This window comes from Rhodnius prolixus, unplaced genomic scaffold (assembly GCF_049639745.1).
Source record: "Rhodnius prolixus isolate KJV_2025 unplaced genomic scaffold, Rpr scaffold_12, whole genome shotgun sequence".
In the NCBI taxonomy this organism is placed as follows: domain Eukaryota; kingdom Metazoa; phylum Arthropoda; class Insecta; order Hemiptera; family Reduviidae; genus Rhodnius; species Rhodnius prolixus.
Genome location: NW_027411635.1, coordinates 7,771,507 through 7,843,595, shown reverse-complemented (window position 1 = coordinate 7,843,595; position 72,089 = coordinate 7,771,507). Strand labels below are relative to the sequence as shown.

At 33.5% G+C, this 72,089-nt stretch overlaps 4 protein-coding genes and 1 long non-coding RNA gene across 12 annotated transcripts in view; 1 reads left to right on the top strand and 4 right to left on the bottom strand.

The window, feature by feature from the left end:
• Vdup1 (arrestin family protein Vdup1) overlaps positions 1-3,123 on the bottom strand; it is a 5,136-nt gene extending 2,013 nt beyond the window's left edge. Inside the window, exons 1-4 of the mRNA XM_074143618.1 lie at positions 2,888-3,123; positions 2,269-2,385; positions 214-431; positions 1-130 (exon numbers count right to left, since the gene is read on the bottom strand). The exon at positions 1-130 is cut by the window's left edge and continues 53 nt beyond it. Coding sequence (XP_073999719.1) covers positions 1-130; positions 214-431; positions 2,269-2,385; positions 2,888-3,008 — 586 coding nt within the window. The 5' untranslated portion in view covers positions 3,009-3,123. The remainder of the gene's footprint in view (positions 131-213; positions 432-2,268; positions 2,386-2,887) is intronic.
• A 3,175-nt stretch (positions 3,124-6,298) lies between these two features.
• On the bottom strand, positions 6,299-19,212 carry IleRS (Isoleucyl-tRNA synthetase). 2 transcript variants are annotated; one of them, XM_074143617.1, is made up of 22 exons: positions 18,989-19,211; positions 18,697-18,853; positions 18,397-18,547; positions 17,078-17,266; positions 15,800-15,928; positions 15,532-15,707; positions 15,234-15,446; positions 13,341-13,531; positions 13,006-13,206; positions 12,204-12,401; positions 11,992-12,130; positions 11,717-11,893; positions 10,955-11,167; positions 10,008-10,189; positions 9,809-9,911; positions 9,469-9,687; positions 8,217-8,369; positions 7,773-8,045; positions 7,476-7,564; positions 7,053-7,176; positions 6,642-6,808; positions 6,299-6,481 (listed from the first exon to the last, which is right to left on the bottom strand). In XM_074143617.1, the coding sequence occupies exons 1-22, from the start codon at positions 19,105-19,107 to the stop codon at positions 6,361-6,363; spliced, it is 3,684 nt and encodes a 1,227-aa protein (XP_073999718.1). In that variant the 5' UTR covers positions 19,108-19,211; the 3' UTR covers positions 6,299-6,360. The 2 variants fall into 2 exon arrangements, 1 of the variants encoding a protein (XP_073999718.1); XR_012463087.1 differs by lacking the exon at positions 6,299-6,481 and adding an exon at positions 7,264-7,413 and having other exon boundaries at positions 6,735-6,808; positions 18,989-19,212.
• Positions 19,213-22,302: 3,090 nt separating this feature from the next.
• AMPdeam (AMP deaminase) lies at positions 22,303-54,347 on the bottom strand. 6 transcript variants are annotated; one of them, XM_074143506.1, is made up of 16 exons: positions 54,126-54,286; positions 50,742-52,582; positions 33,602-33,767; positions 31,811-31,967; positions 31,436-31,616; positions 30,119-30,329; positions 29,878-30,007; positions 29,694-29,746; positions 29,439-29,580; positions 28,885-29,016; positions 28,615-28,778; positions 28,254-28,380; positions 26,798-26,961; positions 26,587-26,707; positions 25,879-26,163; positions 22,303-25,778 (listed from the first exon to the last, which is right to left on the bottom strand). In XM_074143506.1, exons 4-16 carry the CDS (start codon positions 31,952-31,954, stop codon positions 25,611-25,613), a joined length of 2,022 nt encoding a protein of 673 aa, XP_073999607.1. In that variant the 5' UTR covers positions 31,955-31,967; positions 33,602-33,767; positions 50,742-52,582; positions 54,126-54,286; the 3' UTR covers positions 22,303-25,610. The 6 variants fall into 6 exon arrangements, with proteins under 6 accessions (XP_073999607.1, XP_073999601.1, XP_073999605.1 ...); XM_074143500.1 differs by lacking the exon at positions 50,742-52,582 and having other exon boundaries at positions 54,126-54,347; XM_074143504.1 differs by lacking the exons at positions 50,742-52,582; positions 54,126-54,286 and adding an exon at positions 41,421-41,540.
• On the top strand, positions 40,358-45,556 carry LOC141461982 (uncharacterized). The gene is made up of 2 exons (XR_012463073.1): positions 40,358-40,596; positions 45,300-45,556. It is a non-coding gene; the product is annotated as an uncharacterized lncRNA (long non-coding RNA).
• A 2,196-nt stretch (positions 54,348-56,543) lies between the features above and the next one.
• LOC141461797 (uncharacterized) lies at positions 56,544-64,481 on the bottom strand. 2 transcript variants are annotated; one of them, XM_074143136.1, is made up of 6 exons: positions 64,380-64,481; positions 63,714-63,815; positions 61,895-61,946; positions 61,465-61,559; positions 58,754-58,836; positions 56,545-57,195 (listed from the first exon to the last, which is right to left on the bottom strand). In XM_074143136.1, the coding sequence occupies exons 3-6, from the start codon at positions 61,899-61,901 to the stop codon at positions 57,018-57,020; spliced, it is 363 nt and encodes a 120-aa protein (XP_073999237.1). In that variant the 5' UTR covers positions 61,902-61,946; positions 63,714-63,815; positions 64,380-64,481; the 3' UTR covers positions 56,545-57,017. The 2 variants fall into 2 exon arrangements, with proteins under 2 accessions (XP_073999239.1, XP_073999237.1); XM_074143138.1 differs by lacking the exons at positions 63,714-63,815; positions 64,380-64,481 and adding an exon at positions 62,389-62,485 and having other exon boundaries at positions 56,544-57,195.
• Positions 64,482-72,089: the final 7,608 nt, after the last annotated feature.

Below are 72,089 nucleotides of genomic sequence, written 5' to 3'. Positions count from 1 at the left end.
TGTTCGCTGTGATAGAGATAGTCTCACCGGGTACATAGCCACCTCGGTCCAGCGATACGCGGCAAATGACCCTTCCAGACTTGTAGCATGTCAGTCCAAGGTTGTGTTCTATTTCACACTGGAACGGTTGCTGCACAAAATGAGTCACTGAATGAGAATTAGGTAAAAATCAGAGTATACAACTAAACTGAACTCTATTCTGCTCAAACGTACGGCTATGATGGCTGGCTCTAGGTTAAGATCGATTGGATTCATGACGATAAAGACCTGCTGATTCTTGTGGGTTAAACCGTTAGGTTCACGCAAAGCTGCCTTACAGAAGTATTGAACCCAGCCGTGTTTGCCTAAAAAAGTTGATGGCAAACCTAAAGGTAGACCAAGCTTGAAAGGAAAGCTATGAATGCCAGGCGACAGCAATACTGGGCCTTGACCTGAAAAAAAATAAAAACAAAAAATTATAAATTAAATAAGTAATAAATCTGGTTTTAGCTAAAGAAGATCATAGTGCTTTAAACCCAAGTATACGTCACATGTCTACTAGGAATAGAAAATGTCTAAGTTTAAAAAAAAAAAAAAAAAAATGGTTAACTCACCTGTTAAGCCAAAACTACAATACAGAACTTCATTTTCTATAATTTGAACCCACTGGTAAGCTAAAAATTCGTAAGTTGGTCAGGAAGAGAAAGAGATAGCAATCAGAAAGAGCCAGGTTTGGAATGTAGATTGGGTAACAAGCATAAAACTAAATTTCATTGGTGAGGATTGCGAACTTGGAATATTCACGTTTTAGCTGAGCAGAAATGAATACGCGTATATACGCGTGTAGCCAACTCAAATAAGGGATGCAATTTCATCACATGCTCACACCACTTTATACTATAAATGTTTTCCTTCATGATATCTGTATAGCTAGTTTAAGAAGCTATCTGCTAGCATTATTTGAGAAGGTATCTCCAGTTAAGGGTATAAGGGTTAATCAACCCATATATTTCACTTTTTAAACTGTAAATTTTTATTAAGGAGATAGTTAGTGAGATATTGAAGGTTAAATTTTGGTAATTTTCAAATTTCAAATGTTATATCTCTTTTGGTATGGCTTAGAACTCTTTACCGATTTGTAGAGAAAAGTTAGCTCTATAACTGGTTTGAATTGCTATGTTCTAGTGATAATAGATAATGAGATATAGGAGGTTAAATTTTGGACGCTTTGTAACACGTTCAAATTTCAATCCTCTATATCTCTCTTCGTATTGTTCCGATTTTAATGAATTCTTTACGGAATTCTAGAGAAAAGTTAGCTCTATAACTGGTATAAATTGCAATGTTTGATAACAGATAATGAGATATAGAAGAATGAGAGTACGGAGACGAGGGAACGAACGTTTTCTCTTTTGTTAACAACAACCAACGTCACCATTTGGAGGCGGATCAATTTTGGTTTGGGCAGGAATTTCTTTCACCGACAAAAGTGACTAGGTTGTGTTCGCGAATGGAAGTTTGGCATCAATGAAGTGTTACGAATCCACGTCCGCGGAAGAGCACTTCCTGGTGGAGATCAATTAATTTTCATGCATGATGGAGCCCACCCTCATACTGCAAATGTGGTGCATGAGTTCATAAATGCCAATAACATTCAGACTCGGCTGGCCAGTTTATAGTCCGGATTTGAATCCGATTGAACACTCACCAGCTGGGGCAAAACATTAGCAATCGTCCTGACCCGCCACGGACTTTACCAGAGCTGGAACAAGTCCGAAGAGAAGAATGGGAAAGAATTCCACAACAAAACATCAGGCGCCTAATAATGAGCCAGCCAAAACGTATGCCTGCTGCTGTTCAAGCACACGGAGTTAGTACGAGATACTAAGTAAGCCATTAAAAAGAATTTCAAATTTTTCTGTATTAACTTTTTTTAATTTTAATAAATTTTGCCTTGTGTAAAACATTTACCTCATAAATTGGCATAACTTATTTTCCCCATTACTATTAACACTCCTCTCTGCACTAATTATAAAGTGTTGTCAGCCTTAAATCTTCTAAACAGGTTGTACTGTGGGCTTCTTCCAGTGGCCCTTTAATTATTTTGCTGTGTGTATTATAAAAAAAAAGACACGATGCGAGCGTACAAACCAAAAGTCGGCAGAAAGATTGTTTATTATAGGCGTCATGTCATGCTAATAATATTTCCAACATAAGAAAATCATAAAAAAGTAAACAAATACAATTTTTTTTTTCAATGAAAAAGACTATTAATTTTAACATTCTTACCAGATTCTCCTAACAGTCTCATCTTGAAGTCTATATAATTTTCCTTATCAAAGATCCTGTCCTGTCCATGCTTTTTTAAGCGGACCACTCCTTCACCTACCACATGAAAATGTAAACCTGCAAAAAAAAACAAAAAATCCGTTTTGAGGTAAACTTAAAAGTACTTAAGTATTTGGCCTAATCCCTTAACAGATATGAGAGTGCTCAGAAATGTTGATCTTCCTTAGTAAAAGTGAGAGCAAACACATTAGCCAGACTCCTCAGGAATGAAGTGTTTTGACTGAAGTGCCATGCCCGTATTTTACTAATGAAACTACCATGTCTCACTGAAACTATGTACATAAAACTACACACTGGGTAAACTTACAAAAATGAAGTGTTTGCCTGATTAAGGTGCGGAGGTGACATCTCACCACAGACAAGATTGTTTTATTAATAGTAAACAGAATCGACACTCTTGTTAACAGTACCCTCATTAACAGTGATTAGGGCGAATTGATTAGCTTGTCAACCACAATCGATTAAACAAAATGCTTATCTCACTACATCCAACAGCATTTAATGACTTTCGCTCAAGCTTCATTAAAGTTTAGTAAGTGAGCTGGACAAAAATACTCACCAAGAGCTGGCGTATCATCCTTCAGTTCAACTAGCACTCGTCCGCTCAAGAACTGGCCTGGGAAGTACAACAAACTGGAATTATCGAACAATACTAGAAACCTCACAAGTTTCCGAGACATGGCCTTTAATGTCTTAATACAATGTTTTGAGACTTGCTGAACCTCTTCCCATTGAGCCCACAGAGACAGTTGAAGTAGGCCTTGAAGGTTACAACACCTGTGTGGGTAGAGGGTAGGTACTAGATTGGAACACAATTCTACCAACTGAAAACAAAATTGTACATGGAGGGGCACTAACAATCAAAGACTTTTTTTTAAATGCTCAAGATTATTTTCTATAGAGTAAACGTAAGCTAATCCTTCACCGTTACATTCAGCACTTTGCACCTGTTGTTGAAAAGTTTCTTTAAAACAGTACCAGAAAATTTTAAGGTGAATTTTGCGTTTCCCACTCAACTGTTACCACTAATTAGTCGACATGTTTCCCGCAAGTATGTCAACTTCATTTTATCAAACTAATGGCTGGTTTTGATGAAAAGAGAATCTATTTCGAAAAATCCAAATGAGCTAAATTAAAGGACTAAACAACGCCAACCATTAGCATCCCGAATAGAATGATTTGAGAATACTGATGCTGGTATGTGGTGCATCTACGAGGGCGTCATTTATTTTGAACTGGTTGCTATCGATTAGGTAAAATCTACTGAGGGAAACAGAAAATCGTGCACTATTTTATTTGACTAGAAGAATAATATTCTACTTTACCAAAAAACTCTCAAGCAGATAGAGATTTCAATCTCTAGCTTTTTCCTGACCCGCCTTACAACCCTTACATAGCACCCTTTGTGCTGAAGATCTTTCTAGTACGGAATGGGCATGATCAAACTAGTGAAGACTTCAAAAGATTAACCCTTCCCGCTGATAATATTTGGATAACCTCTTTCACTAATAACCATGATAGCAAATGTAATTATTATAACATACACTTACATTTTATTTTGGAAATTCTAGTTCTAAGACAAGATTTCGCTTATAACATGTTTGAAAAATAAGAAATATGTGAAAATTCATTACATTAGTATTCAGTAACGTTATATCATCCATTATTTTTAGTGACTGATTCATTAATCTACATGGAAGAAAGAACAATGCAAATGCAGCAATTATTATTTTATTTTTGTCAAGCTTACGACTAGGGACTAGGTCATCACTATTGACAATTACAATTTTGTTTTAGATTGTTAAATGTAATATTGTTGTCTATTCTGTCCTGCCTCCTAAGGAATATGAACTACAACACTTTCTTGAAAATGGCTGCTAGGACTTACTGTAAATTTCGTATATACATCACATGCTTTGAAGTTCAGACTTCTTAGGATTCAGTTTTGTTGTCGGTCTGTGTTCGGGACTGAGGTCTCCCATTTGGCTATACGATTAGCAATTACTTGGAAAATTAAATAACCTTAAAATAGAAGAAACAATTATGGAAAAACGAATGATCAATAGTAATTATAAGATAAATACTGTAAGAATGAATAATATTTGTTTTGAGTTATAAACTATGTTTAATTTCAATTTATTTTCAAATGTACAAATCGCTCTGAATGAATGCGCGAATGGATTGGGGCCAGTACTTGAATCTGATCTGAAGTTTAGGGAATGAAATCTCAAAGCTTTTGATTGGTGGTTCGAGTGCAGATGGCAGCGATCCTCAAGACACTTTCAAAATGAATAAATTTATCTAAGAAAAAAGTGCTCTGAGTAGTTTAATTCATTAAATTTAAACACCTATGCTTGTATGGATATTGAAGGCTCATCGAGAAATGCGGGCATACGGAACCCCAGCTAAGGAAATACAGCGTTTGTTCTGGATCCTACTATACGCTTTAGAACAAAACAAACAGGACCAAGCGATAAAAGTTGGTAACGAAAACAACGCAATTTATAATAAGTGTGTTCTCTATCTCTACGAGAAAATTATGAATTCAAAGAGAAAAAGAGAAATTCGGCGAAAAAGATGTGATGGTCTCTGGTTTGGTGGTGCAAGAGGAGTGGCCCTCAAGCTCACCTATTACTTCCTACGGAGTTAGGTAATAACTAAGGAATTGGAGATTTAGGAAACCGTTCTGGACTTCCTCTGAATAAATTCTGCACCATCACCTGTATACTTGAGTTTGTGAATAGTAATGATTTCGTATTGTGGAAATAATTATGACATGACACGCTTGTGTCTTTGCTTTTTTCTTCATCTTTTCATTTATTTTATCCATAAGTTTTAAGCGAGGATACTTACTGATATTTTGGTATACTTGCCTTGTTGACAAAGACTTTAATATCCTATTATATTCATCTTATAAGTTGTTATTAAAACTGTCCGGTAGGACAGCTGGTTGTCAAAAACTGCACGAAAAAGCGTAATGTTGAAAAACACTGAACTTCGACCATTTTTTTTTCTCTTTTTTTATAAAAGATGATTTTCAAATTTTCTCCGTGTATCTAGCAACCCAATCTAGTTTAGCAACTTCATTATTTTTGTAAAGCATAAAATAAAGTTGTTTCTTCCTCTTGGATAACAGCTGTACACAATCCATTAACTCAATTTCTAAGTTGTCGTGATCTTAAAGAAAAAGAAGACCACCAACATAGTACGATTGTGAACGTAAAACTGAAAAAGCGTTCCAGTAAAATAGCCACCACATTCCAAGTTTATCAAACCCTTATTCTCAGTTTTTATTGTGACACAAATTATCAAAATTGAAGATTACTGATTTTAAATTATGTTGTGTGTGCTTGTTGGCCTTTAGCCTATCAGCACACTCTTTATGGAATATTACAAGTCATCTGTTTTACTTGTGGCATTTCTGAACAGTTGTAAAAATCTCAATAAAAGAAATATATATACATATATTCGTATAAACAAATCAACATAATTTCTGGAGATCACTTTTTCTTACTCACAGAATCTAAAAAATTGAACATCCGGATAAATAAAATAAAAAATCTGTACGAATACAATACTACTAAAAAAGTTTCAATAAATTGATCAGATCATTAGGCACTGTTTAGTCTTCAGTTGTCAAAAACATCATTAGTAGGGAGCTCTATGAGGAGGATGAAGTATAAAATTCACAATTCTGGAATAACGGATAAACACTGCTCTTTTACACCAACCGGAAGTGCCGCTGCATCCAATCATTTTCACCAAGAGCCTCAGAAATTTCGGCCAGTAGATCCACTTCACATAAATAACACTGTTTTTTTTTTATATAAATGCACATGTCACATGGTTAATTTGAGAAAAGTTGGCAATGCATTGTGATCGCAGAATATTGTGGTTCACGCCCCACTATAAACATCACATGTTGGGGGAATATATTTCATTTAAACTAAAAACAATGATAACACAGGACTTTTATAAAATGAAAATAAATATAATTTTTATTTAAATACTGATGACAGAAAAGAAGATATCTCAACGGAAGATGTCTTCAGTAACCTGTTTAAGTTGATCCTGGGTTAGATTTAGTGGATGCCCAAGTGGATTCTCTAAAAGTAAAGTTCCACTGCGGCCATTTTGCTGTACGTTCACATGTCTGAAGCACAGAGAGTAATAATATTAACGGACTAAGTTATGTGGCTACATGTTTTGGGTGCAGGAATTAAGATCATATAATGTGTTACGTCATACAATGTGTCCTGAGAAAATGTTTCACAAACTAAAATTTACGGCCGAATAACACATATTCCACATACCTAGGTAAAGTATTAATAAACATCCAATCTTCAATTTTAAATTTGGCAAATTTAGGCACAGCCACAATAGTGCTGTCTTCGATATCTTTAAACAGACTTTTTGTTAACAATTTACCATCAGGAGTTTTTAACACAATATCTTCACTGATTTCAAATAAGTTTTGTACCTAGAAACAATATAATTAGTTAGAGGTAACAGTTTGTATCTAAAACACTACAGCACAAAACTTGTAACCAAATTCTGCGGTATGCAATTTAATTGTCGTATTCAGTCTTGCATCAGAATGGTTACTAACATCAAGGTAAAATAAAAACTACTGGGCAGCTGTTACTTAGAGTAACAGAACCTCCTTAAGATACAGTCCTATATAGAAATACCACAAAACGAGAATTGTAGTCAAATTAGCTCACCAATTCAACTAATTGCTCGAATTTGATTAAATTCTCTCCAAGAGGATTTTCCAAAAGGATGGTGCCAAAAGTACTTTTGACATTAATTCCAGGTTGAATTCCCCAAAGTGAAATATTGAGAAATCTGTAAAAAAAAAAAAAAATATAAATAAATCGTAAAATGTTGAGGATTTTAAAAAAAATAAAGGCTTATTACATGTAAATTAATAACCTTCACTTAAATACGTAAATAACTTTATCCGTCGTAGGAAGCAGTTTTCCTATTTCTGACAAAAGATTTTCTTTTTGACCATACTGATTAATCAATCACTGATGAGGATGCTAATTCTAAACCGGTCAGAAATAGTAAAAACTTGCGTACCTGGAAAGATAAAATAAGCGATATTATTCAGTAATGCGTCAAAAAATTAACGTATATTTTACCTGCAATTTGGCCGCGCCTGAGGAGAATCAACGATTTTTCCAATTTTAGTTATAAAAATTTTAATATTAGAATCTTCAATGCCCTTCACCTAAAAATAAATTAAACTGTACTCTACATTTAAAGCAATTTCAATAAGCAATTTAGCCTATAATATACCTTGGCCATATTTACATTATTGGGACAGATTTCAACAAATATATAACTAAATTTTCTTCTTAAACACAATAATTAAGGATAGTCCAGTAAAACTCTGGAATTTTGTTAAGCAGGTCTAAGCTGTTATTTCATTTGCTTACCTTTTGCACATCTTGGATGATCATAGTCAGAGATTGCTTAGGTTCTTCTATAAAGAGTTTTACTTTTAGTGAATTCCCAATAAATTCCTTGTAGGCAACTATGATTTTCTGTAGGTCTGAGTCGCGATTTTCTGCTGTCAAATAAACGTCGATTTCATCAGTCGGCACAAGTCCAGCTTTTTTACGCAGTTTCTGTACTCGACTGATCAACTCACGGGCGATTCCTTCGGATTTCATGCTATCATCAAGGGAGATATCCATAAGTAATAAGATCTGGAAGAACAGTAGAAATATATATTACACTTTTCTGATGTTTCTGGAAGAAACTGTTTATACGGCAAGACATGAAATAATTAATATATAATTAATATAATATATAATAGTTAATATAATATGTAATAATATAATATATAATAATTAATAATTAGGCAGGTGTTTACTTACATCATTCGCAAAATTTGTCTCGTATATCTCCTTTTTTTGGTCATCCGTGGTAAACTTTAGAGATATGTTTACTTCGTTACTTAGAATTATCTCATCCTCGATCTGTATTTGTCCGTCTTTTTGGAGGTTCTTAATCTCAGGTTCTGTCAGGGACTGTAACAATAATATGGTTAATAATAACAATCCGGAAAGACATTGCAAAAATGCTGGGGAAGTCCCTCAACTTATATTTTTGATCAGTGGGTTGGATGTAATTCCCCCGTTTATATTTGAGAAAAGTAAAAATGAAGTGCAAACAACATAACAATATTAAAAAGTGGTCTAACAGTTAAGTGCCCGGACGCGCAATTGACTCAAGACTACTGGAGCGAGTAGTCTTCAATTAAGTGCAGGCCAGAACCAGAACTTACGAATTGCCAAGTTAAGGTACTGCTGAATGTTGCAATCAGCACAGTCCGGTTAGTTGAAGCCAACAAGCAGATTTATTCTGCTGACCGAGACTGCACCGAGTGTGGTTATTAAAGACACTGCTGTCTCTTTGTAATGTAAAATTTTGTCAGGCAAAAAATATCAGGCACGAATTTCAGGCACTGGCCGAGAAGTTGCACGAAAGGTGGGACTTATCAGCGGTCAAAATCTATCTCTGATCATCTTAGCGAAAAGCTTCTGCGGAGAAAAGTATAATCGCGCAAGATAAAAGACTGCGCTACTGGGTAAGGGACAAAATAAGGTTTCATATTTCTTGGTATGGACTAACAAGAAAAAGACCGCTACATAAGATGGTAATACTTTTTTTGCCCGGTCGTGGCTTCAATGCACTTCATAATGCGAGAGAAAATTCGGGATGATAATAATGAGGGTTTCATTCAGGAGTGCAAGAATGAAAGTGAAGGAATTCAGCCTATTTTTATTTATAGTTTTGTTCTAGATTCCGAAAGTGATACACGAGCCCACACACCACTTACACATCCACAAGTCATAGAACTTTTTGTAAACTCAAGTTACGATGCAACCTTGCCGATGGATGGCAAAGAGCTAATTGTGTCGTAAAACAGAGCCTCTGGGAAACCGAGCCTTGTTGTAAGGCATCTTTTTACAGGCTTATGGATTGCTTGGGCTTAGAATCAAGAAGTCCTGCCTCAACATTTTCTCACGCAATAAAACTGCACGGACCGGTAAATAAATGGTAGTCGGCTGGAGCTAAGTCTTGACCATAGGGTAGGTGCATAGATAGTAAAGTTAATTCCCTTACCTTTAGAATATCTGTAATTTTTTTAGCCTTAGACTTCAAACGTGGTCCAAGTGTTTTATGATCAGGTTCTACTTTTAACGTCAGTCCGTATTTGTCTTTGTCCAAGGAAAACGTTACCAACTTAACATTCAATTCCTCATGGATATATTTTTCAAGTTCTCTTAATGACTGTATATCCTCTTGAGATTTCAAAATGACTACGGCTTCTTTTAATGGACACTAGAACACATAAAAAAAGATAGAAAACCATCAAACACTTATAATTGTACGTCCCATCACCACGTTCACTCAATCCTACCCTTAAGTAACAAGTTGAAGTGTGTGGTTTAATAGTGCTCACCTTAAACGGTATAGTCCTACGATCACGTATGACTCGTCCTAAATCAATTACTGTCTGTAATGCTGACACGGATCTTTCAATTAAAACATTGATCAATTCCATTCTGAAAAAAAAAGTCAGCTTCATTTTTGCTAGTTTCCAATACAAAGAGGAAGAAAATTTAAGGCCTTTTATAACTTCTTATAGGCCAACCCTTTACCTTGGTTGTGGCATTGGTACAAAATGTATCGACTTCTCTTGACGTTTTGTGAAAACATTTAGATTTTTGTACATTAATTCGGTCAAAAATGGCGAAAAAGGCGCCATTAGGCGTATCATAGTGCTAAGTACAGAGCCAAGACAGCTTAACGCTGATTTACAATCCTCTAACGTGCTATCACCCTGAAAAGAAATAAAGAAAAGAGTGATTAAAGAAAAAAATGGTTGAGGGATCTGTGTTTGTATTGATTCAAAGTTGTACCACTTTAGTAGTTTGCTTCGTTGAGCCACCAAAAAGTATAGTCAACCGTCAGATATTAAACATAGAATCTGGCTCAGCCCCAAGCTTTCAGCAAAAGGTCCCAACAAAACGCCTAAACGAAATCCTTAAAACCTCAACACATCTATACTCTAAAAAAGAGTTCCTGCTTTGAGTGAGAATCCGTTTTTTATGAATTCTTTCGGAATGGCTTTACACCACTCAGTATCCTGGTGGCCCAGTATACATAGCTCCTAAGCGACCGTCCTCCGCTTTGAATGATGGTACCTGCTTGTGAGTTCACCAATGCTCCCGTAGCGTTTTAGAAGCAGGCTCACTCATATTATATAGTTAAATTAAAGCATGCTCCGAAAAGAAAAATAACTGATTGAGTGGAGTAAATGGCCAGTGAAGAACCACTGTGATGGTCCCATAACTGGCCTGAACACCGGGCATCCATTTGGGAGGAATCTCGTTTTCATTAAACTCTATAATAGAGTCAACTATTCAATGATAAAGACCTCCTCGTTGGCTTCTTAAAGCAGACCTCCTCACTCGCCAAAAGACCCCATTATCACCATTAAAATGCCCAAAATAAACTCTAGTTCGACCGGTTTTATTCTAAATCCTAAAAATAAGCGAGCCTGCAAAAAAAAGAGGAACAAAAAACACTATAAAAGCACACTTACCTTTAATCGTTTACGATTCATCCGTACATACCAGTTCGTCAAATCATCAATAAATTTCACCAGACGTGGTATGACTGTGTACAATCGATAGGCAGCCATCTCTTTACGTACAAAAACATTTAACGACTGTAAGCATGATAATATCCACTTATCCATTAAATTCGTTGGCGTGAATCTTTCATCGTCAAAAGTTAGGTTTATTTCTTTATGTATCTGTTGAAAATAAGAAAGAAATGAAGTAATTCTTACATCATGTTTTAATTGTTTAAATGTATCTAATGAAACTTTGAGACGTTGAAAATTAGAACGGTTCTTCTCATCAAAGTATCGTCCGTTATGAGTTTGTAATATAAGTCAAAATGAGTGTTCGGGATGAGTGGGTTTGCTTAGCGAAATGAGAGTTCAATTTGAAGTTCTCGAACAAGTGTTAGATATGTGTGAGTTTCAAGTTTTCGTTGAAGCTGCATTTGAAGCTAATACAAAGTAGGATAGAAACGTACATTGTTTGATTTGAGTGAAAAAACAAAATATTAAGCTTTGTTTCAGTCCGAAGTACTCCCACCAACTCCCAAAACGAATTCCTAAACAAAACTAACAAAATTAAAACGATATTATAATTAAGAATTGCAAACGCAACTGTCGAGAAAACCACGAAAAACTACGTAGGAATAAGCCCCCGAAAAAATCCATTGAGGCATTGTTTTATGAGAGCTCTGCTCCACTCGTTATTCTCTTAAAAGTTTCCAAACTCGTCATACTTACGCTATTCATTATTTCCACATTCTGCACAAAAAAGCGATAGGCATTGTACCAAGGTAAGAAAACATTTTTCAAAACATCTCGAACACCTTCTTCTCTAAAACGTAATTTATCAGCTCGTACGACTGGTGAATCAATAAGATATAATCTTAAAGCATCAGCTCCATATTTGTTGATTAACTAGAATGAAAAACAAAAATTCTCCATAGAATAAGTACTTGGAAACTGTTAGAACATTTGTTTTAGATAATTGTTTTGTCGTTTTCGATGATGCATACCTCCATTGGGTCAGGAAAATTCTTTTTACTTTTCGACATTTTCTGTCCATCTGCGGCTAGAACCAGTCCATTGACTATTAGATTTTTAAAAGGCGCTTTATTGAATAAAGCTGTCGAGACGACGAGCATTGTGTAAAACCTATAAAAAAAATAATACATAATTTTCTTCAATTAGATTAAAAATTCATTTAATCTTTTTTTCAGTGCCTTACCATCCACGCGTTTGGTCAACTCCTTCAGCAATAAAATCAGCCGGAAATTGTTGATTGAACTGATGGTAGTTCTCGAACGGATAATGGATTTGTGCGTATGGCATTGATCCAGACTCGAACCAACAATCAAATACTTCGGGTACTCGACGCAGAGGTGGATTGTTGGGATTTCTTGATGGGATTGTGAGATGGTCAACGCTAGAAATTCATAAGAAACGAATTAAATTAACTATTAAAAATGGAACTAAAATTTGTGAACTCATTGGGACTACAACTAATTCTACTGAAACAAGCTAATTAAAACTAGAGCTCAAATCAGGGAAATCCGTCCACTTAATGCCAGCTATATGTTTAAGTCCGAATTCGAATTGCCATCTCTAACAGTACCTCGGAAAGGTAATGGTGACACACGAGCAAAACGAAATATTTTAATTTTGTAATTGGATTTATTTTAGAAGTCATTTGAAAAATAATAATAATAATAGTAATGAAATGAGCGAAATTAATAAAAGAATTCATTCCACTTTGGTTAAACAAGTTTTTTTTGCCGGAGGTTCTCTTAATGTTAAGATCTGCAAAGTTAAAAACTGTAAAATTTTCGTAACTATGTTAAAATTAAATCTACTTTTGCACCTACTGAAACAACTTAAACTGAAATTTTACATAAAATATAAATTAAAAAAAACATAAAAATGATCTAAATTTAAGCTCATGATAACCTCCCAGTAACTCTATTTTTCCTTTTTGAGCTGCTTAGTAATTTTAAATACAAAAAACAATATCTAAAGAATAATTCTGATACCTTTCTCTGTGTAGATCTGTCACTTTTGTTCCAGTCAATCGTTCTAATTCGGCAATACTACCCACACAGACGATTTCCTTAAAATCTTCTGATGCCCATATAGGTATCGGCGTACCCCAATATCGATTTCTCGAGATTGCCCAATCACGAGCATCACGTAACCAATTTGCAAATCGTTTCTCCTTTACAAACTCAGGAACCCTATGCAAAGAAAAGCTCAGGTTAAGGGATATTCTTACCCAAAAAGTACCCGAACAAAATGGCTGCGTCCCTCAAAAAAAGCCCCAGGGGCTTCAACAAATAGTAGCCACAGCTGTAAATAAAACCAGTCCTACCAGTAAGTGCTATCGTTAGCTTCTAGCAGATTCTTAGTCATATGCTCCACCCGTATGAACCAGGATGGAATCGCTCGATAAATCAAAGGAGTTTCGGATCGCCAACAGTACGGGTACTTATGGTTCACAGAGCCCAAATTGAAGAGTTTGTTTTCGTTCTTCAGATGTTTGATAATATCCTTATCAGCGTCCTGCAAACAAAAAGGATTGATTAAGACAAGCGAAGAGAGGCTACGACTCCCACTTAGTGGTCACTGTCAGGTGCATTGAAAGAATGTACTTATGCTTAGGCTTACCATAATTACGAAGAGCCAAACCGGGACGCAGAGGAGGAAGAGGCTCATTTTCGTTTTGCTTTTCGCTTAATTTGTGTTTTTCATATTTGAAATGCAATCAAAATTATTAAGAACTGAAAACATATTAATAAATGGGCGCGGGGGAACGATCGGCCGAGGTGTCGGTGTTGTTCAAGTTTGACCGGGACGCCGGGACAAGGATCTCAAACCGGGACCATCCCGGTCAAACCGGTAAGTATGGTAAGCCTACTTATGCCCAGCCCAGTAATACTCTTATTAAATCCCTTATTGAGGTAGCACTTTTGAAAAAGTGTTTTATTAAGGCTATCTACATTCTAAGCCCTGCTAGTGGGTTGAGTTCCATTAGAATATTCCCTTTTGTTGAGTCTGATTAAGGATGGCATTAAGAATCGAAGCAGTGGGCTGTTTCAGGTATGAAGGCTATAACTTTAGTCCAGTCTGATAAATATTTTTAAGGGTCGGCTTTTAAATTGAAACAGGTAATATTGTGGCAGCAGTTTAACCTGAGGAGCCCTTATTAACACCTTTATTAAGGATACTAGGGACATGTCAACTGTATTATGAAGGATAGAAGCCTTCGTTGAGGGCAGTGTTAAGGATCCTCCTATTGGTCTGCACTCCTCTAGCACAACGGGACGATCCTTTGTAAAGGCAGATATTAAATGTTAAGGGCCTTACTGGTCCTAAAATTGGAACCTAAAAACCAGCAACTAAAATAGTCTAGCACGCTATCTAAAACCTTTTAAAGGTTGAATTAAGGCCCTTCTGCCGGGCATAGTTAACTGCACTGTGAAAGCTGCATTTTTAATCCAATCCAGCAAGCTCTTATTAAAAGCGATATAAAGGGATCATTGAATGGATATAAAGAACTCTATTGTAGCATGAAAGACGAACTACCTGAGAAGACTTTATTATATAACATAATGGTGGACTCATCAGTTGTGAAGTTAGCACAACTCTAATCCAGCCCGATCTTATTAAAGGCGTTACCAACAGACTCTATCCACATAAATCGTGAAGCGTCCGCTCCAACAGTACTACAGCCCGATAAACTAATCACAATTTGTGACTTACAGTTGGTCATGAAAACAGCAGATCCATTAAGATATTTCAAAAAAAAAGTAGGTTTGGTAAAGTAATTATGAGTTTGGACTAGTAAGTGGGAGGTCCTCAGTTCGAGTGCAATATTATTGATAGTTAATAGTAAAGTATGAACTTCTACCCCCGACCACGACACCTAATTTGAGAGATGGACGTTAAGTCTGCCTGAAAATATAGACGATTACTTTTTTGCTGTTAAGTCATCCTCTTTTACTATTAAGACCATAATCCTGCAAGTCCTAGTCTATAATCCCCTCACTAAAGACGGATATATACACTCCTGCGTATAATCAGTCAACACTCCCACAGTTTTGCCTGATCCTATTGAGAGCGACATTAGGCGCCCTTCTAGTGGACTCTGTGAAATTGATAGCTCCACTCCAACTGGCTCTAGCTGGATATTTGCTGAACTTAAATTGGATTCACTTTTTTGCATAGAAAAGCCCACCATAATGTTGTAGTTTTTATCAATTACCTTTACATATTTTCCTTCAAAATGCGAGACTGGTGCGACAAAATGTCCAACCGAATTCACCGGACAGACTGGCTCCTGATCTTTACTGACAACGCCATGTTGCAGACAGATCCTTAAATCATCTTCACCAAAATATGGCGCCTGATGGACCACACCAGTACCTGATTCTGAGGTGACGTAGTTATCAGTCAGTATCACAAAACAGTTAGCCAACTGAAACAATAATTTGTCAGTGATTTATAGGCGTTACATATTCCTTAAAAAACGAGACCCAAGAGGCATAACCTCACAAACATACCTTCTGAAAGTATGGAAACAAGGGAATATACTTCAACCCAGACAAAACTTCACCTTTTAATTTCTCTACAACTTCATAAATTTCGGTCCTGGTGGAATACAAAGTTTCAGATTCCTTCTTTAAGAAACTCTCGATTCGAGATTCCATCATTATATAGACATTACCAGTTGATTGTTCTAAAAACAAAATTGTTAAAGTGCGCATTATTTTGATATTTGTTTTAACGATCGGTAAAAAATAAAAATAAATAAATAAAAAATAACCATACCTTTAAGTTTGGCATAGATCATGCTTGGATTGACACACAATGCCAGATTACTTGGCAACGTCCATGGCGTAGTTGTCCACGCAAGAAAGTATAGGTTTGGATCGTTGGCGGAACGGAATTTTATCACAACTGAACATTAAAATATGAAATTCATATTTTATTCATACACAACTTTTTCTTAGTGCAATTAAAATATTTCACGAGAGGTTGGTTAGAAATTATTCTATGAGTTTACCAAAAGTCAGCGCCTATTTTGAACGCTAAAGCATACTTTGTTCACTGTCAGTCAGACCTTTCTACGATTCTGCGGAGGGTGAATGATTACAACCTAGCCTACACAACACCTGCCTCTTACTCTGACATGTATCTGACTTACAAGTCAACTTGCATCATGTCTTAAAAGAAAATGCAAATGGCCGCATTGAACCTAGAAATTAGGGCAATTTTACGTTTTTTTAAAGAAGCTCTTCTGTTATGAAGTAACGGAAAGAGAATTTCGACCAGAGCTGCTTAGGTCTGGTTCAAAACATTTAGAGAGAATAAGAGCGTGATAAATCCAACAAGCCACACCTGTACATCCTATCTCAAAAACCCTCTATTTTATTTTGATTAAACAAATAGTAACTTCAATGAAAAGTGAATTATCCGACAATTTGAACGAATAAAAATAACTAATTAGATCAGGCCAACCAGCTGTTACCGGGCTCCGAAGAGAAAGATTTGAGAAAAAAAGTGATGGTGAACTAACAAGAGCGTTATACATTTTGGACTGGTTATTGGCAGTCGAGCGATTACGTGCGAACTCTATTCTACTCTACTAGAATGTGTCCGCTCATTTTTTGAGTTGAAAAAGATAGCTCTATAGATGTTAATGGAAAAAGTCAAAATCGAACGCCACAGTAATTAAGCATTAAAATTTTGAGCTTCTTCTTGGCTCAGCATAAAGCCAAGATCTGTCAGCTCCAGTGTTTTGTCTTCAGAGGGAGCTGCTGGTACAAGAAAGGCTCACAAATCAGTGGGTTCAAATTACAGAAAATGAAGGCCTATATTTTCAGCAGTAAGCTTATTACTTGAAACAAACTATATCTGAAGGCGCACAGACTTTGCTCAGAACTTTATTAATCAGATGTCAGTATGTGAAAATTTTTTAAAAATCTAAACACAAGAATAAGAATATTTCTTGGTCCGCAAGAACATTCATATCTTTGTTTCAATCCTAGAAATCGAAAGTTTGGTAAGAATACAAAATTTGCATTAACTTTAAAACTCTATACTTACCAGCCGGATCTATCACATCCTTATAGTTTTGTCCGGATTCAAAATTAGACAACGGAGTACAACATGCGGTGGAATACGGCATCACCTTGACCCCTCGATACACTAGGCCTTTGTTCCACAGTTCGGAGAATACCCACCATACGCTCTCCATGAATGATGGATACATAGTCTTATAGTCGTTGCGAAAATCTAAAAACATAAACCACAGCAACATATTACAATCCGGATTTTTGGTGTAGCCATATCTCCTCAATGGCGACTCGAGCTTGGTTACAACCTCAACTAAAAATTAAATTTTGTATTTTTCCTACATTATTTCTCACACTATGAACTATGGGTTTGATTTAATTGATCATCACTTTCTTCATTATAATGTATAACGACACTGGATGCTTAAGTTGTACAAAGCTGTGCTATTGTGTACCAGTCACATAATTTTAAATTTTATCCACATGTAATGCATGAAAAATGTTTGATGAAATGTTTGTATACAAAATCGTGCATTTAATTTTTAGTTGAAGGTTAACGCGAACCGCCTGCTAAGAAATGAGCCCCCATGAACCTCTTAAGTTAGGGCAGCAATATTTGTTGGTAAAGAGCAGTCCTAACTAAAAGAATTATAAAATACAAACTGTACAAAAATTTGTGAATTAATATGGTTTAGTTATTTAAATTAACCCTTATTTTCTACACTCAAGGAGTTCACTCCTCAAGCAGTTATGAAGTTGTAGAACAGACAATAGCTTAAATCATAAATGACTATATATTCAAAAAACAACTATGGGCCAATAACCTTATCACAGTCACTGTAAGTAAAACTGAGTATCATCACTGTTGAAAGCTACATCTGTGCCGAAACCGTTGCTAAACAGAACAAGACAAGTTTTCAGGACCCATACTAACAAATCGGATTTCAAAGCAAAATAATTGTGAGCATTAGGCCAACTATGGCGTCTTTTTGCAAATTAGATTTTACTGTGGTAGCAGGAAGAAAATTTATAAATATGATAACTGTTAGAAATATGTAGGATCTGAATTGAGAACAGTTTTTTCAATTTGAAAGAAGTTCAAATTCAGCTTTTTTTTTATCTTTGTTGGTTTGAATTCTAGGTAAGAATAAAAAAAAAAGAAAAAGTGTTTGCTATACTTATTAACTTAAGAGGCGAATCTAACTACACGAAAAGGGGATCGGTCATACACCTAAAAAGTTTGGAAAAAACAGCCGTCAAGTGTAATCCTAATTAAAAATAATTCAGAACATAAGTTTTAGTAAATTTAGGTAACTAAAATTTTTGTCCTATTCTGCGAATGTAACTTACCAATCCATCGTCCAATTCTATTAACTATGAATTCCCATTGTTGTGAATATTGCATCACAATATCACGGCATAGTTTATTATAGTTCGCCACTCCTAGTTTTTCAATATCTTCTGGTCCTTTAAATCCATGTCGTTTGTCAATTTCATATTCCTAAAAAGCATCAGAGGCATACCGTTCGATAATAATAATAATAATGATCTTTATTTCATAACTAATGTATGCAATTGAAAATATTAACAGAAATGTACAGCTAATAAATTAAAAAAATATGGATTAAGAAAATTGAAGCCGGAACTCACTACTGGTAGTCCATGACAATCCCACCCAAAACGTCTCTCCACATGGAATCCATTTTGATAAGCATACCGTGTCACAATATCTTTAATGGTGCCAGCTAAGATGTGCCCATAGTGAGGTAATCCTGTCGCAAAAGGTGGGCCATCATAGAAGGAATACCTAGGAGCAAACACAACATAATCAAGTCTAGAAGGTGCATAGAATAGAGTGACCCAAACAGGTTCAGTTAGACTAGGACTCAAATATTCAGTCCAAGAGGTGTACCAAATATAAACTTTAAAATGATATACTTACGCCGGTCGTCCTTTAGATAATTTCTGAGCTTCTGCAAAAGCATTTATCTCATTCCAAAATTTTAGAATCTTCTCTTCCTCTTCTGGGAAGCTTATCTTTTCCTGAACAGTTTCTAACATGGTGACACTAAAGTTGTGTTCTACTCACAGTTTTAACATGTGTATAACCCAACATTACATTCAAATCTGTAACAAGTAACAACACACACCTATATCTGGAGAAGGTTATAGTAGTATCGAAGCTGCAGTATCGATCTATGCACCAACGATAGATTTCGATTCTAGTAAAGATTTTATCGTCCTTCAATTTAATAATAATAAGGGTTGTAGATCTGTACTTAGGGCCACTTATAGACAAAGGTATACATCCCCATAACTTTATAGAGCCATAATGATTTATATAGTCATAATGACCTTGGTGATATTGGCCTAAGAACACAAACAAATAGGTAGTTTTGCTTAATTTAGCCCCTTACTCATACTAAATATTGGGTTGTCCGGAAAATAATGCAGGATTTTATGTTTTCTTTAAAATACCCCTCCAAATAGTAAACTGTTTATGTTTGTTGGACTTTTGACTTTTATAAATGTAAACACTAATTAATCTTCTTCCAAGCAAAAATGTGTGTTTAGCTCTGTAAAAATTTGCTACTTGGAAATAATTCGGTCTTTACTAAGATGCCAAGCGTGATTTTCGCATACTTTTATTTTACGAGTTCAAACTCGGCCGGAACGGGACCCAAACGACCAGAAATATCAATGATGCAGTACAAGTGAGATCAACGGTGGTTTCAGAGATTTCGAGAGGGAAACTTGTGCCTTGAAGACAAAGAAGGCCATAGAAGAAGTTGTGCCCTTAATGACGATGTTCTCCGAGCTTTGGTGGAAGAAAATCCCAGAACAACTGTTCGAGAACTGGCAGGGAAACTCGAAGTCAGCAAATCAACCGTCGATGACCATCTCAAGGCGATTGGGAAGGTGAAAAACCTTGAAAGTTGGGTTCCTCAAACATTAAACGACCGCCAAAAAGATAAGCGTTATGAAATTTGTGCTGCACTTCTTTGCCGAAACGTCAGCGATCCTTTTCTGTCCAGAATTGTGACTTGCGATGAAAAGTGGGTCCTCTACGACAACAGCAGGCGCTCTGGACAGTGGCTTAACAAAGGAGAAACTGCATGACATTTTCCAAAGCCCCCAAATCATCAAAAAAAAAGGTGATGGTTATTTTGGTGGGCTTCATTTGGTCTGATTCATTACAGCCTCTTGAATCCTGGCGAAACCATCAATGCTGAATCGTATTGTAACCAAATTGACGTAATGCATCAGAAATTGGCAATAATGAAGCCATCTTTAGTCAATCGAAAGGGGCTAATTCTGTTGCACGACAACGCTCAGCCACATGTCTTACGTTTGTCTTCCCGAAAATTGTTGGAGCTTGGCTATGAGACTGCCACACCCGCCTACTGATTACATTTTTTTAGACACCTGGACCGCTATTTACAAAACAAAAAAATTATTGACCAAAGAACATTAGAAAATGCGTTTTCTGAATTTATAAATTCTATACAGAGGGTATGGAAAAGTTACCCACACGTTGGCAGAAATGTATAGAAAGTAATGGAGACTATTTTGATTAATAAAAACAATTATAAATCATTAATTTTTATTTTTTTCTTTAAAACCATAATCCTGCATTATTTTCCGGACAACCTAATAGTTTATATTCTAAATATAAACGACTAAAACTAATTAGGCTTCTTCTGTAATTGTTGGTTACCGCCTCTTCGCGCAGAAGAAGCAATAACACGACCTCTACTCATTTAATCTTAGACTCAAATAGATTTTGAAGTAAAAATTATTATCATCTACGTTTATATCGTAAACTTATTACATTTAAAAATGTTATATACTTGATTGGTCTATGATCTCTCTACTTATAAAAACAATTTTAAAGTTAAAAGGGAGCTCAATCATTGAGCCAAGCTGATTGAATAATGTATCCTTTTGCAAAATGTAACATAGGAAATTCTATTCTACTATTAATAGTTTCTATTTCTTCCAAAACTGTCAGGAGAGAGTTCTTTGCACTTTTTTTTTTTAATTAATTATCACTAATCTGTCGCAGCATCTTATTTTTTCTAAATATATTTCTGTTATACACTATCCTTGCTGACTGTTTATAACCTAAATACATACTTATTTAGGTAAAAAATATATGCTTTCACTTCCTTTAATTAATAGTCATCTCATACAACAGACAAAATCTTAAAGAAAGCAATTCACCTATCTGGTAGCCACTCGGTTTGTACGGACAATCGGTCCTGAGTTATTTGTATAACTCTTCTAGTACTAGCGTCGTCGCTATCCCAGACAATATGAATTTGCTTCATATCCTATTAAAACTGTCCGGTAAAAAGTAAATTCATCTCTGGAGCTCACCACCCACCTTTCTTACTTGCTCTTTTTAAATTTGTTTTAAGGGGTGACTGTGACACGTGATTTTTTTTATCAAAAGCTTGGAGGATTCATAAAAGTCAAAAAAGTAGCGTTAAAGCAAGAGAAACCGGTGACAATTATAGAACCAGGAGCACTATGACGGATGAAATCACTTATCCTGCAATTGAATACAACCATATATTCAGAAAAAGTAAGCTAAAAGGTTTTTTAGAATTTGAAGAGGAAGTGGTTGTAAACAGAGCATACCAGGTAAGGGAAAAACTTATACTTCAAATTTGTCATTACGTTTGACATCACTTGTGCGGCTTCTCGTTTTTTTCTTGGACAACTACTAATTAATAAGACCCAGTGGGATATATTCTTTATCAAAGAACGGAATATATGCGTTTTGGCTGCAAAGTTAGAATATAAACAAAAGCCCTTTAAAAATCAACTCAAAAAGAATGATTCTTTCCTAATTTCACCATCACTAATTTGTTTCTCTGCGGGGAGGATGCGGTTTGTGGTTGACGTCCTTTCAGCTGAAAAATTTCGAGTGCTCAGTGCAACAATCCGCTTCTACAACTGGCGTTTAAATGCTAAATCTAAGGCTAGAGAATACCTCGACCTAACTATTTCCCACCTCATATTATTCTAACTAGATTTTCATTCTTAAACTAGTCTTAGCAACTCTTTTAGAAACAGAGCCTTTCTCTTATACTAACTTCACAATCGGCATTTTTGTGGCGTTTGAGGCTTTAAATACTCAAAAAATTTAGATGGCTGTCGCTTCCTACTTCCTATATGGGTTATAGAAATGAATATAAAAAAAAAGTGGGATAAGGGATCATTAGTGGCCTTGAAATAAATTTAAAAAAATAGATTAAATAACCGTATTTATTGATCATTTTTTGTAATAATCTTTAAAAAATTAAAACAAGCTACAAAAATGTTTACATATATTCTAAAATACAAAAAAATAAAAAGAAAGAAGAATACAACAAAATTATAATATAAAATATATATATTTTCTATTCACAAGTAAAAAATATAGAAATTTAGGTCTAGAGCTTTTTTTTTCTCTTAAAATATATTGTAGAATCTAGCAGTTAGATATAAAATACTTCCTAATTAAGGTTAAAAAATTAAACTTCTAAATTGGATTACAAAAAATACGTCGTTATATTAAACTGATTAATGCAAATCTTACTTTGGGTGAAGCATCACAGATTTCTGATTTTATAAAAAGTACAAATGAAAAATGTAAACGAGGCTCCGCCCCACACTAATATCAGCGGGGGAGTAAACAATGTCAGCGAAGCTTATCCTTAAAATATCTCTTTGATCCAGTGCTCTGCCCAAACTGAAATGATTACTTTCATATATGTATATATAGGCAGCTAAGTTAGTGTTGCTGCCAATACTCTTATCGGGCAAGATCATATACAATGACTAGTTCTATCTAGATCCAATTACCGTAGCGCTACAAGAAAATTACACATCAAGCCATTACTTTTACACCATTTACTTTTTTAGAGCCACGCTCACATTCATTTACTCTCTTCGCAGTCAACAACATTGATACAGTTCGCACATTCTGCTACTTAAACCTATTTAATACCCTTCTATGTCAATGCTACTATCACATTCAGTCAAGGGCTCCGTTTCAGGACCAGAGCACTTTTTTACTTGCTGGCATTTTCAATCTTTTCCTTTGGGTGAAGTATACAAGCCACATCACACCTTAAGGGATCTTGACTTTAATGCGAGTAACTCGGTCTAAAACACACTTACCTTAACACTTCAAACAATCACACGATATATATAGTGAGGACTGCAGTGGTAACTGTTGTATACCTATAGGCAAACTCTAGCTCAACTTCACACTCACTCACTACACGTACACATTTAACGATTATGCTATTCTCTAACACTAATACTTAAAGAGGGTCAAATAGATCGTTTAGTTCGCATTGAAGTTTCCTTTTAGCCACACTTAACAAATCTAACATTTATTTTCAGAACACATGGTCTTCGCAGGCTTTAGAGCACAAACATTATGCCTAAGCAATTGTTTTTTTTTAAAGAGTTAAATCCTATAGTTTATTCCAAGCATCTTAGCCCACTTTAAGCCAATTCTCAAAAAACGCGAGCGCGTCCCATCCCCCCCAAAAAAACAGTATTGTACATCACCAAATTTCCATTGTTAAGTAAATCTAACGCATATCCTATTGTATAAGATAACGTACTGTTTTAATATTACGTATTCTCGAGGTAATAAAAACCAAAAGAGAACTCATACATCAATTTAAAAATTAGTTACTTCATATGTGCACGATCAGGTTTTATCAAAAATTCAGCTTTGCAATAAAATATAAAAAATAGTTAAAATATATTTAAGTAAATACAAATAAAAAAAGCAGTGTAATTATTTTAATGGAGTAGCAACCTTAATTATACAGTTATTCTACACTGTGTAACGACTGGTGACATTTAAATCAAAACGAATAGTTTTGACATCATTATTTTGAAAAGATGTCAATCAGATGGATCAAAATTTCTAATAGAAGGAAACTATAGACGTAAAATTATACGCTCGAGTAAAGAATTTAGAGTATAACTTTAAGGAGCTAAAGCAAATCTTCAGCAACTCTTAATGAGTCAGATATGACTGAAAAGGATTTGGTAAAGGCAATAAAAACTGCAAGAGAAATTATTAGAAATATTTAGAGATCGTTGAGAAGCATTAGAAATTAAGAAATTCGGGGTACGCTGGTAAAATTATGCATTCAAAGGCTCTTTAGGACAACTGCGTTTAGCTTGAATAGAATTGAAAAAAATTTAAAATTGCATAGGTTTCTGGTTGCATTTCTGCAAAATTCATGGAGAGAATTTGCTATATATGTATACATATATATATCAAGACGATTTGACTTTATATATACATAAACCAAAACATCAAAACTTAATCAGAAAAACAAAACAACTGACTGTTATTTTTCTAACATTCCAAGGCAAGAAATTGTTAAATGCTTAAGCCTTTTTCGTTTAAGAATATCTACACTTATTCTTAAACAACATGTTCTAGAAAAGAAATTCAAGAGACCTAATGATAATATGTTTCAACTAAACACGCAAATTTGCAAATCCTTCTGCTGATATTTTATCCTCAAGCGCAAATCATTGAAAAAAAGGTTGACCTCGACAATGCGAAATAATACAATTTCATGAGTGCACGATTACATTGTATTAAAAAACAACTGTTTTATATATATATATATATATATATATATATATATATATATATATATAAATATATATAAATATATTTAAATATATAAATATATATATATATTTAAAAAAAACATTAGCTCATCTAGCTCATATAGATATTTGGGATTTCTAAATATCAAGGCGCCGAATTAGTAACGATAACAAAAATAACTGGCTCTCAAGTTAGATTAAAATGCTTTATGTATTCTTAAACAAACAGATGTCTCAGCCTTGGAATACTATTGTAACTAAAACATTAGTCCTGAGTTCAAAAAAGTACCAAAAAAAAAAAAAATATATATTAAAACCCATAAAATATCCACTAGCTACACCTTGGAGATGTTGCTGCTCCAAATTGGGTCGGCCAGTGAAGCTGCCCTAGCTCATATTTGGTTACTAGTATTGATTCTATGGCGAAACTGTAAAAAATTAAAGCTGTAGTATTAAATTTGGGTAGAATTCAGTTGTGGTATTTCGAGATAAAACCCCTTGGAGGCATTGTTGCACCAAGGAAGGAGAGTGAACAAAACAGCTCTAATTTAACTAAAAATTGATAACTTTAACTCTAAACAAATCTGAACAGTCCTATATGCAGGGGACTTGTACAAAGTAGATACTAAAGATAGGATAACTCCTTTATGAAATATTGCACTTATACTGCAACAACCTGTGCCAATTTAGATGGGTATACGGATTCTTGGTTACCTTAAATAATGGTAAGATGTAACTAATGTTCTGTTGTATTTTTAGAGAGACTAAAGGATTTTTAATCCTTGAGGAGGAGTTGCAAGTTTTATTTAAAAAGATATTGTAAGTCTTTGGATTTTCATGCAGAAATGGGTCCATGCGTCCTCAGTTTTAAAACAACCACACCAATAAAAATCACCATACAGCTTAGAAATTGTCATTAAGATTTAAATTAAGCCAACATCTTTATGAATCACTTTGAATATATTTGATAATTCGTCAATCAAGGTTTCTGTACGAAATGCCACGCGAATGTCTGGAACATTAGTTCTTGTGATATCATTGCCAGCGACTCCTTCTTTAGTGTAGTTCGGTCCAAGCCAGTATTGCTTCAACTGTGAGTTCATTAAATAAAAAAGACAACAGTTCAACGTTAGTGTTAATGCAAATATTTTTTTTTTTTAAGTTATAGCAAAAAAATTAATAATTGCTCACCCTGTGCGGAAACCCGCTCATCAGCACACTGTTTCTAGCAAGCTCGCACATATCGCAAGAGCTGAGCTTCCAGACTTGTGCAGCAATAGAATACTCCTCCATCAATGGTTCCTTGGTGAAGTGGAACTGCAAAGGGTCATCTGTGCTCAAAGATACACACAGGCCCCTGGCTAAATATTCCGGCAATGGATTGCGATGGTAATTTAAGAATAACGAGTTATTGCTAAGCGGTGACATCGCAATACCAATTTGTGTGAGATAGTACAGGTATTGCAACACTGGTACCTGAGCAAGAAAAAGTAAAAATTATTAATAAGCAACAAACTGACACCCTTTTCTTTAATGTGAAGGTATGCAGGTTTAATGAACATCAATCCTACAAAGGATTGAAATAATAATCTCATTTATACATTGGTTTTAGTAAATAAATAAACTAGTACTAAGAGATCAAGATATTAAAACTTAAATAACAATTTTTTTTACTTACCCCAATGTTTGCTAGGAATGGAATGTGTATTTTTGGTGAGACTGATAGATTTGGTAAATTTGGTACGTGTGGTGTTAGTTTGTAGTATAGCTGAGTAGGAGTTTTGTAAGTATTTTATACTTAGAATGTTGCATGGGTTTTGTGTTTTCGATAAATTTGATAAATATGGTACAATCTATTATCAGCCTAAAATTAGCAGATATCCGCATAAGATAATTTACCTTTCTCAGCAGTAATCCGTGCGAGATGTTCTCAGCCATCATGTAGCCGCAAACAAGGTGTTGTATGGGGCCTGCCTCACCGCAGTGGGGCCGCAATACGAACGTGTTCAGTCCTTTATCACTGGACACAGCGAGGAAAAACAAAAAACAAAAAAACGCTGAATCCAACTCACAAGGATAAGGAAGTCACAAGGGCTAAAAAAAGACCTACCTTCTAAAATGGTTCAATATAGTCAAATTGGCGAACATATAATATTGATAGTATGCATATGGCGGATTCTCTTCATCAGACCACCTATCCGGCGTCGGCACATCCTTGTCAAATAGTGGGTTCTCTGGTTTACTCTCGTCATCCACCGAGTCGAATCCGATCACCTGCGCCCCAGACAGGTTCAGTGAACTTATTCAAACTCATATTTTGGTTAGTATTAGCTTTATAGCAAAACGGTAACTAATTTACAATTTAAAAGATGCAAAATAACAAAGCAGAATAATTGCACGACATTTTCTGCACACCAAATTTGTTAACAGCACGACAAAATATTTACTTGAAACGGTAAGTTAACTCAGTGGCGCACAAAACTACATATCCACAAAAAATTACTAAAAACAACTTAGAGCTCCACTTATTTCTCTTTTTACTCTCTCTTACTCCCAAGAAAGAGAATACAATGTCAAGCTTTCAAATTTTATAAACTGCCTTTTCACCGGAAACACACTTTTGAGGGTTCTGAAAGTTGTTTTAATAAAATAGTCAGTGGGTATGTACACAAAATATCTCAAAAATAAAAACTCGCAGGGTATTTAAAACTATATTGCATTTTTCTTAGTACAGTTTTCATTAACTTTAGACGTAATTATTATATTACTCTTGAAATTTTATTTAATAACACTCAACATCACTAAAACTGTAACTTGCTAAAATCCACATTATTACCGTGCGCCACTGGATGATTATTCAGCACTTCACTGATTATTCACGTATTTTGAAATTGAATTATATATTTTTTTGCTTACTTTATTTTTAGATGTTGAATCATAAATTTTGGTTATTTTAAGAGTAATATAAACATTTTGTCATTCATGTACATTCTGAGATGTTTAACACCGTAATTTAGGCGCCAAGATAGCTGAGCGGTTAGACGCGAGGCCGGCAAATCTAAGAAGTATTTTGGTTGTGGGTTCAATTTCCGATCTAGGCCATGGATTTTATTTAATAGTTAAAATAACAATTTTATAGTAAAGTAAGTTTGCTAGTCGCCTCCGAACACGAAACCTAATATGGTTTTTCTGTCTGGCATTTATTTTTAGGTCATGTCTCATACCTTTCCTGTCGTACCGTAAACTAACTACAATTTATGTTCGGTGAAACTTTCCATTTTCTAGTTCTAATCTTGGTTATCAAAAACTATGTCAAAACCATAAAACACTAAAATTGTAGACAGCTAAATTCACTACAATTAACTTGTGGTATTTTCCGGTAGACTACTTTTTTTAAGGAATAAGCCTAAATTTGGGAGGGTTAGAGAAGCTCCCCTCCTTCACTCATATTTTTGGTTAGCAAAACAATATAGAACTAAAATTACTGAAAGCTAGATTTCTTTGCGATTAACGTTAAGTAGTATTTCAAGATAGGACTACTCCTAAAGGAGATATTGCACACTTACATATTGCAAGAACCTGTGCAAATTAGGATGACTGTGCGGGTCCTTGGTTACCTCAAATAATGGCAAGAAGATGTTGTTTATAAATTCTTGGAAGTTCGTCATTAGCTTGTTAGATTTAAAAATGTCACTGAAATTAAGCAAGAAAATAGGTTAAGATTAATTTTCCATGTTTCAAAAAGACCTTTTTAAAATAGGGTTACAAAATCAAAGACTTCTGTTGCACCCAGAGATAGGGCAGTATACGAGTACAACAGTATTATTACTTGCCTCAACCTAGTTTTAAACTAGGATTTGAGTAGATGTCCTATTAGGCGGCTGCCTTTTTAGGCAACCTAATACTCACTCACTAGTGAATACTTACAATAATCTTGGAATCTGTATGAGCCATCGCACATTATCGCTATAAACACCATACGTTATTGCCCAAGTTGCTAGTTTATCCCATTCGTCCAAATTCTTTCCATAAATCGACAATCTTAGCTCAGAATTTTGATACTTGCTTTCTTCCAAATCAGAGCTAACTTCCTATAGGGTGATAAGTATAAGCAACAAAAAAATTAAAAATGTTAAAACACTCAAATTTATTCCTAAACCTGTAAATCATAACTATTAATATTGCAATTTTACTCACTTTAATGATCCTTGCAAAATATTTGCCATTTAGATAGTTATCAGTTTTGAGGAAGACTTCGCGTAATCGGCTCTCGCCTATAGGATTATATTTAGCGTTGAACTTGTCGAATCTGTGGAACGTGTTGCGATCCTGTAAAAGGGAATTGCACTGATGTGTGAAGCGCTTATGTAGCTAAAAGTTCTATTTACGCCACTCTTAATTGGGCTGTAGTCTACTGGCCCACACTGCGCAAACAGAGCAAGAGCCTTCAAAGCAAGAGGTCAGCAACTAGCACTTTTAACAAAATGTATGACTTGTGAGTCTCAAATCCATGTTTCTTCACCTTGTATCTCTTCTCCCAGTATTATAAGCAGAGTTGAACTGAACTGCGGCAGAGTTGTGTGGCTGAGAGCATAGATCTTCACTCAGCTCAGGAACTGCTATTAAAAAAGCTCTGCTATGGCTACGAACAATAACTTTCCAAAAAAAGAAACTTCACATGAGTAAGCGCCTTGCTGACCTCTCTAAAACCCACATATTAACTAAAAATTAAAAATATATCCATAACTTACCGCGTGTACATCTAGCATATCAACTGTTAAATCGTAAGACGTTAAATTCATCGACTGAAACACTTCTTTCAACGTCATCTTGCCTTCCTTAGTTTCGGTGACCACTTCGTCTCTGTGATTCTTCAGAGTCTTTTTAATAAATCTTAAAAATATAAAAAAAATATATTGAATATATATAATAATCGCTAAATATCATTGCTAAACCATGAAAAACCAGTAGCGATAAATCGCTTAAACAATAGTGTTACTCCTCACCTTAGTAAGTGTTTTTGATTCATACATGAAGCAGCGTGAATGTGTGTATCAACCTGTGGACATATTTTTAGAGCACGTTATTCAGCTTTAATGCTTACCCCATGGCGAAATTACATAGAATAATTTGTAGTCAGCTTTACGTCCTATGCTATTTCAGCACGCTTTAAAAAGAAATTAAGGGTACCTTTCTAATATTATAGAAGTCTCTATGTGGCACAGCTTTCTGGGATGCTAATTCCCTGAGTTCGTTCAAAAGTACATGGAGTTGAAATTTGGATGAAAGATAACTCAGTCTTCGATAGCAGAAAGATTTCCTGAAACAAACATTTATTTTGTTCTGGGATTAATCCCCTCCATTGGCAAAAAAAATAAAACAAAATAAAAAAATTGCGAAACAGAAAATATAAACTGGCGGATATACATACAGAGGTCCGTCTGCAATCATATAACACAACTTGTTCATGTCTGCAATAAAGGTAGCAAGATCTGGATAAGGGTAATTCAGTGGTTTGTCAGAACAGTCACTTGGATAGATCTGGAAAACTCCTGCTTGAAGTTTGACGATGCAATCTGACGGTGGTGGAAACTCACAATCCCACGGGTCACCAGTACTCTGTGGTGCATGCACTGGATGATCTGTGGAAAGAACAGAGTTAGTTGCTTAGGTGTGAGAATATTTAAACAATGGCCAGTACAGCTGGGTGAATCCGTACCAGAGTGTAAGAATATTCTGCCCGTTTTTCACCTTTTAATTTGCAATAGATTAAACCCATCTGTGATTCAGTAACTTCAAACATCTTGTTTTTACTTACTCCGCATTTTATTTTATGATGACTTATTTTATTTTAAGCCGTCTTTTAGACAATTTAAATTCCCATGAGCCGAATAGCTCTAAATGAATGAAATCTTGGGTTGTAGAAGCCTTTCAATGTCGGCGTGCGACTAAATGTTTCTGGGAAGCATGAAACTTCCATTATGAGACCCCCACCGTAAATTATTGTTCATTAAACACTTATTTTTTTCTTTCTTTGCTTAAGGAAAGAAATGAAATTAATGTAAACTGTATATGGAAAAGAAAACTTTATCTGGTACTAAAATCAATAAAAAATTAAATATAAAAAAAAAAGATGCAAAAGTAAAGTTAAAGTAAAAGATCCGCTAGTTAAAACTTGATTTATGTTAACTTTTTATCATCACCATCGCTTTAGAGATTTAGGAGTAGTTTTTACATAATAATAAACAATTAGTTTTAAGTTAATTAATCTTTCTAAGAATATTGACAACCTAGATAGGTTTTTATCCACTGTAACTTAGAAAATATGTGTTCTATGGTTGCTAAGCAAGTGTAATTAATAAAATTATCAAGCTGATACAAAGTTTTCAAAGAAATAATTGAACTTAGCAAGTACTTATATTGAAACATTTTACAGCGCCACATGAGAAATTTTAAATTCTTTGCTCAATCAATGTTCCGGCACTTTACGGTATTAAATTTCTTCAGGTAAGTCAATTCTAATGAATTCAAAGCTAATAAAGAACTTCATTTAACAATTAACTGTTGACGATTCCACTTGAACATTAGAGTCAAAAATACACAGGCTCTAGTAATAATCCAGTGGAATAGATTAAACAAAAAAGTAGGAGCTAATCCATGATTAAATTCGGGTGACTTTTTCAACTTACCAAGCTACCCGTTATGCTGATTAAATAATTATTTCCCATCAATAATTCTGCCTTATTACCTTCAACAGTTTTTTTATCATCATGCACGTGATGATCTATGTCTGGTCCTTCGGCACCTGATCTCAAAAATCGTGATGTCAGCAGTGGAAACGATTGATTCGACATTTTCATATATTCTTCGCGTACATGTAGTGCGTCAATTAGCATTTTTGATGCACGATGTAGATCCTCCAATGGTACCTATATAAAGGAAAGACATTACTATTAGACAGGTAATATAGGCGCCTATATGAGCACTCTCTAAAGGAGGTTACTTGATTGTTTATACAACCAATTATATTTATACTATTAGACAGGTCTCAAAAACCCACCATACTTCAAAATTTCAGTACCTTCCTAAAAAAAAAAAATCTTTAACAGTGGCTGAAACTTACCCCTGACGTATCTTCACCAGAAATCGATACACGTTGGAAATGCGGCACAAAATCATGTTCATCCACTTTCAAACCATCGCCTTCAGTGTCAGGGACGGAACCTCCGCCAACCGACAGCTCGAAGACGCTCTTTCTGTCAACCATTTCTTTAGTAACTCTGGAAAAAAGCAAAGTGATATTTACACAAAAGTAAGTAACACCTCCAAGTTTCTTCCACTTACTTACATTATTACAGATGGCATGTTTAAGTGTGCAAACTAAAGTTCTCCTTAAATATGGTAACAGATCTCATAGTAAAAGTCGGGTCACTACTGTAGAAGCATGTTAGCTTTTCTTATTCACATTATTAAGGGGATAGATATATCTTTGCAAGGCGCTGACTTGGGGCATACTTAAATGTCCCCTTAACCTGATGGTAAGAATAGATCTGTACTTTGTACTGAATTAGGGGCACGAGAGAGGTATTTTTGATACTCATTAATAAAGGTAGCAGTTCTGAAATAGAAACAAGAAATGTCAAGAGTAGTTCAGAGAAATGCTGGTTCTCCTAATTAAAAGAAATATATCTGTACAACGTACTAACCATGGAATATTAAAGGCTATTTGGTTCCTTAATAAAGAACATACATTGTACATCATACTGACGTGTTGTGCAACAGAGTCATGTTCTGTTTCTCTATAAAATAAATGGTGGATCTGATGTGCAGAACCGTTTAGAGAATAGGTTTTCAATAGGAATAGGTGTGGGCTGAGGGTGGCGGTGGTAGGCCCAGGTTAAAATCTGGGAGTCCTATAAAATAAAGAGGTTGAGAAAGCTACTAAAATCTCTAAAATAATAATAATAAAATAACCTTCTGAAAATATTAGTGAACGCCTGAACAAATCACTGTAGTGGTAAAAAAAAACAAAATATTTTCGTAACACGATAAAATTTTTATTGTTTGTTGCTTCTCAATAAAGTCCATTAGTTGTCCGAAAAATGTCTTATATAATGATTTTATACCCTCTCCAATTCGGGGCTAGAGCTTTAAGAAAACCAAGTCGGTGTTTTAGAGCTTATCTGATTTAAGTCTGAAGAAATTTTAAACAAAGGGTTACTTCTGTTTTTGTGACAAAAAGTTTTCTGTCTAAACGAAAAATAGTTTAAAGCGAAGAGAATTAGCAACTTTCCGAATTTATTTAAGTGAAAAAGCATAATGATATTTTCACCGGTTGAAATATTTGAATAATCTTCTTTCGGACTCCAATCAAAGATAAACTATTTTATTAATTTATTTCGATTTAATTAACACTAAATCCGTTATAAGTTTATAATTTTGTGATTTTTTTATTAAATAATTATTCAGCTATTTAACAATGAACGAGTTTAATACGGGAAATAAGTCCTCCTATAAGTGATGAAGTTATTAATTGACACAAATTATTATAAATGGAATTATATGTTTATTTGTTCCTAAATATGTATTATTAATTTTTCCATTAACTTTTCTCCTATAATACAGACTTCATTAAACCGTCCAGAGAAGTTCCTGTAATTTAATAATAATTAAACTAAATATTGCATTTACACTATACATTATGCATATTTGTGGTATACCGACGTTACTATTTAAAATAGGCAGATGTGATAATTGAGAACAATTAGCCAATTAGAAGCTACCTAGGTTATAGTTCCCGAATATTTCACTGGAGTAAATCTGAAGAACTATCTTACATCCAGTTTAAAGCCATCTTTTATTAATTATATTGGTGGGAGAACATGTACATTGTTTACTCCCTTTAGAGGCTTACCTAAGTTGTCTTTGTCTAGCCAATTTATTTTCAATTTGCTCAATGGGGAACTGTGGAAATTCGTATGGTGCTGAAATCTCGTTTGAGTATGAGACAACACGTTCATCTGCAGATCCGAAAAGACTATGTCCTCCATGCTGTGACAGGTATGTTGGACTCTCGCTTCCTGTAAACAATAACAAATAGAATGTATATTGTTTAAATAAGTGGGCAATCCAAACATATAACTAACTACACAAACAATTTCTGACCCACCCATAACGAACTAAAACACAGCAATCTTGAAGAATTAATGAAATAAAAAATTTTCGAACACACAATCAGTCTTCTTATCAAGTTAAAATTTAATTGTGGGGCAGAATGCTATCAAAAAATAAGAGATAATAATAAATAAGAAAGGTAATAGTGGGGATAGATAGAATAATTAATTCTGCACGTATTCATAGTTATCTCAAGGTCACAGTTGAATTCAACTAATAGAAAAATAGACTGAGAGAACTAAAAATAGTACACTTTTAGTTTTAAAAAATCAATTCTGCTCTAATATAAGATTAAACTAGTTTTTAGTATGACCAATCTGTACTTAGTCTACGCTAGACAATTATGTTGCATTGAAAGGTACCAGAAATGTAAACAAGACATCATTGCCAAAGTTAAGAAGTATACGAGTAAATTTCATCCTGGTAGCATGTTTTGAAGAGAGTAATCTATTAAAGTAACTAGGAATTCTGGCAGAATTACAAAGTTTGCCTTTTGTTTGTTTGTTTACAGTTAAATGTTGAGTCATTCCCTTTGTTTTTGTGTATTAATTATATTCAGAAACATTCTAAAATTTATAAACATTGTTCCCCATTGTAAGCAGTTACATGTCTATTAATGCTCAGCAATGTTTAGAATGTATAAAATCTCTATAAATTTGAACAGGAACGGTTTTAAAGCAACACACTGTTCTATGGGAAATCCAAGGGCAAGATTTCCCTTATCCAAGTACTATAAGACTTGGTTTTTAAAAACGTTTTGAGGCGTTATAAGGACCTTTTAAAAAAATGTTCAGTGTGATCATGATGTGACATTAAGTAAAGCTGTATGGGAAGCTGACCAAGTAAAAAATCTACCAAAAGCACAAATTCTGGGCATTATTTAAATACACGTTAAGCTGGCTACCTCCAGACTTTGGGAAACGTAAAAACGTAAATGTAGGACAGTGACGCATGAACTTACAGTTCAATAGGCCGCCGCCTAGCGAGTGCCATGTGATAAGAAGTGGATTTAACGACCGAATTTATTATATAGCTGCTAGCCAATGGCTAGTCGGCGTTTAAAGCATTGCTAGAATTAGTTTTACATAACAGATTTTCTGCTTAATTTGAAATGATTCTATTTAATTACGTTCCTCTTGTTACGAAAATAAGTGAAGCGAATAAATTCAAAGATCTTACTTACATTGCAGTAAGATTTCCTTTACATCCTTACTGAGTTTGTAACTTGAACAAAAGTAATTATAAAATCCTCCCAAGTAAAACCGGTGACATAGTTTACTTCTCCGGAGATGCCCTAGTAATGACTAGCATAAACGGGTTACACTTAGCTGGTATCTAGGCAATTTATTGCAATTGCAGACTTTTTGTTTTTAAGTACTTTCTTCATATACACAGACTACTTTATTAAATTATTTTCTTCGAATTTTTTGTGTCATTAGCAAAAAAAAAAAAGAATGTAAAAAGTCTCAAATAAAATTTATGTTCTTGTATATTCTTATAGATGAAAATTTGGTACGTTTCGAACCCGCAAGAGGTTCATCTTCAGACTGAAAAAGTAGGATGAACATAATTTGTGGCATTTATTTACTATTTTCTATTCCAATAATTCAGTTTGTTCCCATTTTGTGTCTTTTTTAACCTTTATAATTATGCAACATTAAGAGTGCAAGTTCACAATCTAGTTTTAATGAAACGAATAATTTTTTAAATTATTATTTCGAGAAGGTCAAAACCAACTTAACACTATTGCTTTAATGCTATACCTCAGAGTACTAAAAAGTGTTGTCAAACATTTTTAAACCTAAGTTAATAGAGTGAGCATCACTTGGATCTTTGAAACTAAAGTTAACTTCCATATTAAGTGTTCGCATAACTATTAGAGGATATATAACAGATTTACGTTTATATTATATTTACAACAATAATACATTTGTTCACTCTACTTTTTCAGACTGAAGATGAACCAAGCATGGGTTCGAAACATATCTAATTTGTATCTAAAGTAATATACATTAAAACAACTTTGAGATTGTACCAGGCTTCCTTTTTTTGCAAGGAAAATATTGTCTTAATGCTACTGGACTTTCAAAGCTGACTTTTTACAGAGAAGATTAAATGTTGAAACAAATCTTACCTTATACAAGAAGACAAATTGCTTAAAATTCTAGACAATTAAAAGATCGAATTAGCTCATTAAAAATACTGATTAATACAATTAAAATTTAAATATGCCAAAACAAAATCTGGCGATTCGCCAAATTTATATATTATAAAGATTTATCTTCATACTTGACGCTACAACTAACTCTCTTACACAAGTCTGGCGTCCTCTAACAAAGACCGCCAGTTGCCTCGGTCTAATGCTGCTGTAATTCAGTTGTGAACTTAAGGAGAGTTCGTTTACCCTTATGTCTGGTGGGTGCTAAGGATCTATCATCTAGACCACGGTCTACCCATTTTTTGTGTATTATTTATGCATTCCTTGAACAGCTTGTGTGATACTAACTTAGACTTAATCCTAGGTATCTAACGTGTACGCCCTAGACTGACGTAGCTCACTACGTCGATATCCCTACAACAATTCTCTAGTTATACAATAATCATGTCTCCATGTTCTACCATCCAAGATGGCACATTCAACAAATTTTCTTTTTGAACTTAGGAAGGGTAAGCTCATCATTTCTGGTCATGAGCCAGCACTCTGGGGACGGATCGATTAAGTAATTTACACAATCTTACTTTTGTTAACCTGGCGCCCCTGACCACACCTCTCGAACAATCTACCAAAGATCTTCGTCGTTAGCATATACGCCAGCAACTACATTGTTCTATTTGTGACAATCGCTTATGTGGTTTTGGCATCACCTTTCAGGAGAAAAATTAAAGAGAAGGCAGGCAAGCCCATCCTCTTATTTTAGGTCATTATTAAAGCTTAAAGGCTCTAGGAACTCGTGGAATATGACCACAAAACCACTTCCATCATTGATGTGGGCAATATTTTTGTACGTTATAAACTACAAGACTGCTCAATTCCAAGAAGATAAGGTCACTAATAGTATCCGAAACGTAGATATAAATATATATGTTGCTTGCAGCCCAAAAAAAGAGCTAAAATGAGACCTATTTAGAATTCCTCCTTAACAAGTATTCAGTCCTATCTAGAAATATCTCGGAGCATAAATTCTAATAAACTTTGATGCCTAAATTTGTGTTGTTTTACAAAGTTACAACACAAACTTAACTCTTATCAAGGTATGCGCTAAAATGAACTAAAATCAGCAGCACTGACATTCAGTGCTCACCAATTCTATAAAAAAAAAAAGTAGTCCTAAATTGTAGTAGTAACTTAAATTTAATTTTACCTTTATTATTTCCATCGTAAGAAAATAACCTGTACATTTATTTAGAACTAGATGCAGCAGAAATAAATGAACATAAAAATTTTAATATGACTGTCACATTTGAAAATATAAGAGTCACTGTAATAAAGAGATACATAGTAAAACTAAGTGGTACGGGAACGTGATTATCTCAGAGCAATAAAACGATACGAGTATACACAAACAATTTAGATCTCTGATAAAGTTAGTGGGATAACTTAAAAAAAAAAGTGGCTGTATTTTTTCACTAAGAAGTTGCATTTACATTGAAACCTACAGACATACATATGTTTGATTTGTAAATTAACTCATTAGTGAAGTAATTGAATTTCAGGAGCTCCTCGATCTATGATTCTAACAAGAAACTATTGCTGAGGGTATTGAGGATATTAACTCCTCAATTTTCAAATGTGACAGTCATATTAATATCTTCTAGACCTTGGTCCCAGGAAATATTATATTAGTGTTCTGAACCCCATGAAGGGGCTTTTTGATAACCTACCGTCTTACAAGGGGAATGACCAAGTTTGCGAATTACTAATGAAAAGATAATGTAAATGACAAAACTATTGGGAATTATTTAGTGATTTTAAACTTTTTAATTTTTTTTTACTTTCTTTGGCCATTCGTAAGAGGTCAATGATTGTAGGAATGTCTATTTGATTGCCACTGTAAACATTGTCACTAAAGCTGACTCAGTCAATTGCAGTTTAGCAAAATAGAAAAAAAAAAATCAAGAATAATTTAATAACTATAAAATAAGAATGAACAGTAAAAGAAAAGAGTTCTTACAATAAAGTTTCATAATGAACAGATACAATTACCTAATAATATAAAATAAATAATATAAACTATATTTTGACTAACGATGCTGAAAATGGCCGTGTCACATCGAAACGTCCAATTAAAAAAATAAAACAGGGAGGAGTTTCTTAATCAAGAACCTATGTTTTACTTATTTTTAAGCCAGTTCTCGCGTAGGGGTTGGGGCAGGTTTCTCTGTAAGATTCAGGTATGTATAATGTTCGGTTATACAAACTATATGTTGGTGAAAATCAATTTGGGTTAAATATTCCGAGCTAGAAAAATATTAATGAGCTGGAACCTTGAGAATAGCAGAATGTGAAAAATCACGTGTTTTTTAGGCTACGGAACTTCGTTAAGAATGCAGACAACTGATGGATTCATGTTTCTGTACAGGTGTAGAGAGTTAAACCATTTAATTACGACTTGAAGCTGGAATTTCCTAAATAATGAATATAATCTACACAAAAATACATTTTTCTAGCATATTAATAGAAAACTTGCAAAATACACAGAGGCAAAAAAAGTGGCCACCCTTCAGGATGTGCACTGATTTCCAATCAATTTCTTATTAACGTCTCCACCTACTTTTAGAATAAATAGGCTTTATAGGCTCTACATTAACATATTTAGGAATATTATAGGTGGTGTTTAAAAAAAGAAAAATTATTAAGTAGTTCGAAATTAACAAAATGTTAATTTTCCAATTATTAGGGTGTGTTCAACGAGGTATTGACCTAAAAGGATTTTGAATAATTTCCTGAGGAATATTTTGATATTCTTCCGCTAGTGCAATCCTTAACTCCTGAAGTAAATCTGCTAATGTTGGACGTCTCTTAATTCGTCTTGACAACTCATCCCTTAGATTTATATCTGGACTACATGTTGGCCACTCTAAACATCGGATTGAAACGTTTTTGCTGAATGAAGCCGTGCATTATTGTGCTTAAAAGAAAATTCTTCGCTAAAGTATGGTACAAATGGGACAACAGCCTCCGATAGAATGTCGTTTATGCAGCCAGCAGGTGTTAGAGAAACCCCTCTGTAAAAATTAATTCAGTTCGCGCTTCAAATTAATCCTGGTCCAAACCATTCACATCACTGTGAATTTTAAGGATTAGAGATCAAAGTTTTTCAAAAACAAACGGTACTAGTAATTTGTTTGTGTTATTTTTGTTTTGTTTTTACCATATTTCTTTATTTTCCTATTTTGAATTTCCTTATCATTTCTTTAAGCTACCATACGTTTATCAATAATACATGCTAAAAATATTTTATTTTGGCAATAACGAATGGTTAAATACATTTTTTTTAAGGGTGGCCACTTTTTTTGCCTCTCAGTGTATATTCGGGTGTGTTAAGCTCCTAAACAAACCTGGGTGCAACACTGTTTTTGAACAAACCTAAAGAATGATTACATTTAGAAACTCGACAGACTCTGGCTCGGTTAAAGCAAAAAAAGTTATATATCTATGTGCGTGCAATGTAATGTACGACGTTTATAGAAAATCAAAAGAGCCACGTTCGTGAAAATTTCAAAAAATTAAAAATTCATTGAGGAAAAAATTAGGTCTGTTGCACTGAGAAGAGACCTGGCAATGCACTGAAGAAAGCTGCGGGCGCCTATAATCTTAGAAGTTGACGCGCCTTTAAGGCAAAAAAATAAATAAAACGTTTGTTGGTAGAATTGATGCTAAATAAGATACTGCGTCAGCAAGTATAGTGCGCAATAGAATGCTCGTAAGTTGGAAGTCAAACTTTACAACTACAGATAAATTAACATTAAATGGTGTATGAAACTACAGAAGGATAAAATGAACGATACTGTCCAATGCTAGATTAGGAAGAACAAAATATTCGAAACTCACCTTCCTCGTCGATACTTGAACTATCCCTCTTGTACCTTAATAGTTCCTTGCCACCGATAACTATAGTCGGTGTACACAGACCTCGACTGCACATTTTGGATTAAATCGAAAAAAATTTAATGTTTTTTATAATCCGATCACGTAAAGAAAATTCTAAAACGTTAAAAAGAGTTTCACTAAAATTCTGCTTATAGAAATTCCAAATTGGTTATCTGGAAACTATTTAACTGAACTTTGTAATGATAATAACAATGTATTTTTTAGAATCTGTAGAAGAAGTTCTATTCTCTCACGATTCAAATATAGGACCTAAAAGAAAGAATAAGTCGCAACACCCTACCTAAACAGTTTTGGCTCATTGTCCTAGACACGTAATCAAAACAATTTTGGGTCTAAGCCAGCTGTTGAGAACAGTTGTTGTTTTAAATAGTGCGAGAAAAAGAAATTATTCATAATATATATCAGAATTTTTTTTAGAAAAATCAACATGTATTGGAGGTGATAGCTCCGTACACTGTATTTATCATATAACTTTTGAGTCTTGTTTTTAAGGGCGATAGTTCTTGGTATAGAGGGTAGTTCTCTACATTTTACTTATTGCGGTAGTTTTTCCCCTTACTGTAGACAGTTGGTAGGCTTTGCATTGTAATGACTTGTGGACTTATCCCCAGTTCTCCTGAAAGGTAATACATTTGTACATTGTAAGTACTATTGCAAATAAGAGGCATGCTTATAGTTCTCCTTAATTGATTAGTACAGTGTGATACAAGTATATTAGGAGGTATTTTTTTGCTGCCTCCTATTTTGCGCTAAGGTACACTTTTGAGGCATACTGGTTCCTATTAATAATATTGGTGGTTGACCCGTATTACAACGGTGGTAGGTCTATACATAATTTTATTGACTTAAGGCAAGGTGTAGTTCGACATGTGGTAGAACTGTCCATTAGTAAGTACATTGTACATTGAGGTTAGCAAAATTTGAGGCAAGGTTTAGTAACCTTTAAATAAGGTGCCAAATTTAAACATGGTAATGGCAGAAAGTTAAGTGGTAGTTCTGTAAATTGTATTAATTTGATCTTTTAGAAACAAAGAGAATCTCGAAATTTCTACACCTAGTGAATACACAATTTTCAGGAAAAACTGACGCGATTGCAATACTTACTAATAAAAAGTGAAAAATAAATACACTAAAATACAAACTCATAAACAGTAAAGAACTTGATAACTGAGCGCCGTTTTGAGAAAACAATGGAATTCTCGTATCAGTTAGCTAACACACACTAACGTCACAGGCAAACGATAAACTTCTCAATTAATTTTAAAAAATTGACAATTATCGCCTATCGAGAACGAACGTCCTCGAAGTTTATCTATTCAACTTACAATTGTTTAGCCTAGTCTATCTACTACGTAGCTTGGCCGAATTAGTTTAGCAGTAGTGGTAGCAGACATTGTTAGAATTAAAGTTATCACTGTGCTATGTTAGTAAATTACAGGTAACTGACCTGAAAACATATGTACGTGTATATAAGTTGGTTAGTTAATATTTCTTCCCGTTCACTACGATTCACGAACTAAAAGAAAAAATTATTCCCATCTAGGTTGTGACTCACTCGGACTGAATATGAGTTAAATTGCTGTTTCACTCTGGATAAGTTCACAAAAAAATTATTCTGGCAGGATGCCTCCGTTGAGTTATTTTTATATTTCCGACCAATCGTTTTATTCTAAATTTAAAGCCCAATAAAATCAGTGCTTAATGTGTGAATCAGTCGTGTGCTTGACATTTTAGCTACGCCATAGTAAACTAATTTTTCTGTCACACAGCTTCTAAAGTTAATGTTAATCGTAGTGGCGCCTCTACGGGCAACTCAGCCTAACACTACTCGATTAGCCATTTTTTTTAACTCCCAAGCTGTCCATATTATCCTTGAAAAGATAAAGAAGAACTGTGGCTTTAATGAAGTGCAGGAATGCCGCAAGTTAATTGAAAACCTGATGTTAAGAGAATGGACCATGGTCCCACAGTGATTATCCAGCTATTGCGACATTAGAAGTATAAAAAAAGAACCAATGGTCTGACGTTAAGAAGGAGCAAATAAAGAGCAACCAACTTTAGCTAGATATAAGGACGTCAGAAATCTATTTAGACAATCATCCCCGGAAGGGATCTAAGGCGTTCCTCGATCAGGGTAAAAACAGAAACTTCACATGCAGAGAGGTATCTATACGGGTCATTGTCGATTCAGAGCGCAACTGAAAAAGCTGGCTCTGGAACGTAATGACCTCTGGTGGGAAGTTACCAGGTATTGGAGAACGACATACCTCTCTAGAACCATCACAAATTCTGAAATAAAACCAGACATCTTAATTTGCTAGAGGGGAGGTTACCTGGCACCAGCAAGGATGGTACAATAGTTCTTGAAAGGTCGTTGCGTGTTGTACCACAAGGAAAAAAATCCGTGTGAAACAGTTAACTGACTTATTGCGAAAGAAGGAGCCATGTCCAATAATCTGGCAAGGTCAGTTTGTGTAGCTTCTTTTTGCCTAATAATGGCCAAGACTAACTCACCTGTGCCCTATCGGAGTCTCGAACTCGGATATCTGTCTTCTGCGTCATGAAGCTAGGATGGACAACTGTATACATGAAACGCGTTCCTGCTACTAGGAAAAAAAATCTAGGTCAAATAGAGCAGCAATCTACACTTTATTAGGTTGCGCGGGACCGAATGGCCAACGTACTAAGGGCAGACATTGCATAGAAACAAACAACAATTATTCAAAAAATAACAACAGCACTCCACCGTATTACCTAAAAAAAAACCTAAGTCCCCTCTTAACAACAATACAGATCTTTACAACCAACTCATCTATTCTGTCATGGGATGAAATTAAACCAGATTTCTGATTACCCGCAAAAACTCTGCAATATTGGTGTGTGGGGGGTTATGACTTAGCAACGGCATCTATTGATTAAATATTTAATAAATTGTGGGACAATTTAAAATCCACCATTTTAGTGGAGGGTAGAGGTAGGAAAATTTTATAGGTAACAGTCACACCACAACGCGGAACTATTATAGAATAGATACCTGCACATTTTTACAGTACGTAAGAGGGAGTATTAAAGGGGAAGGGATTAGCTGAGTGGTTAGCGAATACTGGATTCCAAAGCGGTGATCCCGGATTCGAATCTAGCTGCTGGTCCTTAGATTTTCTCTTAGATGGGCATTGTTATGAGTACCGAGAAAACACTGTCCAGAGGACTGCAATGCACTGAAAAAAGTTCCGGACTTGAGATCCATAAGGTCTGAAACATACGTCCAGTTGTTTAAGTATTTTAGCCAGATATATAATTAAAAATAAATAAATAAATAATACTTCATTTAAACTCGACGTTTCTTCAACTCATTTAATCCTCATTAATTATTTTTATGCAAGTAGAAATGTGAATTGTGAGACGGTAAATGACTAGCTTATCTTAACCTATTCAGTTTTAAAGATCTTAACAGGGCCAAAACTACTTTTTAACATAATATCTCTCTTTTAACACACTGAGCCTTTGTTTATTTCGTTAATTTAGTGTCCATCACTCGATAGCAATATCATTCCATTCTTTAGTGTCCGTAGCAGGCGCCACTGTAGCCGAGCGGTTTATGGCGAGACCTGTAAAGCTAATATGTATTGTGGATACTGGGTTCGATTCCCGGTCTTACGCCTTGGATTTTATTATTTAATGGTTAATAAAAGAAATTTACAGTAAAATATGTTTGCTAGTCGCCTCCGTCCAAGACACCTAATAGATAGTTGGACGTTAAGCACCGCCTGAAAAATAGTGTCCGTAGCCACTCGAGCTGGGGATGGCACTCTGCCCATTCTCACGACCTAGGTAACATCTACTACTTTGTAACTAGCAAGGAAATGGGAGCCGAAGTCAGCAAGCGTAATACTCATATCCCCTCTTTATCATCAAATTAATCGGCGACGGGGGAATGGAGAATATTATATGTGCCACCTCTTAACTCTAAAAAGCTTTTTATTTACATATTTGATATTATTTAATTGTTGTTTTATTTATATTCTAGATATGGGCAAAAACTAAAAGCATTATTTGAATCAAATTATTGTCTTTCTTTTAGGTTATTTCCAATAAGCAATTTTCAATAATACTAAGGAAGTTATTTACTAACAACGAATTAAGTTAATTAAAGAAAGTGCGCAGTACTTATGTAGATAGTACTCGTTAATTTATAATTATAATATGACTAAGAATGTAATCAAAGAAACTGCTAAATTATTAACGACTTGATAAAGTACAGTGCCAATCCCCATCACCCCTTCCCTAAATAATAATCTCGTTAGTGATTACATTTTTTAAAGCATGCTTTTAATAGTTAACACCTGCATTAATAGTTTGATAAATCGAAATAGAAACAATCTGAATAACTAAAAAGTAAGAGATTAGACTTATTCAAAATACTTTATAAACGATTACGACCAGCATAAAATTCTATAACAATTATTAGGGTTATTTCTAAAACATGGCAATGAAAGTTTAATTCAATAAAATATTTGTTAATATCAACTGTTATAAAATTTCCAAAAAGTACGTGTGTTTTTTAAATATATTCTGTAGATTCATGAAAACATTGTTTAAAGGATAAATTACATATAGAAAGCCACAACAGTAGTAAAAGAAATGAATACAGAAGACTGGATACAAAATTAGAAACAATTTAAAAATGAATAAATAAATAAGCTGAACGTTTTTTTAACTTGCTGAAATGAGGAGCTAAAGAATAAATTAAATGTTGGCTACTTGTTGATTTGTGTAACTCTGAGGTTTAATCAATCTTTAAAATAACTGTTTGAACTGTTTCTGTTAAGATTTATGTATCTTTTGGTCAGATGTAAACATATATATTCCTTGATCGCATTTACAATATCTAATAATAATGATTTATTGTTTAACGATTACAATCTTTAATCTTTTAACAATGAGTTTGGTTTTTTCTTCCTGAATAAATGAACAATACAGCGAAAATGACAAAGAAAAAAAATATATATATACATCAAAAAGCAGATGAAAACAAAAATGCAATTCCTTGTTTGTAAATACAATCGGTTTATATATAACATAATAAAATAAATCGTTCAACTTATTTGTTGAGTTTATTAAAAGAAGATCTTCAATATTATAATTTTAATTATTAAAATATTTATTACAAACATCCGAACCATCTAATACATTACTTTGTACCTTTATAAACAATCTGTGATATGGCTTTGTTGCTTAATATAAGTTGCATAATTATTCTTACTTCATGAATGGAACACTTAAACCTTATGTAAGAGTAAAGTAAAGTAATCACCTATTTTTTCAGGCGGGGCTTAACGTCCTATCAGGTGTCGTGGAGGGAGCGGAAGATTATACTTTACTATAAACATTTTCTTCTAACAAATAAAAAGTAGCCATACGCAGGATTCGAACCCGTGATCTCCTACATTCAAAGCCACGCTCTTGACCACTAGACCAACACCCGCCTCAGCCGTACTTATTCTTCGCTGCTGTTTAAATTACTAACGTTCCTATAAGAAGAATTAAATTTGGAGAAATAAATTACTATTCATAGATATAAAATGATTCTTACGAGTAATTCTTTATTTGTTTTCCTGTAATGAGCACTTAATTCTAAATCATTGAGACTGGCACCTACATTAGAAAGCCTACATCAATATGACAGTACCAAGTATATTTAATTTTATTAGAAGACAATCTAATTATTTCTTTTAATTTACTAAACAACACTTAAGGTAACCTATCGTCAGACATTTCTATTAATTTTCCAACATATTTAAAAATTGTGTTGAATATGTTAACGACTGACTATAGGGAGTGACACCAAATTCAACTATTATATCAGGAATATTATTAAAAGGCAGCAGATATAGTTGTTTTATGTAATATTTATTCAACATTTTTAACTATTTCTGGAAACTATCTCACATATCAAATCTCTGAAGCATACAGTGATGAGGAGGAAACAATAGAATTAAATCATTTAATTTTACTTTGCGAATTATCAGATTTACCATCCGATTGACAATACCTAAAGCTCTATTACCTTTATTTATAAAATACTTTGTAACACTCAAAAATTTAATTCAAAATTGAAGGGTACACGTAAATATTGGTATTGATTTACCATATTCCAACTTTATTTGATCCAAGTGAAAGAGGTTTCAATTTTTTGACTTTAAAACTTCTCCAAAAAATAATTACTTTTAACTTTTCAGCATTCACTTGTTAAAAATTTAGATGACAATATTCAGAAACAATTTGCATTTTTTTTTTAAATTTTTATTTTATTTTAGCATCAGACCAAGAATCGGCGAATAGCACCAAGACATCAGCGAACATAAGAGTTGAAATATCAACAGACCTATTGATCGAGATCTCTGATATACATTTTTCTCTAAAAAAATCTTCAAAATCCGCAATAAATAGAATAAACAATAAAGGGGACAAAGATTCACCTTGTATAACACCTTTGGTTATATCGATCTTCCAGTTCTATAAAATAATTAAATTAAATACATACGAGGGTCGTTTGAAAAGTCCGTGCAAAAATAAAAACTACTTAATTTTTTGGGGTAAACCTTTTTTATTTTTCAACATAGTCTCCTTTTAGGCTTATACACTTCGTCCAACGCTGCTCTAGTTTGTTGATCCCTTCCGAATAATACGATTTGTCCAAGTCTGAAAAATAGCCATTCGTTTCTGCAATCACCTCCTCGTTTGAATAAAATCTTTTTCCCGCCAGCCATTTCTTCATATTGGGGAACAAATAGTAGTCCGAGGGAGCCAAGTCTGGAGAATAGGGGGGATGTGAAACGAGTTGGAACTCTATTTCCATTAATTTTGCGACCACAACTGCTGAGGTGTGAGCTGATGCGTTGTCGTGATGGAAAAGGACTTTTTTGTGGGCCAATCGTGGGCGTTTTTCTTGCAGCTCGGTTTTCAAACGGTCCAATAACGATGAATAATATGCACCTGTAATAGTTTTACCCTTTTCCAGATAGTCGATCAGGATTATTCCTTGCGAATCCCAAAAGACAGTCGCCATAATCTTTCCGGCTGAAGGAACGGTCTTCGCCTTTTTTGGCGCAGATTCCCCCTTGGTAACCCATTGTGTAGATTGTTCTTTGGTCTCAGGAGTGTAGTGATGTATCCATGTTTCATCCACAGTGACGAAACGACGCTTAAAGTCCTGCAGATTCTTCTGGAACAGCTGCAAACCGTCCTTGCAACACTTCACACGATTTCGTTTTTGGTCAAGCGTGAGCAATCGCGGCACCCATCTTGCGGATAGCTTTGTCATGTCCAAATGTTCATGCAAAATATTATGTACCCGTTCATTCGAGATGCCCACAGCACTAGCAATCTCACGCACCTTCACTCTTCTGTCATCCATCACCATATCATGGATTTTATCAATGATTTCTGGAGTAGTAACCTCAACAGGGCGTCCAGAACGTTCAGCGTCACTTGTGCCCATATGGCCACTCCGAAAATTTTGAAACCACTTATAAACTGTTCTAATCGAAGGTGCAGAGTCACCATAATGTTTATCAAGCTTCTCTTTAGTCTCCTGAGGCGTTTTGCCTTTCATAAAGTAGTGTTTAATCAACACACGAAATTCTTTTTCGTCCGTTTTTTGAAAATCACTCGACTTCCTCGATTCAAACGAATGCCAAACACAAAGAAATAGACCGATCTGGCTGAAACTTGGTGTGTGTTCTTCCAAGAGATGCTACTAACTAAACATAACCTCGATACGCGCCGGTGGTGCTATCTCTCTGACTTTGCACGGACTTTTCAAACGACCCTCGTATAATTAAAACTGTCCGGTAGGACAGTTGTATAAGAGGTGATCGTCAAAAAATGCTTCAAAAAAGCGTAACGTTGAATAACACCCAACTTTGACAATTTTTTTCTCTTTTTCTATAAAGAATAAAATTCCCAAATTTTCTTTAAAATATAGGGCAAACCCTCCTTTATAACTGTATTTTTTTTTTTGCAACAAACCAGATCTGAAATTTACTAAATAATCTAATAAATTTACTGCTTACTCCAAGAGAATCTAATTTAGCCCAATGTTTATTATGATCGACTGAGTAAAACGCTTTAAAAAAATTACTAGGAGAGTGGTACTAAGATGGAAAGAAGATGCAGAATAAGAAACGTTCCAAAAGTAACGTGGAAATGAAAATAACTTGGATGAAAGGAGATTAAAAACCTATGAAGAAGTACAAGCGCAAAGTACTCGAAGTACTACTCCAACCACCACCTTTAAATTAGGTATATTAGTCGGTTCAAAAGGGTAAAAAAAGGAAATTATACTGCGCTCACTGTACTTCTTCTTAAGGGAGGTAAGAGAAATTAAACGCTACGATTACATTACTTCTCGGTAAGTGTGGAATAAAATTAAACGAAGGTAACAGCACTTCCCCTTTTGTATTTTTGAATCGAGCATTACATTTAGTATTCAAAAATCACATCTAAGAGCTCTCTGTATAAAGTGCAATTCGCTCAACCCTAGTTTTAGCTCCCTGCGAGTTTCAATTTTTGATATAATTGACCACATACACAACAAAAATTACCATTTTCTAAAAAAAAATTACTTGAACTCACGAGCATAAAAGAATGTTTTTTTGTAAATGATGCTTTAACAACATTGCACTCCTTGTTTGGAAATAATTATAAAATTTAATGATTATAGATTTTTATTTGCCTCACATATGTGGTCCAAACTTCCTCCCCATTGAATGTACAGAGCCCAAAAATGCACATCTACATAAAATTTCAAATCTTATGACAATTCAAAAAAGGATCATGCGATGAAAATCTGGCACGATGACAGTACTAGCTCTTAACAGGAATAAGAGCAGAATTGACACGTTGAATTAAAGTGCAGAATGGGTATTCTCTTTATCCTGCTAAATTTCATTAGAATTAGAATGTTAAGATTTGTCAGAAATATTATTAAAAATTTTAGTGACGCAAATGACCGAAGCTGTTTTGGAAAGAAAGTGATGAACTGTTCAGCACACTTTACAAAAATTTGACTGCTCCGTTCAGATAAAAAGATAGTCTAGAAAGTTTTCTAGCATGTCTATGTGCTGAATGAAATCTGTAGAGGAAATGACCAACAAATATATTTGCAGTTAAAAGTTACGTCTGCTAAGGAATAAATATTTTAGGAATGAATGAATGAATTTCGAAAATTAATAGTTTATTGATTTTAGTTAGTGTGGAGGATGGCAAGAATATCCAATACTCCATCCAATGTAAATAGATGCACATACAAATGATAGCTACTATATAAGATGAAAGTTTAGGATGAACATACGAGGTGTGGTTATTAAATGACGAGACTGATGCTGCTACAGAAGAACTATGCATGCGCCAAATCTTAACGACCGACAGCTGTGCAGCGTAAAGCCTTCTCTTTCGATTGCAGCGTCTCACGTGTTTGTAGAGAAATCTGTCTGAACGGAACCGTCGTTTGTGTAAGAGGTGTTAGTTTCGTTTTACCGAAAACATGATACTACACATGTAGTAGAGCAACGAATTGTCGTGAAATTTCACATGAAACTGGGTAAAACCGCTACTGAAACTTATCTTTTATTAAAAGAAGTTTATGGTGATGAATGTTAATCACGTGCGCAAGTTTTTTAGTGGTTCAAGCGTTTCCAAGATGGCCGAGAAGACGTCAGAGATGATGACCACCCTGGTCGCCCTTCCCACGTCCAAAACGGATGAAAATATCGATTATAATTAATCAACATTACTACCGTGAGGTGCTTGCTCAACTCCGTGAAAGAGTAAGGAAAAAACGACCCGATTTGTGGAAGAACAAGTCACGGGTTCTCCATCAAGACAACGCGACGGCTCACACTGCATTGTCTGTCAAGACAACGTTTCTAGCCAAGTACAACATCCCAGTTTTAGGCCATCCGCCCTTATTCGCCTGAGACCTGGCCCCCGTGTGACTTTTATCTGTTTCCCAAAGTCAAATTTACATTAAAAGGAACACGATTTCAGTCCGTTGAAGCTGTGAAAGAAAAAGCGGTACGCGTCATGCAGGAGCTCACAGAAAAAGACTTCCAGCACTGTTTCGAACAATGGTAAATTCGCATGGAGCGTTGTAGGGATAGGGGAGTGGTGTATATTGAAGGTGATAATAACTAAATATGTATAAATTTAAAATTAAATGTTCTATAGCAATAGTCTCGTTATTTAATAGCCAAACCTCGTATTTTTTTAGCATGAATGAAGGAGCAATAACAGTTGGAACTGTCTGCAAAATATGTAGTAGGTTTGAGTGATTAGAGACAAATAAATAATCTTAGAGAAATAAGTGAATAGACTATTTCACTTAAGGTTATTACAACACTTCTAGGAGTGTTGTATATCAAGCATCAACTTTCGTGTATACAGCCATCAGGCTGTATAATGAAAGCCAATGCCATTAAATAAAAAAAAAAAAATAACCTACTAGATTTACTAAATTAAAATTCTTCTCTAATATTTTTGCTAAACTATGCACTAGAATAGACTTAAATTATAAGGAATATATATATATATATATGTATATACTTATATAAAAAGTGGGAGGGATTTGGAAGGAGAGAGTGGAAGGGGGTGAGGGAGAAAGAGAATTTTAGTTCAGATACACTGAAAATAAAGTCATTTATTTAAGATTTGATTTATTTTGATAGTGTTTGCATACATTGCTCTATATTTAAAAAATTAGACATACCTGCAACACGAAGACATTTTGGAATTTATGCTTTTCTTGAGTTCTGATTCGTGAGTTGTGATTTTTCTACCCAAAAAATTATGATTAAGAAAAAAAGAAACTGCCGGGCAATTCGCTAATAAGACTGAATATGATAAATTTAATGCAAAGCGTTTATTAGCTGATATCTCCCACTTTATAGAGCTAAACCTCTAGCCTAGTCGAAAAATCCCCACTTTAACGATTAAAAATATTATGATAACTATCAAGCTGTGTGTATATATGTATAAAACGATAATAGCTTGAAAGTATAATAAAATTGTTTTCATATAATAATAGTAACAATTTTAGACCATCTTTTTGATAACCCTTGTCTCATTAGTATTTACAAGTTAGTAACATCAGCTATCAGAAAATTATTTGTCTCATTACTGGTTAAAGATAGGGAGCACAGGAATGTAAGGAACTTCTTACAATTGACTCATTTAACGTGGGGTACGCAAAGAAATTTGCATAGATCGAGTATGCTAATAAATATTAAGTGGGCATAGTACAATAATTAAGTTTATTAAAAATGTTCCTTCGACTAAATATAAAAAAAGAAAAAACACAGACTCATGTTACACTTCTTTTTTGTTTTGTTTTTTAGGTCTAAATTATTTTTTTTTGGTAATATAAACGATCACAAATAAACTAATCACCCAATATAATAAAAGCTACAGTCATATTTCATGATCTACGACAATCTGAGGGCTTTTACGCCCTATTATTAAAAGTAATCACAAATTAAAATTGAATTTTATCGGATGTAATCAATTAAATAAATTTAAAGTAATTAAACTTCTTTTACGACCTAAACAGTTAGCTCTATTTGTTTCTGTAGATCATGGAGCTTAATTACATTGGGCTAAAAAAATGCCTAAATTTTTTTTAGATACCTAGTATATTATTTTACATAACTAGAACTATCACTTATATTTGTATTTTTCCTTAAGGAAAATTCATTTTGGGGGTTTTCGGAACAAGGAGGGGTTAGATCGGTTTACTGACAAAAGAAATATCGCTCAACAATTTATTAATTATCTACACCAACATGAATTTATCGCTCAAATGATTTTTTTTTTTTTAAATCGCTTACACTACTAAAATGGAGCTAAATTTTGAATAGATATGTCACTGAACCAATTTGTGTAGTGTGTGTTTAATACTACTTTAAAGACTGTTACTAACTTGGAATACGGTATCAATTCTCTCAAACTGACACATGGCAATTCACTGAACTTCAAAGCCGGCTGAGCTCACTAACTGAATCTCTATTAAATAAAAAACTCAATTGTTGTTGGAGCATGAAAAGAGTTGGACTAAATACTCCTTAAGAACTTTCACAGATAGTGAATCCGGCCTCAAATATCACACACTAAATGTGTGTAATTGTAGTTCAGAGCAGGGTGAACTCACAAACTAAATCTTCACTAACTTATACACTCAACCGTTTGAGGTGCATTGCTGTATTTATACTAAAACACTCTTTTTCCTCTCTATACAACTACAACACTATTCTCTAACCTCATTATATATATTAATATACTCTCATCTGAAAACTGTGGTCTTCATTCTCTCACACTAAAGTGACCATGAACTGGGTTGGTACTTGACGCGAATTAAGATAAATGATAATTAATAATATGCTTAGCCGTTGATACATTACACGTTGTTATAGAAGACGGGGCAAGAGGCACAATATTCTTTAAGATTACAGTTTCAATGTTTCAAAAACATTTGGTCTCCTTTTCCACGAACTGAGTAATTGTCCACTCCTCAGAACAGGGGTGGCCAACCTTTTTTTGGAAGAGTGCCACTATCTGAACAAAAAAAAAAAAAAAAAAAATCATGCGTGCCACTTCCAAATTTTACAACATACTAAAAAATATAAAAAGGTGAAAAAATGTTATTTGTAGGCTGATTATGGGATTTTTACGGAAACAGCAAATTTTTTTCATTTCAGTCTGAGTAGTGGAGTTTAAAAAATAATTTACTACAATATAATAAACAAAACATAAATATTTTTAAAGGTTCAATCGGTTAGGTTAAGTCCGTGATGGCGAACCTATGACACACATCGACAGAAACCAAATATTATTATATAATTTTAAATAACGCAGCGATTGGTGGAGTTGAATTTGTAGTCTTAGAAGAAATTGCGGTATTTATTGAGAATAAGGATCTAGCAAACTTTCCTTTGATCAAAGATCATAAAGTAGGATATTTAATAAAGCTTTTTTTTCACCTATGGTTGCAACTATAAAAAATTATGAACATTTCTATATGAGACACGGCACCAGAGTTCTTCAACATTTTGACACGCCGAGCTCAAAAAGTTCGCCATCACAGCACTATACACATTACTCAGTTATGGGCTATAGATTCTTGGGTCCTGGATCCATAGGTTGTGATGATATTGAGAGATGAACTTTTTTTGGGGCCATAACTCCCTCTTAAATCGCGCCCCTATATCTCCCTGTGTAAACAACAAAGTAGTATGAAATTTTGTTGTTATACACTATACCCGCGATGGCAAATCTAGGGCACGCGTGTTAGGGAAAACACGCGAACATATTTTGGGTGACACGCATCATCAGAGACAAAAAATTATTTTAAATAATATAGCAATTTGTGGGGTACTTTGAAGAAATTACGGAATTTCTTAACCAGAATATGGTTAAGTTTCTTCAATCAATGGTCACTAAGTGGATTATTTGATAATTTTTTTTTTTTTACCACAGTTGCTAATATCAAAAAATTGTTTATTTCTTTATGTGACACGGCACCAGACTTAGGTTGGAGTAATTAATGTGGCTTTTGAATATGTAGTTTTTTTACCAAGCCAAGTATATTTGGATTAATTCTTGGAGATGCTAACATAATTAGGTGTTTTAGGTGCGTATCAGACAATCTTCAGAGATATTTTGATTTTGTGATATTCATTATAGAAAGCATTTGTTCACAAACATATGTTGAACCAAACCTACAACACCTGACAAAATTGGGTAAATTTGGAAAATTTCTTGTTGGTACATATTAATCTTACGAATTTTGATTAAGTTCCTGAAGACGATATTATTATAACTTCAATTTCTTTAATTTTTAAGTAAATCATCGCGGGCCACTGTTAAAACTACGCCATGCCACACACAGCGTTGGCCAACCCTGCCCCAGAACATCACAACAACATTCTCTTCCACAATTCCTGAAGGACACCTCGTCTGTGAATGTCAAACCAATAACAAATCGTAAAAAAAATTGGATTCTTGGCACCAGCTAATTAATACAATGTTTCGTATTAAGATATGATCAGCGATAATTTGAGCTGCTATTTAAGCTCTACAAATGAAATTTAAAACTTACCATCATGTTCACCAGGTAGGGTAGCTGATTTTACTTCGTTGTCATTCAGTTTGACCAAGCTCACCGGACTAGTTTGAGTTGCTACACATTGACCACGCATAATTAAATTGTTTAACAAATTCGCGATGTTAGATTTATATAATATGAAAAGTAATTGGCATAATCACATGTTACAAGGTGTTTGTAAGTGGAGTTTCTCTTGAATCATTTCTGTAAATACAGTTTGGCCAAACTCTTGTTCACATCGCCTTGATAAATTATCGTAAGGCCAAGCTATATAATTGGCAAACTTTTCTGTTAAATAGCCTGTTATGTTGTTATTCTAGACCAACATAAGAATACTTCAATATTAACTAGTTATATTGTACTCTAATATACAGATCAACAAAAACATTTTTGGGGGCCCCTCCTAAAATAGTTATAAATTGAAATTCTACACTTACCAGTTTTATTTTGATTGTACAATAGATTACAACCATTAATATATCAGCAATTTGTGGTAGATCTCACATCAAACATAGGCTAAGGATAAACGTTTAATAAATATACTAAAATGAAAAATCTGGGGAGTCACATGTTCTTTAAAATTGCTACAATCAATTTTTAACTTTCTCCTAACTTCATATTTTTTCAATCTACGATTTTGGAACATTTGTAACGTTAAACTACAAATTACCCCGACATGAAATTTTGGAAAAAAACAAAATTCGTCCTCAGAATCTCCTAAAAACCTTTCGAATAAAAATGATTGATCAACATGTGTGTGATGTTTATACAAACTTTATGTTTTCAGGTGGCATTAAGAACAAGAAGTGGATTATCACGAACCAAAAGGAGCTGTTAGGCTTGTATTTGATTTAGGTTAAAAGATAGCCTGCAGAGTGGAGTCCAAGTCCATAAGGAGATATTTATTGAAAAACTTCTAAGAAATTACTTGACGGTGTTCTAAACAACTCAAATTATTAAGACCCAAACTAAGGAAAGCTCTAGAATGTGGCTAAAAAAGGCGAGTAGAATCTCCTGTTTTCGGACAGCAGGTTGCACTAAAATCTTTGGCAGATTTTATTTATATTAAGGATTCAATTTAGCGAGGAATCAGCCCAGAACAAAAAACAATTCCGTCTTATTGCAAACGTTTCGGCAAATTTATTGCCTTCTTCTGAGCGTGGCTATGCGGGTTGGTTGAGTTACAAAAAAAAAACATTTTTTCAGAAAACAGAGTTAGGTCTGCAGTGGGTTTTGGTTCCAAGAAGAGTTTCTTCAGATTCACTGAGGTACCCCTTGAGTAGGTGTAGGCACATTCTGGGATATCTGGGGAAGCGATGTTGCTGGCTAGAGGTGCGGCAGTATCCTACCCTTGGTAATGCCAAGTTGAAATGCATGCGCGCTTCTCTTGAGCAATAGCTTTGTAGGGAGCACGTCTAGCACTAAACACAACATTAGGAATCATACTTGGAAAGAGGCTAATACTAAATGTGGTACGGTATAAAACATAACTCAGATATTTAACTAAGGTTACGGTTGCAGTAAATGCGTGTTCTGATGGAAATTAAAGCTGGTGCTTCGTCAGAATAAGTAAATAAAGTAAAACCCGTACTCATTAGTGCCACACTAGCCTTGAACTAGCTTTGTAGGACAAGATGACCAATATACCTGACTTGATGGGTATGCAGTATGTAGGGGACTACTACAATACCTGCATGGAGCAAAAAAAGAGGTTAGACATAATTTTCTGCTGTAGTAGTAACCTAATACAGAAAATATAAGTTTTACGTTTGTACTACAATTCAAAACATCACAAACATATAGATGCGATTAAAACAAATGAATAAGAATCGTTGCAGGCTCTTCTCTTTTACTCTCCTTTTGTTTACCTTTGTGAAAGGCTGTATGAACTGCCCAGAAAATTCCAAACTTCTTATGCCTTATTTGGAATATCTAATAAGAGCGTTGCTAGGAAGGACGCACAAGTTACCAGGGCGTTGCTACCTACCGACTGCACTCTCTCTTTAGAACTTCATTCAAAAAAGCCAGGCCAAAAAATTCAAAAAGAGTTCTGGATGGCGTGATTTGCTCTAGAGTGTAGTTATCCCTAATTAATGATTTCTTACTCTACTTTAGGCTTTCCTGAGGATGCCTGGAGCGTTACCAGGTGTTAGGGCAGATTTACCTAACCAAGAATCTTGTGAATCATTAAAGAGAAGTATTGAGTTGACACGATAAAATGGTTATTTGTAATATCCGGCTACTTCTTTCACTACAACTTATCTACAGATCACCATGTTTTTTAAGCCGCAATAAAGAATGCCTCTATAGCATGAAAAAACTAAATAAACGATTAAATAGATCAAAAATGTTTTACAGATTAGGGTAAAATAACTTGTGGTTTGAAATAAACATTTTCTAAAGACTAATATAATATTTATTTAAAATTATCATGCTGACAGTTTTTGTATATTTATTGGTCAATTAGTTTATTGGAGTTATTTAACAGGATGAATAAATAACGGCCAGTTTCAGTCATGATATATTTTTATCAAGCCGAGTTTTCGACCTTTGGACTAGGTCATCATCATTTTATAATTTACAATGTAATATTTTACATCACTAAAGGGTTGGTGTATCATCTGTCCATGAACAGATAAGAAAGAAGACACACCAACCCTTTAATGATGTAAAATATTACATTGTAAATTATTAAATGAAGATGACCTAGTACAAAGGTCGAAAACTCGGCTTGATAAAAATATATCATGACTGAAACTGGCAGTTATTTTTTCATTAAAAATATGAATCATTTACCAAATATAAAGAACAGGAATTATTTTATTTAATTCCAATTATTCTATTGATTTAAAATCTATATTTATCATGACTTGATTATTCATAATGTTAGTTAAGCTTTTCTATGTACACATCGCCTTTAAATTGTTTGAACTGCTCGTACTCCTCAGTTATGTACCACCATACAATACGTGATTCTAAATATTTGATTAACAACTGTGGCATGTATGCCTTTGCTATATGGTGAGGGCAAATCTGCCTCCCAATAATTCTCTGGTTCCGTTGCCTAGAAAACAAAAAAACAAAACTCACACAAACTCAGAGTAAAAATAAATTATAACTTGAAATAGGTCGTAATTTTCTAAGGTGTAAATAATCAGCGTTGTTTTAATTTAGTTACCGAATCGTATATTGTAGTTCACAAACTATATTTATCAACATCAGCTGTGTAATATATCAAAATATTATATAAAATACATAAAATATAGTATGTATATAGTGTAGTTCCTTTCTATAGTTTGGACATTAACGTTCGCGATTTTTTGTGCGTTATGAAAAATCAGCGGAGTCCCACTATTTTCATAACCTTCAGTACTTTGTGCGGTCATTTAAAGAAACGTTAACTAGAACATTTTTTGTATTAACTTAAATGACTATTTGTGGGTAAATAAACAATATTTTTGGACTGTATTAGTGGTAAAATGACAATTTTTAAGATCTACAGCACATAAAGTAGCGTTTAAAATACTCAAAAGTAACAACTTTGGGACTGTTTTCAAGGAAATCTAAAAAAACTGAATAACTTTTTTTGGCAGTCAATCCATTTTCTTCAAATTCTATCAATTTTCTTCGGAATTAGGGAGGCAAATTGGACTCTTTATTAAAGTTAGTTAAAAGTTTAAAAGTTAACTGGTTTGGGAGCATCATAGTTGGCGTAGTTCAATGAGCAGCTAGCTCTTTTTTTAGTGCTAGTCGTACTTACTCTTAATTTTACTTTTTTAATTGGCGCACCAAGGCAATAGCCCTACCAAAGGGGCTAATGTTCAATCACTGTAACCAGTTGTTGCCTCTTGCTAATCTATTCAACAATTTCACTGCTATTGGTAAGAATCGTTACCCTTTACGCCTTCGAGGGTGATAAAATAAACTCATCTCCTTTGACTACGCCTGATCGGTGGTATGACGTAAAGTATGTCAGAATAATAATAGTCATTAATTTACATATTCTAGTATAATACACTTTAGTGATTAATATAAATTATATTAAATAAAGTCTGATTAAACTTTTATTTTTCCCCAAGTTACGAATAAAAATTTGGTAAACGACTTTCTGTTAATACAATTCATAAAGTTCTGTCATATAAATTTTCTTTTAATTCTAATTTCACTAACATTTTTAATTTTTACCTAACGTTATACAGTTTAAAATACCGTACATCATACTGAAATGATATGTTTATAGAGAAGCGTACCTCTAAGCATTGTCCTAAAATGAAGTTCTGTGGGATATCATGGATTATAAAAATATTTCGTTTTGTGCTGTTCATTACCAGCGGATATCCATCCAAAATTAGTAATGATTTGTTTATCAGAAGAAAAATATTGTATGGTTTGAGTAATTCAAATTCCATTCTCCTCATGCCGACTTAACGCTATTCCATTAACATTTTATTTCGCTCCTAGGCACGTATTCTTCGTACGAAAAAATTTAAATAACTTCTACTAATTTTGAATACAATGTGTTTAATTGAAAATCCGTAAAAATGGAATTATGCCACTAGTAGCATCTAGGTTCCATAGTCAGACACAATATTATTAAGGCGCATAAAACGTAATCAACTTACCAAACCACATGATAGTGAGCCTCCTCATTCACTAGCCAGGCACCTATAATAACAAAAGGTGTAGCTGCACCTCTTTTATTCATCTAGAAAACAACCAAAAATTTTACATATGTAGCTGAGGTATATTTATCATTTATTATCAGTAAATTTGGTCATACGTTTTTTGAGCGAAAATATTTATGCTATTGATTTGAAAAGTGAGCGTTACCAACTAAATGTGTTTGTTTTAATAAATCACACTAATCAATCGAATGTCGACATAGTAAAAATAAATACTTTGTTGAATAAATAAATTGTGGTATAAATAAACACGTCTGAGTCGAGAAAAAAAGAGTTAAAATTTTAGAATAAATGATACACATAAAAACATTAGTGCACGGGCCGCCAAACGTTTTTGTTCATCGACTCCTAAAAGATTGCTAATTCCCTTATCGACCCTCTCTCTATAAAAAATTAAAAAAAAAAAAGTGTTTTTTTAAATGATTGATTTTATTTTGACAAAACCAAAAAATTTTACATGAATAAATGAGAAGGATGTGCTTGTTGACGCTTGGCAAGATTAGCAATGTTAGGTTCGAAATTTGTTGGTTTCAGTCTTAAATCGCCTCGAAACTTCCCCATTCGCTTTATTTCTCTGCTTTGTTAAAATAGAATTAACATGACTAAAGCATTTCGGATGGGCAATCAGAAATACAGCCAAATATATTCTGTTCAATCAACTGGGGCATTCTTCGCGTCCCAATCAATAGCCCTGGATTTTGTCGCACACTGTACTCTTTACGGGACTTCTTAGAGAATGCATCTGCCATGAATCCCTTTTCTGCGCTGACCAACTTGCTAAGAGTGACACCGATAGTTTCAAACCGTCTTTTCTGGTCTACAAATTATCCCCTTCCTAACCTTCTAAGCTACTACATGGACAGAACGCGTTGACCCTCGCTATCCATACTTGTAAACTTCCTCACTTCTTCCACATTATCGGAGATTCGTGTTTCACATTGTGGTGGACTGTGATTTCTGTCTAAAAAAACTAGAAAAGTATAACAATACCAACAATAGTTACATTATTACCTTCAAAAACAAAAAAAAAGTTAAGGCGAACGATAAACATATTAATAGCAAGAAATAGGGAAGGGATTAGCTATGCGGTTAGCGTACTGGACTCCCACGCGGAGGTCCCGGGTTCGAATCCAGCTGCTGACCCTTAGATTTTCTCTTCCTAGGAGCTTCTTACACCTCACTGTCCGGTGATGGACAGTGTTGTCTGTAACGAGAGAACACTGCCGGAGGCCGGCAGTGCACTGAAAAAAGCTCCGGGCGCCAATAACCTAAGATGTTGACGCGCCTTAAATCATTAAAAAAAAAAAAAAAAAGCAAGAAATATACAAGTTTGTGATGATTCATGAGTTGTGAAAAGACAATGTATTGAAGATTCTCAAACTGAAGTAATGAATTGTGGAATGCAGTTATCGGAAAACGGAAGAGAATTTCACATTATATTGTATATAAAAAAGGTATTTAGTATCAAATTTTGTGAGAGGGAGTTGAGACACATTCACAGTTTGTGACAACCCTTTTTAGCTGGAAACATAGTGGAGCGGCGAGCAAAGCGGCGATGATAGTTGCTTCAGATCAAAGAGACGGACGAGCAGCGAGCAGAGAGTTGCATGCACATAGTGACGAGGTTAGTCGCGTTTCTTCTTTCGACGAGACATGATGGAGGAATTATTTCTATACGAAAATTCTTCCTTGAAAATTTGGCATTTACAGCAGCTTAGAAGCAGGCAGCTGCAGTGTTCATGATATAAACAGGACCAGACATGAACATGATGAATTCCATCACTAGTACTAGTAACTTCGGGAGCATCCTGGCAAGTTTCATTCGTATTTTCGAATGTCTATTTCAACATTTAATTACATACTAACCAGAGTTGAAGGCATGTTAATCAAGAAAAGGACGAATTTCAATGTTAACCCCATTAATCCTGTCCCATTCCTTATCCAACACAAATCGATTGTGATGTAGAAGATCCTTTTGATCCCACAGAGGTTTATTTACTTGTGTTTGTTTTTGCCACTTTGCTCGCCGCTCCACTATGTTTCCAGCCTTAGGCACAAGTTAACATATGGGACCGCGCATAGTGGGGAGCAAAGCGAAGATAGAGCAACGCTACCAAGAGAGAGTAGAGCAACACGTTGAGACATGTTCTATTTCTTCGCACTCAATTTTCAAGGTTAAAATGGATATTGCTGCATTTATTGGTGTAGTTTTTTTGTAAATAAACCTCTGTGGGATCAAAAGGATCTTCTACATCACAACCGATTCGTGTTGGATAAGAAATGGGACAGGATTAATGGGGTTAACATTGAAATTCGTCCTTTTCTTGATTAACATGCCTTCAACTCTGGCTAGTATGTAATTAAATGTTGAAATAGACGTTCGAAAATATGAATGAAACTTGCTAGGATGCTCCCGAAGTTGTTAATTTACTAGTGGTGGAATTCACCATTTTCATGTCTAGTCCTGATTATATCATAAACACTGCAGCTCCTGCTTCTAACCAGCTATAAATACCAAAAACTATGTGCACGAAACTCTTTGCTCGCTGCTCGTCCGTCTCTTTGATTTGAAGCAGCTATCATTGCCGCTTTGCTTGCCGCTCCACTATGTTTCCAGCCTTAGGAAAATGTTTAAGACAAGAACTACTTACATTTTTCATTAAGTATGAAGATTCATTATCCGAGAAAATATAGTCTTCTGGTTTGAATTCTTCATCTACGCTTGAAGTTGCATTTACTTGCTCCGCTATAAAAAAAATACATTAATTTAAACATGGAGTCTTTTTAAATTTTACAGATGCATAATTAACTAAATACAAGTCCTTTCCTGAGTTACTCATCACTGTAATCTAGGCAGAGGAAAATTTCTCTGATAATTGATTTTTGGTAGACGAAACTAAACGTGCGAAGAAGAACTATGGTCAATTTGTTTCTTTTTAAAAAAAGAATCCTTTACCACTTCGGACTTTTCTTCAATAAAGAAAACACCCTAGGGTATATTTCTAACGCTGTTTTCAGTAAAATTTGTGGTAATTATTGAAGAGACAATTAGATTGAGGTAAGAGAAATATAATTACTTACAAGACATGTTTTTTATTTTGAGGTTAGTTCAAGCCAAAAGATATAGTAAATTCTGAAAAAGAAAACAAAATAGATTAATTTTTTACTGGAACTTAATTTTTTTTTTTTTACATATTTTTTGTAACTAAGAAACTAGTTTGCCATGGTTTTGGACTAACTATTGTTACTTTACTTTGAATCTTTTTTTTTTTTCAAAAAGCGATGATTTTACGCAGAGACAGCTAAGATAAAAAAAAATCGCGTTACTTAGATAAACTTAGGCAATATTAAAAATTATTAAACTTTTAGCCATATTTCAAATTATAAAAGATACTTTATCATTACAAATTATCGGATGAAAAAGTAATGGAGGTTAAAGCTGGATATTTCTATATTTCTGATTTATTTTTTTTTTTTTACACACTTCGTAACACAAGTACTAATCAAAATATAGCAACTCAAAAAATGTTTTAAATAATAATATACAATATGTTAAAATAAACAATTTAACTTACTTGTATTATTTATCTAAGATTTCGCACTTAAAAAATATTACGAAAAGCTTAGACGGAATCCTCTAAATAATAATATAAGGCAGGGAAAGCGAAGTCCAGTAGTAACTTGATCACAAGTCAAAAATTTTGTAATATTTTATACTTTCAACTTTATTTCTTTAAATTTTAAACTAGTTATCAGAAATATAATAAAATAATAATTAAATTAATTTTTGAAATTTATACCAAACAAAACTTAGAAATGAAAAAAATGTGGAGGCCCCTCCAAAAAAAAAATTAAATTAGATTATTAGTTAAAATAGAGGAAATATTTATAAGCACATTAAGCAGATATTAATTTATACCATTTTGAGATTTTGTTTAATACAGAAATAAATAACGCCTTCTGCTGTACTATAGACAGAGAAAAAGGCTAAATAGAAGTCCATCTGATTCATAACCCTTGATACAGACTAATGAGCGTACATATTTGAATCTTTTCTATTTTTATCAACAAAAACATTGCACATATTATTATTACATATTTCTATTTAGTAATTTCTGTAAAAAAAAGTTTTAAAATAGAATTTAATTAATAATATCATTACAGAAAGCATGTTTAAATGGACTTCATTTGATGTAACCATTTCATCGTGTAATACCAAATGTAATTCTCTGCTTAGTGGAGTATTTCGAAACATTGAACTGTAAGATGTAGCAAATCTGAGTAGCCTAAATTGTAGGGGTTTACAAAACGTTATGTTAGTGAGAATTAAATACAGGAATAAGATAAGGTGCCAGTCCAAGTAAGCAATTTGCTTTGACCAGAGACTTTTTCATCAGAATGAGAAACAATTTGATGATTTACTTTCACTTACTGCCGAGTATTGTGGTTCTTTGAGTCAGAAAAAGTGGTTTCTCGAAAAACCGTCCATCTATTATGGGATCCACTATCCCAACAATGAATATAAAAAAAAATAATTAGAAACTACGTCACCAATGTTTTAAACTAACTATTGCAACTTATCTTTGAACATTTATTCATAGTAACAATGATTTTACGAATAGTTCGTGAATTAAAAATAATAATAATAAAATGCTTTACTTAGATGAACCTAATTAATAACAGAAACTATTAAGCATTTAGCAAACTTGATGAAGTGTAAAAGAAACTTGATTATTATAGCTGTCGTATTAAAATGTAGGTGGTAGTAGACTTATTTTTTTAACAGATTATTTTTAATTTATTTTTCAAACTTCGTAACATAAAATTGAATCTACTCAAAATAAAGTAACTCAAAAATATTTTGAGCAATTACTATATGAATTAAAACAGTTGAACTTACTTCTATGTGTTAAAGTTTGGCACTTGTTAATCCACTCGAAAATAGCTTTGATTGTAAAGAAGATGGCGGTGACGCGATGTGGTAGTCCAGTAGTTACTAGATCTAAACTCAAAAATTTTGCGAAACATTGTAATTTAAAATTTATTTAACTAAAATTGAACGTGTTTATTATAAATTTAAAAAAAACAATAGTTTAATTAGTTTTGTAAATTTAAACTGACAAAAACTTGCTCCATAAATTAGACAAAGAATCGACAATTTTCTTCTATAACGCAATCTTTAAATCTGTAGGCTTGAAAATAAATGATCAGTACTTATTCAAAGCTAAGAAAATTCTTCAATTAACTTATCTCGAAGTTCTTTTTTAAGAGTAATCAATTAAAAAAAAAAAAAAAAAAATAATAATAATAATAATAAAATGCTTTACTTAGATGAACCTAATTAATAACAGAAACTATTAAGCATTTAGCAAACTTCTAAAGTGTAAAAGAAACTTGATTATTATAGCTGTCGTATTAAAATGTAGGTGGTAGTAGACTTATTTTTTTAACAGATTATTTTTAATTTATTTTTCAAACTTCGTAACATAAAATTGAATCTACTCAAATAAAGTAACTCAAAAATATTTTGAGCAATTACTATATGAATTAAAACAGTTGAACTTACTTCTATGCGTTAAAGTTTGGCACTTGTTAATCCACTCGAAAATAGTTTTGATTGTAAAGAAGATGGCGGTGACGCGATGTGGTAGTCCAGTAGTTACTAGATCTAAACTCAAAAATTTTGCGAAACGTTGTAATTTAAAATTTATTTAACTAAAATTGAACGTGTTTATTATAAATTTAAAAAAAACAATAGTTTTGTAAATTTAAACTGACAAAAACTTGCTCCATAAATTAGACAAAGAATCGACAATTTTCTTCTATAACGCAATCTTTAAATCTGTAGGCTTGAAAATAAATGATCAGTACTTATTCAAAGCTAAGAAAATTCTTCAATTAACTTATCTCAAAGTTCTGTTTTAAGAGTAATCAATTAATAATAATAAAATGCTTTACTTAGATGAACCTAATCAATAACAGAAACTATTAAGCATTTAGCAAACTTTTAAAGTGTAAAAGAAACTTGATTATTATAAGCTGCCATAAAAGTAGGTGACAAAGTCAGAAAACGTGGAAATCTAAATCAACTGTAAGCCAATTCGGGGGTTTTCCGTTGTATTTCACTTTTCATTTTCCAAATGAAGGCTACCCTTTATGTATATTTTAGCCCTGGCCATAAAAGTGGATGACAAAGACAGAAAAAGTAGAAATCTAGACAATGGTTGTCAAACTCATTTAAAAAATCGAGCAATTAGAGTTGAGTCCCGAGATCGAGGAAGCCATTGGATGGGACAATGAGGCCCTAAGCACTTTTCATGGAAATTTCTGTCCAGTTAACCTCGAATAACTCTCGCATTATGTGTCGGGCAACCATTCTGTTGGAAATACATATCTAGCCGACGTTGTAGATGAACATCTTCAAGCAGAACTGGCAAAATGTCTCTAAAAAAAAGTTAGATACCTTGCACCAGTTAAGTTCTCTCTGTAGAAGTATGGGCCGATTAGTTGATTTCCTAAAACTCCACACCAAACGTTTGTAGAAAAATCAACCTGAACGTCGAATAACTCTAGCCTGCCTAGATCTTGACTTTGCCCACCATAAGTGCTGCTACAAACAAAGCGTGAGAGTCCAGAGTTTTGGCTTGCCTTTCCGTTGATTGTGCCCAGTTTGAACAGATTTTTTTTTAAAAAAATAACCTAATTTTGACAATAAACTGAAATTTGTTTTTCATATTTTAAATTACCATAACTTTTGAAAAACCTAACCGATTTCAAAAAATGTTTTTTTGTTTTTTTAGGAGCTCAGATACTATAAAAATATGCAAAAAAAAAAATATAACGTTCCATTTGAAAAAACAAAGTTGGATGCTGTATCTCGAGATACAGGGGTTTAAAAAAATGGGTCAATCAATGAAAATAAACTAGACTAAAAATGATTAAATACGTGTTTTTTTATTTTTTCGAAATTTCCCGCCGTTTAAAAAAATAAGTGGGTGGAGCATATAACTCTGGCCACTCTGTATTTATACAATTTCCACTGTATGAGATATTTAGGAAAAATTTATCCGTCCAAAACGACCCTAATTTAGAATTTTCAAATCTGATAAATGATATTACTGTAAATAATATGTTTCAAATTCATAAGTTCTTTAAAAATGTGCTGATGGTTAGAGCTTTTGCATTGAAAGAATGATCAAAATTTTTGTATTAATGTCTTTGCAACATTTATCTTAATTTAAGTATGTATCATTACTATATCTTAGACATGGACTTGTATCATTTCTATATCTTTCTGTGTATATTTTTTTGTGTTTAGAATATTATGCCAAATGACAGAACTCTTTTTTGTAACAGATATAAACCTTTGTACAAAAATAATATTAGCTTTGCAAAGTCTCGTCTCTAACCACTCGGCTACCGTGGCGTCTCAAGTACTTACATTTCTTAGTAACTTCTCTATAGACTTCATCTCCTCAATTTTACTGGACGTTGTTGATTCTTGTGCTGTTATAAAAGGTAAATTTCTTTACCTTCTAAAAAACATGCTGTCTTTCTATTGTACCTTTAATTAGATACAGGTGTATTCCTGGTTGTAGTATCAAGTAGGGTATTATAGCTGAAGAAACTCAGGGCCTAGATTATTTACTGATAGTTCACACACCGACTGATAAACAACTATTCTGATAAGGTTTTATATAGACAACATGGAAGGAAAAGAACATGTACTCATTTCAGACGGAACAGACTAAAAAAAATGCATGTCAGGTAGAGGACAGTGTAGAACATATAATTATGCACAGACAAAAGACAGAAATATCTCATACATAGGGAATAAAGCACACTGACGGAAAACTGAAAACAAATACTATGAATGTTCTCATTGATGTGAAGCTGGTGCCAAAAACTGATGTAGAGTTCAAAATTGATTTTATACCTTAAAATCTAATTATAACAATAATCCAAAATTGATTTTATACCTTAGATTATTGTTATAATTAGATTTTTATTTATTTAATTGCTTTTAATTATTTTATGCCTTAATTTATTAAATACTATGTTATAACTTAGTCAATTTATTTATTATTAGTAGATTATCATATGATCAGTTCTGGTTATATGGAAGTTATAATATTTTACACCCAAAAGAATTATAGTTAAGCAAATTTTTACAAGAATCATTTATCAGTTTTGTCTTGTGTTCAATATAAAAAAGATCTTCGAGTCCAAGACTTATTTCTTAAGCTGGGATATACCTTGCGTAGTAAGTTAGCCAAATCCAACGGGGTGGCTTCAGTTGAAAATAGCTTTAAATAAAATTTTTAGGTAGATGTCAAATTCTATATGAGGTTGCACCGCTTTAGATGTATCTTAGCTTTTAGTGAAAAACGGCGATTGATAATAAATTTTTTACATTCTTCGTTCATTTCTATTATATTATTATTTCTACAATTGACATCATTGATTTCGTCATTAATAAAATTAGAATACGATTCTTGGACCATAGTTTCTGGTGTAGTTTCTTCATGACTTCATGCGATAGATAAGTATGATATGATTTAATAATGCAGACAACTTAAACTTATCACCACAGAAATTACAGATGGCGAGTTCAAACATTTCTGTTGTAGAACAATGGCCAAACATTGGAATGTCTGATTTATGCAACTGTATACTTTGGCATACATTAGTTATGTCAGTTTCAATGTTTTCTGTTAACCTTGGTGGTACTTTAAATCCAATATAATCAGTCCAAGCTGACCACGGTTTTCCACGAAAATGTTTCAAGTCATGAAATTCAAAGAACATAGTTACAGAGTTATTATCCTTTTAAGTCCGACTTCACTTAAACTCGTTTCACTGTAACAGAAAGAAAAAAAAGCCATCTTTTTTCAATTGAAACTTAGTTACAATCAAATATAAAATCTGAACATGTTGTATGCAGAAACCTCTAGTCAGCCACTTTACAATTATACACTCAAGTTACATATTAATTATATAGCTAATCCATTCCCTGGCTGGATCCCTCATTATTGTAAAACTGCTAACATTTGAAAAAAAAATTTTTAACAAGAAACTTCTAATATTTGTAAGAATAAACTTCTATTTCAGTGTAATGTAAACTTATTTCGATGAAATTTTGAGGTTTAGACTTAGTGTTAGAAAAAAATATGTTTTAGTGATTCTATGTTTAAAGAAAATGCACTTAAAGACTTTTGGGGTAGTGTATTGTTGCTATTATTGATGAGTATTAAATTACTTTTTTGATGAGTCCAATTTCAATATTTAGACAACATCTAGATTATCAATAGCAAAAGCCCTAAAGAGGACCTGTATAAGTCCACAGGTCAAAAGCTTGGTAAAAAATAGAAAATTATTTCTGAAATTGACAATATTCATCCTTTCGGATTAATGAATCATTCACCAAAAACGTTGAACAATTCTAGCCCATTAATAAAATAATTTTGATTACTGCGTTGCCTGTGAAACAAATGGCATATGTTATTTTTATATGGTATATGACGTTCATTATTTTTGCTTTTTAAAAGTATAGTGTGATGAAATTGTGTTCACTAATTTGTTTTAGGTGAAATAAATATAAATTCAATAAATGAATTTGTGATTAATGAATTTATTTTTAATAAACAAACATTGGTTAATGTCAAGAATAGATGCCTGGAGTTCTATTTATTTTCAATGCACAGTACACAGTAGTTTCTGTAAGCTTTTTTTAACCTACTTCCCGCCAAAGTGTAGTATATTTTTTTGAATTTCATTATTTTTAACGCGCATGCGCAGTAAGGTTACTACTTGCTTTTCAATTTATTATTAGTTCCCGCCAGTGTCCCGTGCGTTTTTTTTTGTGTCTTTTTTTGTAACTTCATTGAACAAGAGTGTTATAGATCTGCAATTTTTATTTTGTTTTAAAGCATGAATGTACTATGAGGGAGGATGAATAGAGTTGAATGTTTTGAGATTCTGTATGGATGTTGGCTTGATTATAATTACTATATTATGGTGCGATAGATAAGTATGAATGGAGGTGCAGAATTTATTAAAACTCCCTTTCATGATGCGAAAAAGGAGATTGCGTAAGGGTTCATGGTTTGGAAGGAGCAAAATTGATGACTTAAGTTTTTGTAAAGCAGTCTATGCAGAGCGATGTGTGTTTTGAATTAGGATTGAGTAGAATTACTGTGTGTGATTGGCGGAGTTTTTATAGACGGAGGGTGCATGGATATTGTTATTAGTGAGAGTAGTATGCTTGGAAAGATTGTGGAAATTGATTGAAGCAAGTTTAAAAAAGTTGTAAGAACTGTGTGATTGAGATTGTTGTGAATAAGGTAAGTTATTTTTGGTTTGCTTTGTTATAAAATATGTCACAACTGAAGTTTCGTGTTACACATAGTTCGCGGTGTGCAATACGAATAGAATTAAGTGTGGTTAGTTGTTTTAAGTGCAGGCGAGTGGGCCGTGAGAAATAATTAGGGTAAATTATATTATAAATATTGTAGTGATTTTGTGTAGCTCTGGACATGTAATCTAAAGATTGCTGACAATAAGGTAAGTTATTTTTGGTTTGATTTGTTATAAAAATATGTTACAAATAAGATTAAGACAAATAAGAAATGAAGATTCAAATTTTGTTTTAAATCCGTCATTCAAATTTAAACAGTAACCTCTAACTTTGTCTTTTTCTAATTTAATGTGCATGTGTATGTAATTACAAAGATAAAGGGCATAATAGAGATCAATCAGAAAAATAATTTGGAATAGAGTTAAAATATAGTGCCTATTTATTTATGAAGATGTTATGTACATTCTATCTTTTGTAATCTACAAAAAAAAATTATTTCGAATGAAATGGCCAGCAAGAGGGTCTGTGACATATAATAAATTCTAAAAAATATTAATGAAAAGTTAATACAATAAAAATACTAAAAATATTGAAATGTTAGATACCTGCTGATTTGTGTACCTTTTAGCGTTTATGTTAATATTTAACTTATTAAACAATAAGTTTTTGTGAAGCAGACTTTTGTATTTTTTGGATAGATTTTCCTTTTTGTCTATTCAACAAAGTTACATACATATCTGCTGCACAGATTTTCTTAACATTAGAAATAAGAAATACATTCATTATATCGTAATATAATATCAATTTAGAACCGTAACTACCATTGGAGAGATATATTAAAAGAATTCTTATAGATGCGGTTCCCAAAGAATAAAAAAAAAAAAAATTTCTAGCAAAAACGTAACTACCATATTGTGATTTATACCAGTTTTAGAGCTAACGTTTCTCTAAAAAGAGATATTATCGTATTATATTCCAAAATTTTTAATGTAATTGAAAACATGCAATATTTAACCGTGTATATCTCATTACCTATTATCACTACACTATTGCAATTCATACCAGTTATAGTGCTAACTATTCTATACAGTTCAGTAAAGGATTCATTGAAATCTGATAAATAGGAAAGGAGATACAATGGTTTAAAATTTGAACGCATTTGAAATCGAACAAGAAAACAATCAAAATTTAACCTTCCATATCGCATTACCTATTATCACTGGAATATTGCAATTAATGCCAGTTATAGTACTTACGTTTCTTTACAATTGCGTAAAGAATTCATTAGATTCTAAGCAAAACGAAATGAGGTATAACCGTTTTAATTTTGAACGAAACTGAAAACATCCAAAATTTAATTCTTAATATCTCATTAACAATTATCACTACACTATTGCAATTCAAATCAGTTATAGTGCTAACTATTCTCTACAATTCGGTAAAAGATTCATTGAAATCTGATGAACAGGAATGGAGATACAATGGTTTGAAATTTGAACGCATTTGAAATCGAACAAGAAAGCAATCAAAATTTAACCTTCCATATCTCATTACCTATTATCATTAGAATATTGCAATTTACTGCAGCCATAAAACTAACTTTTCTTTAAGAGTGCGTATAGGAATCATTAAATTCTAAGCATTACGAAAAGAGATATAACCGTTTGAATTTAGAACGAATTTGAAAACATACAAAATTTAACCTCTGTATATTTCATTAACGATTATTACTACACTATTGCAATTTAAACCAGTAATAGAGCTAACTTTTCTCTACAATTAGGTATAGAATTCATTGAATTCTGATCAATAGAATGGGAAATATAAAGGTTTGAACTTTGAAACAAATAGAAAACCTCAAAAGTTAAACCTTCTATATCTCATTACTTATTATCACTAAAACATTCCGATTTAATCCAGTTATAGAGCTAACTTTTCTCAACAATTAGGAAAAGAATTCATTGAATTGTGATCAATAGAAATGGAGATATAAAGGTTTGAAATTTGAAACAAATACAAAACCTCTAATGTTTAACCTTCTATATCTTATTACTTATTATAAATAAAACATTACGATTTAAACCAGTAGTAGCGCTAATTATTCTGTACAATTGGGTAAAGAATTCATTTAAATCTGATCAATAGAAAGGGGGATATAAAGGTTTGAAATTTGAAACAAATAGAAAACCTCCAAAGTTTGACCTTCTATATCTCATTACTTATTATCACTAAAACATTGCGATTTTAACAAGTTATAGAGCTAACTTTTCTCTACAATTGGGCAAAGAATTCATTTAATTCTGATCAATAGAAAGGGAGATACAAAGGTTTGAATTTTGAAACAAATAGAAAACCTCCAAAGTTTAACCTTCTAGATCTCATTACCTATTATCACTAAAACATTGCGATTTAAACCAGTTATAGAGCTAACTTTTCTCAACAATTAGGAAAAGAATTCATTGAATTGTGATCTATAGAAATGGAGATATAAAGGTTTGAAATTTTAAACAAATAGAAAACCTCCAAAGTTTAACCATCTATATCTCATTACTTATTATCACTAAAACATTGCGATTTTAACCAGTTATAGAGCTAACTTTTCTCTACAATTGGGCAAAGAATTCATTCAATTCTGATCAATATAAAGGGAGATATAAAGGTTTGAAATTTTAAACAAATAGAAAACCTCCAAAGTTTGACCTTCTATATCTTATTACCTATTATCACTAAAACATTGCGATTAAAACCAGTTATAGTGCTAACATTTTTCTACAATTTGGTAAAGGATTCATTAAAATGACATCAACAGTAAGAGAGATGCAATGGTTTGAAATTTGAACGCATTTGAAATCGAACAAGAAAACAATCAAAATTTAACCATCTATATCTTATTACTTATTATCACTAAAACATTCCGAT

What these genes read in the sequence shown, in the direction of transcription:
- IleRS (XM_074143617.1), bottom strand. Translation starts at nt 19,107, where the DNA reads ATGTTAGAAACTGTTCAGGAAAAGATAAGCTTCCCAGAAGAGGAAGAG. An exon ending in GGATGTGATAGATCCGGCTG is followed by an intron (nt 15,929 to 17,077) that starts GTAAGTATAGAG and finishes TTTAATGTTCAG; the next exon opens with TTGTGATAAAATTCCGTTCC. An exon ending in TTTATTAATACTTTACCTAG is followed by an intron (nt 6,482 to 6,641) that starts GTATGTGGAATA and finishes TCTGTGCTTCAG; the next exon opens with ACATGTGAACGTACAGCAAA.
- AMPdeam (XM_074143500.1), bottom strand. Translation starts at nt 54,225, where the DNA reads ATGCGTGGTCAATGTGTAGCAACTCAAACTAGTCCGGTGAGCTTGGTC. An exon ending in GCTAGACAAAGACAACTTAG is followed by an intron (nt 31,968 to 33,601) that starts GTAAGCCTCTAA and finishes GCTTTTTTCCAG; the next exon opens with AGTTACTAAAGAAATGGTTG. An exon ending in ATATGCTAGATGTACACGCG is followed by an intron (nt 29,017 to 29,438) that starts GTAAGTTATGGA and finishes TCCCTTTTACAG; the next exon opens with GATCGCAACACGTTCCACAG.
- LOC141461797 (XM_074143136.1), bottom strand. An exon ending in CTTCATACTTAATGAAAAAT is followed by an intron (nt 58,837 to 61,464) that starts GTAAGTAGTTCT and finishes GTTGTTTTCTAG; the next exon opens with ATGAATAAAAGAGGTGCAGC. An exon ending in GCTCACTATCATGTGGTTTG is followed by an intron (nt 57,196 to 58,753) that starts GTAAGTTGATTA and finishes TTTGTTTTCTAG; the next exon opens with GCAACGGAACCAGAGAATTA.